The 71520-nt window shown below is 48.0% G+C and overlaps 3 protein-coding genes across 3 annotated transcripts; all 3 read right to left on the bottom strand.

The window, feature by feature from the left end:
• Positions 1 to 39798: 39798 nt before the first annotated feature.
• LOC101027108 (RALFL33) lies at positions 39799 to 40442 on the bottom strand. The gene has a single exon (NM_001158535.2). It carries the CDS (start codon positions 40380 to 40382, stop codon positions 40008 to 40010), a length of 375 nt encoding a protein of 124 aa, NP_001152007.2. The 5' UTR covers positions 40383 to 40442; the 3' UTR covers positions 39799 to 40007.
• Positions 40443 to 42541: 2099 nt separating this feature from the next.
• LOC103636317 (autophagy-related protein 18a-like) lies at positions 42542 to 47121 on the bottom strand. The gene is made up of 4 exons (NM_001370908.1): positions 46190 to 47121; positions 44565 to 44766; positions 42989 to 43115; positions 42542 to 42881 (listed from the first exon to the last, which is right to left on the bottom strand). The coding sequence occupies exons 1-4, from the start codon at positions 47096 to 47098 to the stop codon at positions 42791 to 42793; spliced, it is 1329 nt and encodes a 442-aa protein (NP_001357837.1). The 5' UTR covers positions 47099 to 47121; the 3' UTR covers positions 42542 to 42790.
• A 2765-nt stretch (positions 47122 to 49886) lies between these two features.
• On the bottom strand, positions 49887 to 51190 carry LOC100283162 (src2-like protein). The gene has a single exon (NM_001156064.2). The coding sequence runs from the start codon at positions 51061 to 51063 to the stop codon at positions 49999 to 50001; it is 1065 nt and encodes a 354-aa protein (NP_001149536.2). The 5' UTR covers positions 51064 to 51190; the 3' UTR covers positions 49887 to 49998.
• Positions 51191 to 71520: the final 20330 nt, after the last annotated feature.

Raw genomic sequence — 71520 nt, 5'->3', positions numbered from 1 at the left:
ATTTATCATGCTTTAAATGCTTCCTTTGCTATTTGTAGAAAGGATAGGAAGATAGTTGCTAGGAAATTAGGGGCAAAATGCAAGGGTGATAAAACTTGCATTTGGGTCCCTAAGGAAATTGTGACTAACCTTGTAGGACCCAACAAGAGTTGGGTACCTAAGACCCAAGCCTAAATTTGCCTTGCAGGTTTATGCATCCGGGGGCTCAAGCTGGATTATCGACAGCGGATGCACAAACCATATGACGGGGGAGAAGGAGATGTTCACCTCCTACGTCAAGAATAAGGATTCCCAAGATTCAATCATATTCGGTGATGGGAACCAAGGCAAGACCTTGTGCAGCTTGTCAAGCAGGTAAACAAGTGGGAGGAGCACATCACAACAAGAATGTGATGACCACCTCAAGACCTCTGGAGCTGCTGCATATGGACCTCTTCGGACCCGTCGCTTATCTAAGCATAGGGGGAAGTAAGTATGGTTTAGTCATTGTGGATGATTTTTCCCGCTTCACTTGGGTATTCTTTTTACAGGATAAGTCTGAGACCCAAGGAACCCTCAAGCGCTTCCTAAGGAGAGCTCAAAACGAGTTTGAGCTCAAGGTGAAGAAGATAAGGAGCGACAATGGGTCCGAGTTCAAGAACCTTCAAGTGGAGGAGTTCCTTGAGGAGGAGGGGATCAAGCACGAGTTCTCCGCTCCCTACACACCTCAGCAAAATGGTGTGGTAGAGAGGAAGAACAGGACGCTCATAGATATGGCGAGGACTATGCTTGGAGAATTCAAGACCCCCGAGCGTTTTTGGTCGGAAGCTGTGAACATGGCTTGCCACGCCATCAACAGGGTCTACCTTCACCGCCTCCTCAAGAAGACGTCGTATGAGCTTCTAACCGGTAACAAACCCAATGTATCTTACTTTCGTGTATTTGGGAGCAAATGCTACATTCTAGTGAAGAAGGGTAGAAATTCTAAGTTTGCTCCCAAAGCTGTAGAAGGGTTTTTATTAGGTTATGATTCAAATACAAAGGCGTATAGGGTCTTCAACAAATCATCGGGTTTAGTTGAAGTCTCTAGCGACGTTGTATTTGATGAGACTAATGGCTCTCCAAGAGAGCAAGTTGTTGATCTTGATGATGTAGATGAAGAAGACGTTCCAACGGTCGCGATACGCACCATGGCGATTGGAGATGTACGGCCTCAGGAACATTTGGAGCAAGATCAACCTTCTTCCTCAACTATGGTGCATCCCCCAACCCAAGATGATGAACAGGTACCTCAAGTGGAGGCGCATGATCAAGGGGGAGCACCGGATGTTCAAGTCGAAGAGGAAGAAGCATCACATGCACCTCCAACCGAAGTTCGAGCGACGATCCAAAGGGATCATCCAGTCGATCAAATTTTGGGTGATATCAGCAAGGGAGTAACTACTCGTTCAAGATTAGTTAATTTTTGTGAGCATTACTCCTTTGTCTCTTCTATTGAGCCTTTCAGGGTAGAAGAGGCCTTGCTAGATCCGGACTGGGTGTTGGCCATGCAGGAGGAACTCAACAACTTCAAGCGCAATGAAGTTTGGACGCTGGTGCCTCGTCCCAAGCAAAATGTTGTGGGAACCAAGTGGGTGTTCCGCAACAAACAAGACGAGAACGGAGTGGTGACAAGGAACAAGGCTCGACTTGTGGCAAAAGGTTATGCCCAAGTCGCAGGTTTGGACTTTGAGGAGACCTTTGCTCCTGTGGCTAGGCTAGAGTCCATTCGTATTTTGCTAGCATATGCCGCTCACCATTATTTCAGGTTGTTCCAAATGGATGTGAAGAGCGCTTTCCTCAACGGGCCAATCAAGGAGGAGGTGTACGTAGAGCAACCCCCTGGCTTCGAGGATGAACGGTACCCCGACCACGTGTGTAAGCTCTCTAAGGCGCTCTATGGACTTAAGCAAGCCCCAAGAGCATGGTATGAATGCCTTAGAGACTTTTTAATTGATAATGCTTTCAAGGTTGGGAAAGCCGATCCAACTCTTTTCACTAAGACTTGCGATGGTGATCTTTTTGTATGCCCAATTTATGTCGATGACATAATATTTGGTTCTACTAACCAAAAGTCTTGTGAAGAGTTTAGCAGGGTGATGACGCAGAAATTCGAGATGTCGATGATGGGCGAGTTGAACTACTTCCTTGGGTTCCAAGTGAAGCAACTCAAGGACGGCACCTTCATCTCCCAAACGAAGTATACGCAAGATTTGCTAAAGCGGTTTGGGATGAAGGACGCCAAGCCCGCAAAGACGCCGATGGGAACTGACGGACACACCGACCTCAACAAAGGAGGTAAGTCCGTTGATCAAAAAGCATACCGGTCCATGATAGGTTCTTTGCTTTATTTATGTGCTAGTAGACCGGATATTATGCTTAGTGTATGCATGTGTGCTAGATTTCAATCCGATCCTAAGGAGTGTCACTTAGTGGTTGTGAAGCGGATTCTTAGATATTTAGTCGCTACGCCTTGCTTCGGGATCTGGTATCCAAAGGGGTCTAACTTTGACTTGATTGGGTACTCAGATTCCGACTATGCTGGATGTAAGGTCGATAGGAAGAGTACATCGGGGACGTGTCAATTCTTAGGAAGGTCCCTGGTGTCATGGAACTCTAAGAAACAAACTTCCGTTGCCCTATCCACCGCTGAGGCCGAGTATGTTGCCGCAGGACAGTGTTGCGCGCAACTACTTTGGATGAGGCAAACCCTCAGGGACTTTGGCTACAATCTGAGCAAAGTCCCACTCCTATGTGATAATGAGAGTGCTATCCGCATGGCGGAAAATCCTGTTGAGCACAGCCGCACAAAGCACATAGACATCCGGCATCACTTTTTGAGAGACCACCAGCAAAAGGGAGATATCGAAGTGTTTCATGTTAGCACCGAGAACCAGCTAGCCGATATCTTTACCAAGCCTCTAGATGAGAAGACCTTTTGCAGGTTGCGTAGTGAGCTAAATGTCTTAGATTCGCGGAACTTGGATTGATTTATAGCATACACGTGTTTATGCCTTTGATCATGTTCCTTATGCATTTTGTTGCTTAGTTATGGTGCTCAAGTTGTACAAACACTCCCTGGATCTCACAAGTCCGTTGCAAAGTGATGCACATTTTAGGGGGAGCTGTGTTACAACTTGACCCTTTGAGACTAACCATGTGCTTGAGTTTGCTTATTTTAGTCTCAAAGGTGGTTTGAAAGGGAAAAGGTGGACTTGGACCATGAAAGACTTCCACTGCACTCCGATGAGAGGGTAACTTATTCCAAGTTCATCTCATGTACTCTTATTGCCTTTGTATTCTTATTGAAGATTTTGGTGAGGCAATGGGGTTCTTGGGCCAAGATTGATCCCGTTTTGGTGCTTGATGCCAAAGGGGGAGAAAATAAAGGCCAGAGCGATAAATGGATCAGCTACCACTTGAGAGATTTTGAAAATAGTAGAATAGAGCTTTTGGTTTGTCAAAACTCTTTTATTGTCTCTCTTGTCAAAAGTTGGCTTCTTGTGGGGAGAAGTATTGATTATGGAAAAAAGGGGGAGTTTTTGAAATCTTGAATCAATTTCTCTTATGACTCTCTTTATGCCTTAACATGTGTGTTTGACTTAGAGATAGAAATTTGAATTTGATTTGCAAAAACAAACCAAGTGGTGGCAAAGGATGATCCATATATGTCAAAATTGAATCAAAACAATTTTGAGTTCTTAGTTGAATTGATTTTGTACTTGTTCTACTTGCTTTATGTTGTGTTGGCATAAATCACCAAAAAGGGGGAGATTGAAAGGGAAATGTGCCCTTGGGCCATTTCTAAGTATTTTGGTGATTTAGTGTCCAACACAAGTGCTTAAATGTAAAATGGTGGACAAAGTACAAACCAAGGATAAAGGTATATTTCTCAGACTTAGTACATTGCTTTATGGACTAATGTATTGTGTCTAAGTGCTGGAAACAGGAAAAATCGAATTGGAAATGAGATGGCTTTGTTCAGCCAAAGTCTGCTGAGTCTGGGAGCACCGGACTGTCCGGTGGTGCACCGGACAGTGTCTGATGCGCCAGGCTGGCTCGAGTGAACTGGCCGCTCTCGGGAATCCACCGGCGACGTACGACTATAATTCACCGGACTGTCCGGTGTGCACCGGACTGTCCGGTGAGCCAACGGTCGGCCGGGCCAACGGTCGGCCGCGCGATCTGCGCGGGACACGTGGCCGAGCCAACGGCTAGAAGGGGGCACCGGACTGTCCGGTGTGCACCGGACATGTCCGGTGCGCCAACGGCTCTCTAGCTGCCAACGGTCGGCTGCGCCAGTTATGGAAAGAAATCTGGCACCGGACAGTGTCCGGTGTGCACCGGACTGTCCGGTGCGCCAGTCGACAGAAGGCAAGATCAGCCTTCCTAGATTGCTCTCAACGGCTCCTAGCTGCCTTGGGGCTATAAAAGGGACCCCTAGGCGCATGGAGGAGAACACCAAAAAGCATCCTTTGAGCACATTTGATCACTCACACATCATTCTTGCGCACTTGTTCGACATTCTAGTGATTTGAGCTCCGTTCTAGTGTGCTAGTCTTTTTGAGCTCAAGTCTGGGTCTTGTGTGTGAGTATTCGCTGTGATCTTTATGTCCTGTGTGAGTTGCTAATCCCTCCCTTGCTCTGTGCTTCTTTGTGAACTTCAAGTGTAAGGGCGAGAGGCTCCAAAGTGTGGAGATTCCTCGCAAACGGGATTAAGAAAAGCAAAGCAAAACACCGTGGTATTCAAGTGGGTCTTTGGACCGCTTGAGAGGGGTTGATTGCAACCCTCGTCCGTTGGGACGCCACAACGTGGAGTAGGCAAGCGTTGGTCTTGGCCGAACCACGGGATAACCATCGTGCCATCTCTGTGACTGATATCTTTGTGGTTATTGTGTTTTGTTGAGACTCTACTCTAGCCATTTGGCAATTATTGTGCTAACCTTAACCAAGTTTTGTGGCTTAAGTTTTAAGTTTTATAGGATCACCTATTCACCCCCCCCTCTAGGTGCTCTCACCTCCATCTTCGGGTCGCGGCAGTGGGAGTTCTTCATGACTTGGTCGATGATGAGCTGCGAGTCACCGCGGGCGTCGAGGCGTCGGACCCCTAGCTCGATGGCGATCCGCAACCCGTTGACCAGAGCCTCATACTCAGCCACATTGTTGGACGCCGGGAAATGGAGGCGTAGCACATAGCGTAGGTGTTTCCCGAGGGGCGAGATGAAGAGTAGGCCTGCGCCGGCTCCCGTCTTCATCAGCGACCCGTCGAAAAACATGGTCCAGAGCTCCGGTTGGATCGGAGCCGTCGGTAATTGGGTGTCGACCCATTCAGCCACGAAGTCCGCCAAAACCTGGGACTTGATGGCCTTCTGAGGGGCGAACGAGATTGTCTCGCCCACGATTTCCACCGCCCACTTTGCAATCCTACCCGAGGCCTCTCGGCACTGGATGATCTCCCCCAGGGGGAAGGATGACACCACAGTTACCGGATGAGACTCGAAGTAGTGTCGCAACTTCCGCCGTGTCAGGATCACGGCATACAACAGCTTCTGAACTTGTGGGTAGCGGACCTTGGTTTCGGACAGTACCTCGCTGACGAAGTAAACTGGCCTCTGAACGGGCAATGCATGCCCCTCTTCTTGCCTCTCGACCACAATCGCGGCGCTAACCACCTGAGTGGTCGCGGCGACGTAGACCAAGAGGGCTTCTCCGGCAGCTGGAGGCACCAAGATAGGCGCCTTTGTGAGGAGCGCCTTCAAGTTCCCGAGAGCTTCCTCGGCCTCGGGGGTCCAAGTGAAGCACTCGGCCTTCTTTAAGAGACGGTACAGTGGTAGACCTCTTTCGCTGAGGCGTGAGATGAAGCGGCTCAGAGCCGCGAGACATCCCATAACCCTCTGTACGCCTTTCAAGTCCTTGATGGGCCCCATGCTGGTGATGGCTGCGATCTTCTCCGGGTTGGCTTCGATGCCCCGCTCGGAGACGATGAACCCCAAGAGCATGCCTCGGGGCACCCCGAAGACACACTTCTCAGGATTGAGCTTGACGCCTTTCGCCTTGAGACATCGGAATGTCACTCCAAGGTCGGAAAGGAGGTCGGAAGCTTTCCTCGTCTTGACTACGATGTCATCGACGTAGGCCTCGATCGTGCGGCCAATGTGTTCGCCGAACACATGGTTCATGCACCGCTGGTACGTCGCGCCCGCATTCCTCAAGCCGAACAGCATGGTGACATAGCAGTACATGCCGAAGGGCGTGATGAAAGAAGTCGCGAGCTGGTCGGACTCTTTCATCCTGATTTGATGATACCCTGAGTAGGCATCGAGGAAAGACAGGGTTTCGCACCCAGCAGTGGAATCCACGATTTGATCGATGCGAGGCAGAGGGTAGGGAACCTTCGGACATGCTTTGTTGAGACCAGTGTAGTCTACACACATCCGCCATTTCCCCCCTTTCTTTCTCACAAGCACAAGGTTGGCAAGCCATTCGGGATGGAATACCTCTTTGATGAACCCTGCCGCCATTAGCTTGTGGATCTCCTCGCCTATGGCTCTGCGCTTTTCTTCGTTGAATCGGCGTAGAGGCTGCTTGACGGGTCGGGCTCCGGCTCGAATGTCCAGCGAGTGCTCGGCGACATCCCTCGGTATGCCGGGCATGTCCGAGGGACTCCACGCGAAGACGTCGGCGTTCGCGCGGAGAAAGTCGACGAGCACTGCTTCCTATTTGGGATCGAGCCCGGAGCCGATCCGGATCTGCTTGGAGGCGTCGCCACTGGGGTCGAGGGGGACGGCCTTAACCGTCTCCACTCGCTCGAAGTTGCCGGCGTGACGTTTCACGTCTGGCACCTCCTTAGAGAGGCTTTCCAGGTCGGCGATGAGGGCCTCGGACTCGGCGAGGGCCTCGGCGTACTCCACGCACTCCATGTTGCATTCGAACGCGTGTTTGTACGTGGGGCCGACGGTGATGACCCCGTTGGGGCCCGACATCTTGAGCTTCAGGTAGGTGTAGTTGGGGACGACCATGAACTTCGCGTAGCATGGCCTTCCCAGTACCGCGTGGTAGGTTCCTCGGAACCCGACCACCTCGAACGTCAGGGTCTCCCTTCAGAAGTTGGAGGGTGTTCCGAAGCAGACGGGAAGGTCGAGTTGTCCGAGGGGCTGGACGCGCTTCCCGGGAATGATCCCATGGAAGGGCGCAGCGCCTGCTCGGACGGAGGACAGATCGACACGCAGGAGCCCGAGGGTCTCGGCGTAGATGATGTTGAGGCTGCTGCCTCCGTCCATGAGGACCTTGGTGAGCCTGACGTCGCCGATGACGGGGTCGACGACGAGCGGGTATTTCCGCGGGCTCGGCCCGTGGCCGGGGTCTTGTTTCCTGCGGCACGAGTCAGCTCGGGGTAGGGCGATGATGGCGCCTCCTGTTGACGTGGCTGGTCTGCGCCCTAGGTTGGGCGATGTGGAAGCTCCTCTGAAGCCGAGGTCGAGTCTGTCTTCCGTGGCCGAAGTCGAGTCCGAGCCCCTGGGTCGGGCGAGGCGGAGGCCGTCGGCTGAGGCCAGGGCGGAGTCCGATCCCTGGGGTCGGGCGAAGCGGAGTTCGTCGTCTTCTGGGGCTGAGCCCGAGTCCGAGTCCTGGGTCGGGCGGAGCGGAGTTCGTCGTCTTCTAGGGCTGAGCCCGAGTCCGAGCCCTGGGTCGGGCGGAGCGGAGTTCGCCGTCTTCCGGGACTTAGCCCGAGTCCGAGCCCTGGGTCGGGCGGAGCGGAGTTCGTCGTCTTCTAGGGCTGAGCCCGAGTCCGAGCCCTAGGTCGGGCGGAGCGGAGTTCGTCGTCTTCTGGGGCTGAGCCCGAGTCCGAGCCCTGGGTCGGGCGGAGCGGAGTTCGTCGTCTTCCGGGACTTAGCCCGAGTCCGAGCCCTGGGTCGGGCGGAGCGGAGTTTGCCGTCTTCCGGGACTTAGCCCGAGTCCGAGCCCTGGGTCGGGCGAAGCGGAGCTTCCTATGGTACCTTCGGCCGGGCCTGACTGTCTGTCAGTCTCACTCTGTCAAGTGGCACCGCAGTCGGAGTGGCGCACGCGGCGCTGTCCTTCTGTCAGGCCGGTCAGTGGAGCGGCGAAGTGACGGCGGTCACTTCGGCTCTGCCGGCTGGGGGGCGCGCGTCAGGATAAAGGTGTCAGGCCACCTTTGCATTAAATGCTCCTGCGATTTGGTCGTTTGGTGCGGCGATTTGGTTAGGGTTGCTTCTTAGCGAAGGCAGGGCCTCGGGCGAGCCAGAAATATGTTTGCCGTTGGAGGGGGGCCTCGGGCGAGACGGAAATCCTCCGGGGTCGGCTGCCCTTGTCCGAGGCTAGGCTCGGGCGAGGCGTGATCGAGTCGCTCGAATGGACTGATCCCTGACTTAGTCGCACCCATCAAACCTTTGCAGCTTTATGCTGATGGGGGTTACCAGCTAAGAATTAGGAGCCTTGAGGGTACCCCTAATTATGGTCCCCGACAACACATATCCGTCATTTCCCGCCTTTCTTTCTCACAAGCACAGGGTTGGCTAGCCATTCGGGATGGAATACTGAGAGCACCTAGAGGGGGGGGGGGTGAATAGGTGATCCTATAAAACTTAAAAAACTTAAGCCACAAAACTTTGATTAAGCGTTAGCACAGTTAATGCCAAGTGGCTGGAGAGAAGATCTTGCATAATACGATAACCACAAGGAGTTCAACACAGAGAAGACACAGTGGTTTATCCCATGGTTCGGCCAAGTACAAAACTTGCCTACTCCACGTTGTGGCGTCCCAACGGACGAGAGTTGCACTCAACTCCTCTCAAGTGATCCAATGATCAACTTGAATACCACAGTGTTATGCTTTTCTTTTCTTATCGCGTTCGCGAGGAATCTCCACAACTTGGAGTCTCTTGCCCTTACACTTGAAGTTCACAAAGAAGCACGGAGTAAGGGAGGGAAGCAACACACACAAGTCCACAGCAAAATGCGCACACACACGGCCAAGAATCGAGCTCAAAAGACTATCTCAAAGTTCTCACTAGAACGGAGCTCGAATCACTGAGAATGACAAACGAATGCGCAAAGACTGAGTGTGGATGATCAAGAATGCTCTAAGGTTGCTTGGTCTTCTCCTCCATGCGCCTAGGGGTCCCTTTTATAGCCCCAAGGCAGCTAGGAGCCGTTGAGATCAAATCTGGAAGGCCAATCTTGCCTTCTGTCGTCGGGTGCACCGGACAGTCCGGTGCACACCGGACACTGTCCGGTGCCCAATTTCCTTCCTAAGATGGCGCGACCGACCGTTGGCCGCCAGAGAGCCGTTGGCGCACCGGACATGTCCGGTGCACACCGGACAGTCCGGTGCCCCCTTCTAGCCATTGGCTCGGCCACGTGTCCCGCGCAGATCGCGCGGCCGACCGTTGGCCCGGCCGACCGTTGGCTCACCGGACAGTCCGGTGCACACCGGACAGTCCGGTGAATTATAGTCGTACGTCGCCGGTAAATTCCCGAGAGCGGCCAGTTCGCCCGAGTCAGTCTGGCGCACCGGACACTGTCCGGTGCACCACCGGACAGTCCGGTGCTCCAGACCGAACAGCCTTTTGGCTGTACACAGCTAACTTTTCTCTTACTCGATTTCTCCTGTTTCAAGCACTTAGACACAACACATTAGTCTTCAAAACAATGTACTAAGGCTTAGAAACATACCTTTACTCTTGATTTGCACTTTGTCCATCCATGGGTATAGATTCACAGTTAAGCACTTGTGTTGGCACTCAATCACCAAAATACTTAGAAATGGCCCAAGGGCACATTTCCCTTTCAATCTCCCCCTTTTTGGTGATTTATGCCAACACAACATAAAGCAACTAGAACAAGTGCAATATCACTTCAAATAAAACTCAAATTTATTTTGCTTCAATTTTGGCATATATGGATCATCCTTTGCCACCACTTGGTTTGTTTTTGCAAATCAAAACTCAAATTTCTATCTCTAAGTCAAACACACATGTTAAGTCATAAAGAGAGTCATTTCAGGAGTATTTGATTCAGGATTCCAAAAACTCCCCCTTTTTCCCATAATCAATATTTCTCCCCACAAGAAGCCAACTTTTGACAAGAGAGACAATAAAAGAGTTTTGACAAAACAAAAAACTCTATTCTACTATTTTCAAATCTCTCAAGTGGTAGCTGATCCATTTATCACTTTGGCCTTTATTTTCTCCCCCTTTGGCATCAAGCACCAAAACGAGATTAATCTTGGCCCTTTAACCCCATTGCCTCACCACAATCATCAAAAGAGAACACAAAGGCAATAAGAGTATGAAGATGAACTTGAAAAGTTACTCAATTCATCAGAGTGCAGTGGAAGTCTTGCATGGTCCAAGTCCACCTTTTCCCTTTCAATTCTCCTTGGAGACTAAAACAACCAAACTCAAGTACATGGTTAGTCTCAAAGGGTCAAGTTGTAGCACAGCTCCCCCTAAATATATGCATCACTTGCAAAAAGGACTTGTGAGGTCCAGGGAGTGTTTGTACAACTTGAGCATCACAATAAGCAACAAAATGCAAAAAGGAACATGATCAAAAGCATAAATACATGTATGCTACAATTCAATCCAAGTTCTGCGAATCTAAGACATTTAGCTCACTACGCAGCCTGCAAAAGGTCTTCTCATCTAGAGGCTTGGTAAAGATATCGGCTAGCTGGTTCTCGGTGCTAACATGAAACACTTCGATATCTCCCTTTTGCTGGTGGTCTCTCAAAAAGTGATGCCGGATGTCTATGTGCTTTGTGCGGCTGTGCTCAACAGGATTTTCCGCCATGCGGATAGCACTCTCATTATCACATAGGAGTGGGACTTTGCTCAGATTGTAGCCAAAGTCCCTGAGGGTTTGCCTCATCCAAAGTAGTTGCGCGCAACACTGTCCTGCGGCAACATACTCGGCCTCAGCGGTGGATAGGGCAACGGAAGTTTGTTTCTTAGAGTTCCATGACACCAGGGACCTTCCTAAGAATTGGCACGTCCCTGATGTACTCTTCCTATCGACCTTACATCCAGCATAGTCGGAATCTGAGTATCCAACCAAGTCAAAGGTAGACCCCTTTGGATACCAGAGCCCGAAGCAAGGCGTAGCAACCAAATATCTAAGAATTCGCTTCACCGCTACTAAGTGACACTCCTTAGGATCGGATAGAAATCTAGCACACATGCATACGCTAAGCATAATATCCGGTCTACTAGCACATAAATAAAGTAAAGACCCTATCATTGACCGGTATGCTGTTTGATCAACGGACTTACCTCCTTTGTTGAGGTCGGTGTGTCCGTCGGTCCCCATCGGAGTCTTTGCGGGCTTGGCGTCCTTCATCCCAAACCGCTTCAGCAAGTCGTGTGTGTACTTTGTTTGGGAGATGAAGGTGCCGTCCTTGAGTTGCTTCACTTGAAACCCAAGGAAGTAGTTCAACTCGCCCATCATCGACATCTCGAATTTCTGCGTCATCACCCTGCTAAACTCTTCACAAGACTTTTGGTTAGTAGAACCAAATATTATGTCATCGACATAAATTTGGCACACAAAAAGGTCACCGTCACAAGTCTTAGTGAAAAGAGTTGGATCGGCTTTCCCAACCTTGAAAGCATTAGTAATTAGAAAGTCTCTAAGGCATTCATACCATGCTCTTGGGGCTTGCTTAAGTCCATAGAGCGCCTTAGAGAGCTTACACACATGGTCGGGGTATCGTTCATCCTCGAAACCAGGGGGTTGCTCTACGTACACCTCCTCCTTGATTGGCCCGTTGAGGAAAGCGCTCTTCACATCCATTTGGAACAACCTGAAAGAATGGTGAGCGGCATATGCTAGCAAAATCCGAATGGACTCTAGCCTAGCCACAGGAGCAAAAGTCTCCTCAAAGTCCAAACCTGCGACTTGGGCATAACCTTTTGCCACAAGTCGAGCCTTGTTTCTCGTCACCACCCCGTGCTCGTCCTGTTTGTTGCGGAACACCCACTTGGTTCCCACAACATTTTGCTTGGGACGAGGCACCAGTGTCCAAACTTCATTGCGCTTGAAGTTGTTGAGTTCCTCCTGCATGGCCAATACCCAATCCGGATCTAGCAAGGCCTCCTCTACCCTGAAAGGCTCAATAGAAGAGACAAAGGAGTAATGCTCACAAAAATTAACTAATCGAGATCGAGTAGTTACTCCCTTGCTAATGTCACCCAAAATTTGGTCGACGGGATGATCCCTTTGAATCACCGCTCGAACTTGGGTTGGAGGTGCCGGTTGCGCTTCTTCCTCCATCACGTGATCATCTTGTGCTCCCCCTTGATCACACGCCTCCTTTTGATGAACCTGTTCATCGTCTTGAGTTGGGGGATGCACCGTTGTTGAGGAAGAAGGTTGATCTCGTTCATCTTGTTCCTGTGGCCGCACTTCTCCAATCGCCATGGTTCGTATAGCGGCCGTCGGAACATCTTCTTCATCTACATCATCATAATCAACAACTTGCTCTCTTGGAGAGCCATTAGTCTCATCAAATACAACGTCGCTAGAGACTTCAACCAAACCCGATGATTTGTTGAAGACTCTATACGCCTTTGTATTTGAGTCATAACCTAACAAAAACCCTTCTACAGCTTTGGGAGCAAATTTAGAATTTCTACCCTTCTTCACTAGAATGTAGCACCTGCTCCCAAATACACGAAAGTAAGATACATTGGGTTTGTTACCGGTTAGTAGCTCATACGAAGTCTTCTTGAGGAGGCGATGAAGGTAGACCCTGTTGATGGCGTGGCAAGCCGTGTTCACGGCTTCCGACCAAAAACGCTCGGGGGTCTTGAATTCTCCAAGCATCGTCCTCGCCATATCGATTAGCGTCCTGTTCTTCCTCTCTACCACACCATTTTGCTGTGGTGTGTAGGGAGCGGAGAACTCGTGCTTGATCCCTTCCTCCTCAAGGAACTCCTCCACTTGAAGGTTCTTGAACTCGGACCCGTTGTCGCTCCTTATCTTCTTCACCTTGAGCTCAAACTCATTTTGAGCTCTCCTGAGGAAGCGCTTGAGGGTCCCTTGGGTTTCAGACTTATCCTGCAAAAAGAACACCCAAGTGAAGCGGGAAAAGTCATCAACAATAACTAAACCATACTTACTTCCTCCTATGCTTAGATAGGCGACGGGTCCGAAGAGGTCCATATGTAGCAGCTCCAGGGGTCTTGATGTGGTCATCACATTTTTGCTGTGATGCGCTCCTCCCACCTGTTTACCTGCCTGACAAGCTGCACAAGGTCTATCTTTTTCGAATTGTACGTTAGTCAAACCTATCACGTGTTCTCCCTTTAGAAGCTTGTGAAGGTTCTTCATCCCCACATGTGCTAAGCGGCGATGCCACAACCAGCCCATACTAGTCTTAGCAATTAAGCATGCATCTAGACCGGCCTCTTCTTTTGCAAAATCAACTAAGTAAAGCTTGCCGTCTAATACACCCTTAAAGGCTAGTGAACCATCACTTCTTCTAAAGACAGACACATCTACATTTGTAAAAAGACAATTATATCCCATATTGCATAGTTGACTAACAGATAGCAAATTGTAACCAAGAGACTCAACTAAAAACACATTGGAGATAGAGTGCTCATTAGAAATTGCAATTCTACCTAACCCTTTTACCTTGCCTTGATTCCCATCACCGAATATAATTGACTCTTGGGAATCCTTATTCTTGATGTAGGAGGTGAACATCTTCTTCTCCCCCGTCATATGGTTTGTGCATCCGCTGTCGATAATCCAACTTGAACCCCCGGATGCATAAACTTTCTTCTCCCTTGCCATGAGGCAAGTGTGGCGCTCGTTGGGAAAGAGGGATGACTTGTTGAAGGCGGTGGCGGCGAGTCCTTCATTGTCGGAGTCGGAGGAGGAGCAATCCGAATCCCACTCCTTTCCGATATGTGCCTCGCCCTTGGCCTTCTTGTAATGCTTCTTCGTCTCCCTTTTGTTCCCCTTTTCCTGGTCACTTTCATTATCGGGACAGTTAGCAATGAAATGACCAATCTTACCACATTTGAAGCACGAGCGCTTCTCCTTTGTCTTGGTCTTGCTTGGCTGTCCCTTGCGACCTTTAAGCATCGTCTTGAAGCGCTTAATGATGAGGGCCATCTCCTCATTATTTAGCCCGGCTGCCTCAACTTGCGCCACCTTGCTCGGTAGCGCCTCCTTGCTCCTCGTTGCCTTGAGAGCAATGGGTTGAGGCTCATGAATAGGACCGTTCAACGCGTCGTCCACGTATCTCGCCTCCTTGATCATCATTCGCCCGCTTACGAATTTCCCAAGAATTTCTTCGGGCGACATCTTGGTGTACCTAGGATTTTCACGAATATTGTTCACCAAATGAGGATCAAGAACGGTAAAGGACCTTAGCATTAGGCGGACGACGTCGTGATCCGTCCATCGCGTGCTTCCGTAGCTCCTTATTTTGTTGATAAGGGTCTTGAGCCGGTTGTATGTTTGAGTTGGCTCCTCGCCCCTTATCATTGCGAACCGTCCAAGCTCGCCCTCCACCAACTCCATCTTGGTGAGCAAGGTGACATCATTCCCCTCATGAGAGATCTTGAGGGTGTCCCAGATCTGCTTGGCATTGTCCAAGCCGCTCACCTTATGGTACTCGTCCCTGCACAAAGAGGCTAGCAACACAGTAGTAGCTTGTGCATTTTTATGAATCTGTTCATTAATAAACATGAGACTATCCGTACTATCAAAGTGCATTCCACTTTCTACAATCTCCCATATGCTAGGATGGAGAGAGAATAAGTGACTACGCATTTTGTGACTCCAAAATCCGTAGTCCTCTCCATCAAAATGAGGAGGTTTACCAAGTGGAATAGATAATAAATGAGCATTAGTACTTTGAGGAATACGAGAGTAATCAAAAGAAAAGTTCGAATTGACCGGTTTCTTTCTCTCGTATTCGTTGTGGTCGTCGTCCTTTTGGGAGGAAGTAGACTCATCGTTGTCGTAGTAGACGATCTCCTTGATGCGTCTTGTCTTCTTCTTCCCATCTTTGCGTCTGTGGCCCGAGCCTGAGTCGTTGGACTTGTCATCCCTTGGCTCGTTGACGAAGGACTCCTTCTGCTTGTCGTTGATCACGATTCCCTTCCCTTTAGGATCCATCTCTTCGGGCGGTTAATCCCTTTGTGAAGAGAACGGCTCTGATACCAATTGAGAGCACCTAGAGGGGGGGGTGAATAGGTGATCCTGTAAAACTTAAAAAACTTAAGCCACAAAACTTTGATTAAGCGTTAGCACAGTTAATGCCAAGTGGCTGGAGAGAAGATCTTGCACAATACGATAACCACAAGGAGTTCAACACAGAGAAGACACAGTGGTTTATCCCGTGGTTCGGCCAAGTACAAAACTTGCCTACTCCACATTGTGGCGTCCCAACGGACGAGAGTTGCACTCAACTCCTCTCAAGTGATCCAATGATCAACTTGAATACCACAGTGTTATGCTTTTCTTTTCTTATCGCGTTCGCGAGGAATCTCCACAACTTGGAGTCTCTTGCCCTTACACTTGAAGTTCACAAAGAAGCACGGAGTAAGGGAGGGAAGCAACACACACAAGTCCACAGCAAAATGCGCACACACACGGCCAAGAATCGAGCTCAAAAGACTATCTCAAAGTTCTCACTAGAACGGAGCTCGAATCACTGAGAATGACAAACGAATGCGCAAAGACTGAGTGTGGATGATCAAGAATGCTCTAAGGTTGCTTGGTCTTCTCCTCCATGCGCTTAGGGGTCCCTTTTATAGCCCCAAGGCAGCTAGGAGCCGTTGAGATCAAATCTGGAAGGTCAATCTTGCCTTCTGTCGTCGGGTGCACCGGACAGTCCGGTGCACACCGGACACTGTCCGGTGCCCGATTTCCTTCCTAAGATGGCGCGGCCGACCGTTGGCCGCCAGAGAGCCGTTGGTGCACCGGACATGTCTGGTGCACACCGGACAGTCCGGTGCCCCCTTCTAGCCGTTGGCTCGACCACGTGTCCCGCGCAGATCGCGCGGCCGACCGTTGGCCCGGCCGACCGTTGGCTCACCGGACAGTCCGGTGCACACCGGACAGTCCGGTGAATTATAGTCGTACGTCGCCGGTAAATTCCCGAGAGCGGTCAGTTCGCCCGAGTCAGTCTGGCGCACCGGACACTGTCCGGTGCACCACCGGACAGTCCGGTGCTCCAGACCGAACAACCTTTTGGCTGTACACAGCTAACTTTTCTCTGACTCGATTTCTCCTGTTTCAAGCACTTAGACACAACACATTAGTCTTCAAAACAATGTACTAAGGCTTAGAAACATACCTTTACTCTTGATTTGCACTTTGTCCATCCATGGGTATAGATTCACAGTTAAGCACTTGTGTTGGCACTCAATCACCAAAATACTTAGAAATGGCCCAAGGGCACTGAAAGGGAATTAGGCTTACACATAGTCCCTAATTAATTTTGGTGGTTGAAATACCCAACACAAATAATTGAACTAACTAGTTTGCCCAAGTGTATAGATTATACAGGTGTAAAAGGTTCACACTCAGCCAATAAAAAGATCAAGTTTTGGATTCAACAAAAGAGCAAAGAGGCAACCGAAGGCACCTCTGGTCTGGAGGCACCGGACTGTCCGGTGTACACCGGACAGTGTCCGGTGCACCAGAGGACTCCAACTCGAACTCGCCACCTTCGGGAATTTCGCAGGCCAGCGCGCCATAATTCACCGGACTGTCCGGTGTTCACCGGACAGTGTTCGGTGCTCCAAGGAAGCGCGGCCTTCGGAACTCGCCAGCCTCGGGAACGCATCGCAGCCGCTCCGCTATAATTCACCGGACATGTCCGGTGTGCACCGGACTGTCCGGTGAACCACGGAGCAACGGCTACTTCGGCGCCAACGGCTACCTACGGCGCATTTAATGCGCGCTCTGCGCGCGCAGGAGTCAGGCGCGCCCATGCTGGCGCACCAGACAAGGAACAGTACATGTCCGGTGTACACCGGACATCCAGGCGGGCCCAGAAGTCAGAAGCTCCAACGGTCAGAATCCAACGGCAGTGATGATGTGGCGGGGGCACCGGACATGTCCGGTGTGCACCGGACTGTCCGGTGCGCCATCGAACAGACAGCCACCCAACGGCCACTTTTGGTGGTTGGGGCTATAAATACCCCAACCACCCCACCATTCATTGCATCCAAGTTTTCCACTTCTCAACCACTTACAAGAGCTAGGCATTCAATTCTAGACACATCAAAGAGATCAAATCCTCTCCAACTCCACACAAGTCTTTAGTGATTAGCGAGAGAGATTTGCCGTGTTCTTTTGAGCTCTTGCGCTTGGATTGCTTCTTTTCTTTCTCACTTGTTCTTGAGATCAAAACTCCATTGTAATCAAGGCAAGAGGCACCAATTGTGTGGTGGCCCTTGCGGGGAAGTTTTGTTCCCGACTTTGATTTGAGAAGAGAAGCTCACTCGGTCGGAAGGACCGTTTGAGAGAGGGAAGGGTTGAAAGAGACCCGGCCTTTGTGGCCTCCTCAACGGGAAGTAGGTTTGCGAGAACCGAACCTCGGTAAAACAAATCCGCGTGTCACACTCTTCATTTGCTTGCGATTTGTTTTGCTCCCTCTCTCCCGGACTCGATTATATTTCTAACGCTAACCCGGCTTGTAGTTGTGTTTATATTTGTAAATTTCAGTTTCGCCCTATTCACCCCCCCCTCTAGGCGACTATCAATTGGTATCAGAGCCCGGTGCTTCATTAGAGCCTAACCGCTCGAAGTGATGTCGGGAGATCACGCCAAGAAGGAGATGGAGACCGGCGAAATGCCCACTACAAGCCACGGGAGCACTTCATCGGAAGAATCCCGCACCAAGTGGAAGGAGAAGAAGAAGAGCTCCTCCAACAAAGGGAAGGAGAAGAAATCTTCTTCTCACCACAAAGAGAAGAAGGAGAAATCTTCTTCTCACAAGCCGCATCGGAGTGGGGACAAGCACAAGAGGATAAGGAAAGTCGTCTATTACGAGACCGACACTTCATCAACATCCACCTCCGGCTCCGACGCGGCATCCGTCACTTCTAAGCGCCAAGAGTGCAAGAAGTATAGTAAGATCCCCCTACGCTACCCTCGCATTTCAAAACATACACCTTTACTTTCCGTCCCATTAGGCAAACCACCAACTTTTGATGGTGAAGATTATGCTAGGTGGAGTGATTTAATGCGATTTCATCTAACCTCGCTCCACAAAAGTATATGGGATGTTGTTGAGTTTGGTGCACAGGTACCGTCCATAGGGGATGAAGACTATGATAAGGATGAGGTGGCCCAAATCGAGCACTTCAACTCTCAAGCAACAACAATACTCCTCGCCTCCTTAAGTAGAGAGGAGTATAACAAAGTTCAAGGGTTGAAGAGCGCCAAGGAGGTTTGGGATGTGCTCAAAACCGCGCACGAGGGAGATGAGCTCACAAAGATCACCAAGCGGGAAACGATCGAGGGGGAGCTCGGTCGGTTCCGGCTTCGCAAAGGGGAAGAGCCACAACACATGTACAACCGGCTCAAGACCTTGGTGAACCAAGTGCGCAACCTCGGGAGCAAGAAGTGGGACGACCATGAAATGGTTAAGGTTATTCTAAGATCTCTCATTTTCCTTAACCCCACTCAAGTTCAATTAATTCGTGGTAATCCTAGATATACTAAAATGACCCCCGAGGAAGTTATCGGGAATTTTGTAAGTTTTGAGTGCATGATCGAAGGCTCAAGGAAGATCAACGAACTTGATGATCCCTCCACATCCGAAGCTCAACCCGTCGCATTCAAGGCGACGGAAGAAAAGAAGGAGGAGTCCACACCAAGTAGGCAACCAATCGACGCCTCCAAGCTCGACAATGAGGAAATGGCGCTCGTCATCAAGAGCTTCCGCCAAATCCTCAAGCAAAGGAAGGGAAAAGACTACAAGTCCCGCTCCAAGAAAGTTTGCTACAAGTGTGGTAAGCCCGGTCACTTTATTGCAAAATGTCCATTATCAAGTGACAGTGACAGGGATAACGACAAGAAGGGCAAGAGGAGAGAAAAGAAGAGGTACTACAAGAAGAAGGGCGGCGATGCCCATGTTTGTCGGGAGTGGGACTCCGACGAAAGCTCTAGCGACTCCTCCGACGACGAGGACGCCGCCAACATCGCCGTCACCAAGGGACCCCTCTTCCCCAACGTCGGCCACAAGTGCCTCATGGCAAAGGACGGCAAAAGGAAGAAGGTAAAATCAAGATCCTCCACTAAATATGAAACATCTAGTGATGATAATGCTAGTGATGAGGAAGATAATTTGCGTATCCTTTTTGCCAACCTTAACATGGAACAAAAAGAAAAATTAAATGAATTGATTAGTGCTATTCATGAAAAGGATGACCTTTTGGATTCTCAAGAGGATCTCCTAATTAAGGAAAACAAGAAACATGTTAAGGTTAAAAATGCTTATGCTCTAGAAATTGAGAAATGTGAAAAATTATCTAGTGAGCTAAGCACTTGTCGTGAGATGATTGACAACCTTAGGAATGAAAATGCTAGTTTAAATGCTAAGGTTGATTCACATGTTTGTAATGTTTCAATTCCCAATCCTAGAGATAATAATGATGATTTGCTTGCTAGGATTGAAGAATTAAACATTTCTCTTGCTAGCCTTAGGAGTGAAAATGAGAAATTAATTACTAAGGCAAAAGATTTTGATGTTTGCAAAGTTACAATTTCCGATCTTAGAGATAAGAATGATATACTACATGCTAAGATTGTTGAACTTAATTCTTGCAAACCCTCTACATCTACCACTGAGCATGTCACTATTTGTACTAGATGTAGAGATATTGATGTTGATGCTATTCATGATCACATGATTTTAATTAAGCAACAAAATGATCATATAGCTAAACTAGATGCTAAAATTGTCGAGCATAACTTAGAAAATGAAAAGTTTAAATTTGCTAGAAGTATGCTCTATAATGGGAGACGCCCGGGCATCAAGGATGGCATTGGCTTCCAAAGGGGAGACAATGTCAAACTTAATGCCCCTCCTAAGAACTTGTCTAACTTTGTTAAGGGCAAGGCTCCCATGCCTCAGGATAACGAGGGTTACATTTTGTACCCTGCCGGTTATCCCGAGAGCAAAATTAGGAGAATTCATTCTAGGAAGTCTCACTCTGGCCCTAACCATGTTTTCATGTATAAGGGTGAGACATCTAGCTCTAGGCAACCAACTCGTGCTAAGTTGCCTAAAAAGAAAACTACCAGTGCATCAAATGAACATAGCATTTCATTTAAGACTTTTGATGCATCTTATGTGTTGACTAACAAATCCGGCAAAGTAGTTGCCAAATATGTTGGGGGCAAGCACAAGGGGTCAAAGACTTGTGTTTGGGTACCCAAAGTTCTTGTTTCTAATGCCAAAGGACCCAAAACCATTTGGGTACCTAAAGTCAAGAACTAAACTTGTTTTGTAGGTTTATGCATCCGGGGGCTCAAGTTGGATACTCGACAGCGGGTGCACAAACCATATGACAGGGGAGAAAAGGATGTTCTCCTCCTATGAGAAAAATCAAGATTCCCAACGAGCTATCACATTCGGAGATGGAAATCAAGGTTTGGTCAAAGGTCTTGGTAAAATTGCTATATCTCCTGACCATTCTATTTCCAATGTTTTTCTTGTAGATTCTTTAGATTACAATTTGCTTTCTGTTTCACAATTATGTCAAATGGGCTACAACTGTCTATTCACTGATGTAGGTGTCACTGTCTTTAGAAGAAGTGATGATTCAATAGCATTTAAGGGAGTGTTAGAGGGTCAGCTATACTTGGTAGATTTTGATAGAGCTGAACTCGACACTTGCTTAATTGCTAAGACTAACATGGGTTGGCTCTGGCACCGCCGACTAGCCCATGTTGGAATGAAGAATCTTCATAAGCTTCTAAAGGGAGAACACATTTTAGGATTAACAAATGTTCATTTTGAGAAAGACAGGATTTGTAGCGCATGCCAGGCAGGGAAGCAAGTTGGAGCCCATCATCCACACAAGAACATCATGACGACCGACAGGCCACTGGAGCTCCTACACATGGATGTATTCGGCCCAATTGCTTACATAAGCATCGGCGGGAGTAAGTACTGTCTAGTTATTGTGGATGATTATTCTCGCTTCACTTGGGTATTCTTTTTACAGGAAAAATCTCAAACCCAAGAAACCTTAAAGGGATTCTTGAGACGGGCTCAACATGAGTTCGGCTTAAGGATCAAGAAAATAAGAAGCGACAACGGGACGGAGTTCAAGAACTCTCAAATTGAAGGCTTTCTTGAGGAGGAGGGCATCAAGCATGAGTTCTCTTCTCCCTACACCCCTCAACAAAATGGTGTAGTGGAGAGGAAGAATCGAACTCTATTGGACATGGCAAGGACCATGCTTGATGAGTACAAGACTTCGGATCGGTTTTGGGCCGAGGCGGTCAACACCGCTTGCTACGCCATCAACCGGTTATATCTTCACCGAATCCTCAAAAAGACATCATATGAACTCCTAACCGGTAAAAAGCCCAATATTTCTTATTTTAGAGTCTTCGGTAGCAAATGTTTTATTCTTGTTAAAAGAGGTAGAAAATCTAAATTTGCTCCTAAGACTGTAGAAGGCTTTTTACTTGGCTATGACTCAAACACAAGGGCATATAGAGTCTTTAACAAGTCCACTGGACTAGTTGAAGTCTCATGTGACGTTGTGTTTGATGAGACTAACGGCTCTCAAGTAGAGCAAGTTGATCTTGATGAGATAGGTATTGAAGAGGCTCCATGCATCGCGCTGCGGAACATGTCCATTGGGGATGTGTGTCCTAAGGAATCCAAAGAGTCTCCAAATGCACAAGATCAACCATCCTCCTCCACGCAAGCATCTCCACCAACTCAAAATGAGGATGAAGCTCAAGTTGATGAAGTAGAAGATCAAGAAAATGAGCCACCTCAAGATGACGGCAATGATCAAGAGGGAGATGCAAATGATCAAGACAAGGAGGATGAAGAGCAAAGGCCGCCACACCCAAGAGTCCACCAAGCAATCCAACGAGATCACCCCGTCGATACCATCCTCGACGACATCCATAAGGGGGTAACCACTAGATCTCGTGTTGCACAATTTTGTGAGCATTACTCTTTTGTTTCCTCTATTGAGCCACACAGGGTAGAGGAAGCACTCCAAGATTCGGATTGGGTGGTGGCGATGCAAGAGGAGCTCAACAACTTCACTAGGAATGAGGTATGGCATTTGGTTCCACATCCTAATCAAAATGTTCTAGGAACCAAATGGGTCTTCCGCAACAAGCAAAACGAGCATGGTGTGGTGACAAGGAACAAAGCTCGACTTGTGGCCAAGGGATACTCCCAAGTCGAAGGTTTGGATTTCGGTGAAACCTATGCACCCGTAGCTAGGCTTGAGTCAATTCGCATATTATTGGCCTATGCTACTTACCATGGCTTTAAGCTTTATCAAATGGACGTGAAAAGTGCCTTCCTCAATGGACCAATCAAGGAAGAGGTCTATGTTGAGCAACCTCCCGGCTTTGAAGATAGTGTGTACCCTAACCATGTCTATAAGCTCTCTAAGGCGCTTTATGGGCTCAAGCAAGCCCCAAGAGCATGGTATGAATGCCTTAGAGATTTCCTTATTGCTAATGGCTTCAAAGTCGGCAAGGCCGATCCTACTTTGTTCACTAAAACTCTTGACAATGATTTGTTTGTATGCCAAATTTATGTTGATGATATCATATTTGGGTCTACTAACGAATCTACTTGTGAAGAATTTAGTAGGATCATGACACAAAAATTCGAGATGTCTATGATGGGGGAGTTGAAGTATTTTCTAGGATTTCAAGTCAAGCAACTCCAAGAGGGCACCTTCATTTGTCAAACGAAGTACACTCAAGACATTCTAACCAAGTTTGGAATGAAGGATGCTAAGCCCATCAAGACTCCCATGGGAACAAATGGGCATCTCGACCTCGACACGGGAGGTAAGTCCGTGGATCAAAAGGTATACCGATCGATGATAGGTTCTTTACTCTATTTATGTGCATCTCGACCGGATATTATGCTTTCCGTTTGCATGTGTGCAAGATTCCAATCCAACCCTAAGGAATCCCACCTTACGGCCGTAAAACGAATCTTGAGATATTTGGCTTATACTCCTAAGTTTGGGCTTTGGTACCCTCGGGGATCCACTTTTGATTTAATTGGTTATTCGGATGCCGATTGGGCGGGGTGTAAGATTAATAGGAAGAGCACATCGGGGACTTGCCAGTTCTTGGGAAGATCCTTGGTGTCTTGGGCTTCAAAGAAGCAAAATTCGGTTGCTCTTTCCACCGCCGAAGCCAAGTACATTGCCGCAGGCCATTGTTGCGCGCAATTGCTTTGGATGAGGCAAACCCTGCGGGACTACGGTTACAAATTAACCAAAGTCCCTTTGCTATGTGATAATGAGAGTGCAATCAAAATGGCCGACAATCCCGTCGAGCATAGCCGCACTAAGCACATAGCCATTCGGTATCATTTTCTTCGGGATCACCAACAAAAGGGGGATATCGAGATTTCATACATTAATACTAAAGATCAATTAGCCGATATCTTTACCAAGCCACTTGATGAACAAACTTTTACCAAACTTAGGCATGAGCTCAATATTCTTGATTCTAGAAATTTCTTTTGCTAGATTGCACACATAGCTCATTTATATACTTTTGATCATATCTCTTTTATATGCTATGACTAATGTGTTTTCAAGTCTATTTCAAACCAAGTCATAGGTATATTGAAAGGGAATTGGAGTCTTCGGCGAAGACAAAGGCTTCCACTCCGTAACTCATCCTTCGCCGTCGCTCCAAGCCACTCTCCATCTTTGGGGGAGAGAGCAAAAGGACTTCATCTTTGGTATAATCTTAACTCATTTGTTTATGACCAAAGGGGAAGAAATTACTTCGAGGGCTCTAATGATTCCGTTTTTGGCGATTCATGCCAAAGGGGGAGAGAGTATGAGCCCAAAGCAAAAAGACCGCACCACCACCAATTTCAAAAACTTCGTGTTTCCAAGAATATTATCAATTGATATCCTATTGTGTTCAAAAGGGGGAGAAAGTAGTATTTCAAAATGATATATCAAAACCCTCTTGAACACTAAGAGGTGGATCTCATTTAGGGGGAGTTTTGTTTAGTCAAAGGAAAAGCATTTGAAACAGGGGGAGAAAATTTCAAATCTTGAAAATGCTCCTCAAAATCTTATTCATTTGCCTTTGACTATTTGCAAAAGAACTTTGAAAAGGATTTACAAAAGAGTTTGCAAAAACAAAACATGTGGTGCTAACGTGGTCCAAAATATTATATAAGAAAGAAACAATCCATGCATATATTGTAAGTATTTATATCGGCTCAATTCCAAGCAACCTTTGCACTTACATTATGCAAACTAGTTCAATTATACACTTCTATATTTACTTTGGTTTGTGTTGGCATCAATCACCAAAAAGGGGGAGATTGAAAGGGAATTAGGCTTACACCTAGTCCCTAATTAATTTTGGTGGTTAAAATACCCAACACAAATAATTGAACTAACTAGTTTGCCCAAGTGTATAGATTATACAGGTGTAAAAGGTTCACACTCAGCCAATAAAAAGATCAAGTTTTGGATTCAATAAAGGAGCAAAGAGGCAACCGAAGGCACCTCTGGTCTGGAGGCACCGGACAGTGTCCGGTGCACCAGAGGACTCCAACTCGAACTCGCCACCTTCGGGAATTTCGCAGGCCAGCGCGCTATAATTCACCGGACTGTCCGGTGTTCACCGGACAGTGTCCGGTGCTCCAAGGAAGCGCGGCCTTCGGAACTCGCCAGCCTCGGGAACGCATCGCAGCCGCTCCGCTATAATTCACCGGACATGTCCGGTGTGCACCGGACTGTCCGGTGAACCACGGAGCAACGGCTACTTCGGCGCCAACGGCTACCTGCGGCGCATTTAATGCGCGCTCTGCGCGCGCAGGAGTCAGGCGCACCCATGCTGGCGCACCGGACAAGGAACAGTACATGTCCGGTGTGCACCGGACATCCAGGCGGGCCCAGAAGTCAGAAGCTCCAACGGTCAGAATCCAACGGCAGTGATGACGTGGCGGGGGCACCAGACATGTCCGGTGTGCACCGGACTGTCCGGTGCGCCATCGAACAGACAGCCTCCTGTTGGGGGCCTTCGGCTTCCGAAGGTCCTCAAAAACATGATTTAACAGTGTTTCTAGAGTGTAATGTGTGAACAGGTACCTTCGGACTTATGTCAAAGAGGGAGAACCTCAAAAGATACGAAGGTTGGCAGTGCCGAAGCTGTGAAGCAGGAAAGCTTCGGCATGTTCGCAGAAAAGGGAACCGACTTAAAGATGAAAAGGCCATTTAGACCTCGATAGATTGCTATGGAATTATCACCAAATGTAAAGGGCATGTATGTAATTTTGTATGGGTTGTATTCCGTGCCTATAAATAGGTGAACAGTACCCCCGTACTGTTCACGCTGACTTGGCATTTGCTTTTGCGTCACGCTTGTACTTTTTATCTTCTCTCAGGACCGAAGGTACATTTGTAATTTGGAATCATTTCTATTTTTCCATATTAATAAAATAGAAATGATTCTATGATGATGCTTATATTATATTTCATGCTTTATATGAATCCTTCGTCATTACTTGTTATGTTCACGAAGGTATGTCTCTTATGACCTTCGTCCGAAGCTCATTATTTCCCGAAGGGACATAATGCTTCGAAGGACGAAGGACTTTAACACTTAACACTTTTTATGTTGCCTTGTTCTTAACTCTTAGCATTTGAGAACAAGTCCCCAACATTGGCGCCCACCTCCGGTGAACTCACTTCCATTTCCTGAGCTTTTCGACACCTTCGGCAAGCATCAGCTTCGTCATGCCGCCGAAGAAGGCTTCAGCACCAGGGGCTGACACGCTGCAGCCGCTGGACCCCAATCAAGACGTCCTTTCTCTCAGAGAGGCACGAAGCCAGAAGAGGAAGGCTACCAGTCCAACACATCCGGAGGATGATCTAGATCAGGAGGTTCAGAATCTGGAAATCCTTCAGCAGCAGGTTCAACGCAGGAAGGAGAAGATGGCCAGGCTAGCTGAACTGCAGAGGCAGATAGATGAAGCCTCTGAAGAAGTTCGTCATCTTGCTCAGGATGAGCAACACCGAAGGCCTCAGCATCAAGACCTTCATCAGGAGGGCTTTCACAACGAAGACGACTGGTATGACAATTTCCATCGTGGGAATTTTGTTTTTGATGATACTTCTCCCCTGTCCGCTGAGTTACAGGCTACACCTTGGCCTCCGTCCTACAAGCCGCCTCAGCTCCCCGTGTTTGATGGCCATTCAGACCCGAAGCAGTTCTTGATGAGCTACGAAGCAACAGTGTCTTCGTACGGTGGCAATGCTTCAGTCATGGCCAAATCTTTCGTTATGGCTGTCAGAAGTGTTGCTCAAACCTGGTATTCCTCCCTTCGACCAGGAACGATCACTTCATGGCAGAAGCTGAAGGATTTGTTGTTAACCAGTTTTCAAGGATTTCAGACGAAGCCGGTCACTGCTCAGGCTCTGTTCCAGTGCACTCAGGACCACGAAGAATACCTTCAGGCATATGTCCGAAGGTTTCTGCGTCTAAGGGCACAGGCGCCGACAGTGCCCAATGAGATTGTCATTGAGGCCATGATCAAGGGGCTTCGGCCAGGGCCATCAGCGCAGTATTTTGCCAGGAAGCCACCACAAACGCTGGAGAAGCTGCTCCAGAAGATGGATGAATATATTCGAGCTGACAATGATTTTCGCCAAAGAAGGGAGGAGGCCTTCAGATTTTCTGAGATGACCAGGGGCTTCGGAGGAAGATTCTATCCGAAGCATGTCAGATCAATTCATAATTCCAATCAAAATGATGATAAGGGGAGCCAGCAGCAAAGGCCACAGTACTCCTCACAGACTTCGGGGCAACAGCAAAGCTCCTTTCGACCACCAGCTCCAAGAGGTAGAGGCGCCAGGGGCTTCGGCGGAAGATTCGGGGATCAACCCAGAAGAATATTTTGCTTATTCTGTGGTGAAAACAAAGGTCATACTACCAGGATGTGTCATGTTACCATTCAGAAGCAAAAAGAGATAGCCGAAGCTGCCGCGCAACAGGCTCAGCCGAAGCAGGTCATGCACACTGCCTCGTATCATTCGCCCTACATCCCAGAATATGTGGGCAACCATCCTGTAGTCTCTGCTGCTTCGGCAAGTCAGCCTTCAGCTTCCTGGCAACAGCCCCCGCCTCCACCCCCGTTGCAACAAGGCCAGCAGCCAGAAGGGAGCCAATATGCTCCACATCAAAGGGACTTCAGAGAACAGTCCGAAGCTCGCACGGTCAACAGCACCGTGCCAGAGTCAAAACACATCTATTGACAAATATCCTACCTTAATAGCAATCTTTTTCATTCAGTTTTATTTTTTCTAATAAAGGACATTGTTTAGGTTTCATGTAATTAGTTTCGTTGATTCCTACAAGAAAAATATGTTTTCTTCACAGGTTTGTGATAATAAAAAGGACCTTCGGACTATCGAAAATCCTTCGAAGCAACAAAAAGTCGTTCTAAGGAACGCAGAGTAAGTCTGACGAAGTCACAAAAAGTCGTTCCGAAGGGAGCGCAGTGTAAGTTTTCTGCTCCAAAGTCGTTCCAAAAGGAATGCAGAGCATACAGCGAAAAGTCAACGCTGATACCGCCTAAGTAAAAGGCGAAGAAGCTCCAAAGACGTTCCTAAGGGAATGCAGAGCTTATACCGCCTAAGTAAAAGGCGAAGAAGTTCCAAAGACGTTCCTAAGGGGATGCAGAACTTACAGCGAAAAATAAACGCTGATTCCGCTGAAGTAAAAGGCGAAGAAGCTCCTAAGGGAGGCTTATAATGAAAAAGTCAGTATTGATACAAAAGATTGTGCCCCATTGCAGGAATGTGTGTATCTTCGGCACAAAATATCATTTTGCATAACATAACATCATCACATCATTTTGCATAGCATAATCATCATACATCATGCTGCATGTGGCACAAGAAGGGGGCATGTTATCGATCTTCGGAAAATGCTTTGAAAAGGGGCAAATCATGCCAAGTTACAGGGAGAAACAATATTGATTTTCGAGGTATAGCTTCGGAGATTATTTTTACGAAGCTTGGATATTTCTTATCAGAACACTATGGATATTGTCGTGATAAATGATAAATTCTTCTTCACGAAGCATGAAAAGAAGGGAAGGTGTTTTTTTCGTCGAAGACTCAAAAATGGTACGTGTTTAAAGTTTCATGCATCGTAAAGAATTGAATCATAAAACAAGTTTATTACATACAGGATTACAGAATATTACACAAATCATATATCAAATGTTTTTTGCAATAGCACTTAGTCTTCCCTAAGTACTATCTCTGCAGCTTCGTTCAGCAGTCGATCGACAACCTGATCCATGATAGCTTCGGCCATCTTTTTAATTTCGTCGTCATCTTTAGGCTGAGGGCCCGAAGATGCTTGAGTAGGATCTGAGTGAGGACGGGACACGACTACATTACTATTACAAATCGCAAACAGATCTTAAAAGCCTAAAGATTACAACACGGTAAAAACTATTATTTAGTACCTAATTGACCTTCGGGCTCTGTGCTCTTTTTAGCAGCCTTAGCCACTTCTCTAGCATCATGGATGCCCTTTTCACTTCTCTGAATAATTTCTCTTGCCATTTCTCGGCCACCGTTATCCCAGATATCAGTAAAAAACTTCCCACCAATTATGCTAGCTTCGGCCGAAGGATCTTTTGTATCTTCAAAGGACAAAGCAGCTTCGGACTGTGCTAAAATTTTCACATGCTCACAGCCCTTCTTCTCTAAAATGGTGGCAATCCCTCTGGCGCCAGAGAAGGCACATATATCTCCTCGGCTATTTAAAATTTCTTCGAAGGCTTCAGCTTCGTGGTCAATCCATTCAATGACACTTTCGGGATTGCCCCTCAAAAAATTTTCTTCACTTGAGAATGCGCCGACTTTGGCGAAGCTAGCCTTTAATTTTTTAACACAATCTACAGATTTATTGTAGCATTTCTTTTTGGACGAACGAAGCTCTTCAACAGTCACTTCTAGATGATCTGCCCATTGATCGCTGAGTTCACGCTTTGTTTCTTCAAGTATACGTTCTTCTTTGGCTCTGGCCAGTTGTTTCCGAAGGTCTTCAATTTCGCGTTTCTGAGCTTCAGCTTGACTTTTGAAAGCAGCTTCGTCCTCCTTTATTTTATCTATCAATGAGTATAATATTTTGTCTTTTTCGAGACCTTCGTTCCTCAGTTCAATTACTTCGGAACGAAGGTTGCTCAGGGCTATAGTACATCCTTCGTCCTCAGCATCTTTCTGTGCTCTGAGGGCATTGCTGAGTATCAGGCCCTGCAGACAGGAATATGTCTGTGTCAATAGTTTTAAACAAACGGAAAATTTTGAATTCAACAAAAATATAAGAATTCCATTTGTCGCACCTTTAAACTGTTGTAAGCTAGGCTGTCAGCCAGATCGTTCTTTGACAGCACCGAAATTCCGTCTTCTAAAGTTGGAAATCCGAAGCTTCTGCTCATCTCCCGACAGACAGAAATTTCCTTGCTGTCGGGGAGGCAATACAAGAAATCTTCTTCTCCACTGCCATTAAATATCAACGCCCCCTTTGGATATTTCAACTTTTGGGCATAGTGTTGGGCCTCTTGTTCTTCTTTTTCTGTTAATTTTTTCCCCGAAGCATGACGAAAAATATAATCACGAATTTTGGATGCTTCGGGGGTAACAACACCAGTTCCTTCAGCAAAAGTTGGCTTTGTTATTTTTTCTGCCTCACTTTCCAAGGTTTTTGCCTTTAAGGGCCCTGAGGGCCCAGCTTCGGCTTCAGTATCTTGCTCTGGAGCTTTAGAACCCGAAGCTTCGACTGTTGTTTCAGGAGTGACGGCAGCCTTCTTCGGAGGGGTGCTTGAAGATTTGATCGTTTCCAGCACATCTAGCACATTAGCCATTCTCCTTCTTTTCGGAGTCACTGCTGGCACTTTTTGATTACTTACTGTTTCAATGTTTGTCACAGGACTCAAAACTTCTGATGTTTTGGAGTCCTCGGTTGCTTCCTTTACCTCTTCCATTTTTTCTGTGAATGGCGCTTCGGCCTTCTCTTTCGTTTCTGGTAACAAAATTTTTGATCGCTCCAATTTTGTCTTCGTTGGTATTTCGGCTGTTTCTGTGACTTCTGGCAGCAAAGTTGGCTTGGCTGGTTTTTCAGCTTCGGTGGCCGAAGAAGTCTCTCCGGCAAACTTAGGCACCGAAGCTGGTTCAATATAACGCGGTCGATAAGTAAGAACCTTTATCTTTTTCCTTTTCGGTTCTGGCTCGCTAGGAGCAGCTGCAGTTTCTTCTTTTGCAGAGGTTGTATTTTTTCTCTTTTGCCTTCGAATGGGGTAGCAATAGTCAGGGTAGACAAGCCCGATGGCATCAAATACCCGATTCAGCCTTTTCTTTTTTCGGCCTCCGAAGGCTGCTGACATTGCAGTATCTTCGGCCTTCGAGTATGTCCCAAGCAGCTCATCACTTAAATTGTCAATGCTTTTCAACCACTCATCGTCTGGCTCAATAAATTTATCTTCAAATTTAAAAGTGTACTTAAACCTGACAAGTCCACCTTCGTCGGCCTCTTTAACGGTTTCTTGTGGCATTTCCCATTTCTCCGCAAGCGGCCACACCCTGAAGGCAATATGCTCTTGTACTAAGTCCCTTGTTCCTATAAAAGAGCAGACAACGCCGAAGGCTCTTTGGCACTCTTCGGCGGCTTCGTTCATTTCAACCTTCGGCCTCCGAAGGCCGAAGCTTTGCCAAATAGGACGCATAATTATACCTTTGATGTCTTCTCGTGCTGATAAGTCATTCTTCACATAAAACCATTCTGTCATCCAATCCCCGGGCCATCTCTTCCGAAAGGTTGGTACGGGACAGCTTGCCCCGGACCGAGAGACGAAGCTGTAGCAGCCAAAGTTGTTATGGTACTGTTCTTTGCCCCAAGGCTTTGTTTCATATAATAATTCATGAACATTACAGAAGCTTCTTGCGTCAGGCTTCAGACCTTGGCTTCTCGCGGCCCACACGAAGATATTTAGCCTTATAATTGCCTCGGGAGTAAGTTGATGAAGATAGACTTCGAAGATTTTCAACACCTCCACGACGAAGCTGCTCAAGGGGAATCGCAATCCAGCTTTCAAAAAGCTTCGATACACCACAACTTCATTTTCTTCAGGGTGTGGACAAGTTTTTTCCCCTTCGTCCGCCCTCACAATGGACAGATCCCGGAAATACCTTCCTCTCATATTAACAAGATGATTCTCTTTGATAGTTGATTTACCATAAACTGAATGGCTTGGTCGCCAGGGGCGATCTTCGGAGTCTTCGCCACCGCTGTCCACATCATAACTTTCACTGTCACCAGTATCTTCAGACAGCCCTTCCAGAATTTCCCTGGTGATCTTTTCTGTGTTGGTCTTCGACATTGCTATAAGAAACCCTAAGTTCTTCTCTTCATCAAGACTCAGCTTCATCTCAGCAGCAGCCTTCTTAGCAGCTTCAGACATCTTCGGAAACACTAAAAAACTGTTTTTAAAAGCCGAAGCTTCAAAGCTAAAAACTTAGCAGATCACAGTGCACAAGAGCTAAAAAATGAGTGAGCAGGAGTGGTTGGCCAGAAAGCGTGCAAAATAAGTTTGCGGTATGGCCGTATTTATACGCTTGATGCGTTGAAAGTTGAAAGACCCCACTTGTCATTGAATGTTGCTATTCTAGCAAAGGGAAGGTGTTTTTTCGGACCTTCGGCATAAAGCCTTCGTTCATATCGCAATCTGAATTTATTATTTCAAACAAATTAATATTGCGAGGGGCTACTGTTGGGGGCCTTCGGCTTCCGAAGGTCCTCAAAAACATGATTTAACAGTGTTTCTAGAGTGTAATGTGTGAACAGGTACCTTCGGACTTATGTCAAAGAGGGAGAACCTCAAAAGATACGAAGGTTGGCAGTGCCGAAGCTGTGAAGCAGGAAAGCTTCGGCATGTTCGCAGAAAAGGGAACCGACTTAAAGATGAAAAGGCCATTTAGACCTCGATAGATTGCTATGGAATTATCACCAAATGTAAAGGGCATGTATGTAATTTTGTATGGGTTGTATTCCGTGCCTATAAATAGGTGAACAGTACCCCCGTACTGTTCACGCTGACTTGGCATTTGCTTTTGCGTCACGCTTGTACTTTTTATCTTCTCTCAGGACCGAAGGTACATTTGTAATTTGGAATCATTTCTATTTTTCCATATTAATAAAATAGAAATGATTCTATGATGATGCTTATATTATATTTCATGCTTTATATGAATCCTTCGTCATTACTTGTTATGTTCACGAAGGTATGTCTCTTATGACCTTCGTCCGAAGCTCATTATTTCCCGAAGGGACATAATGCTTCGAAGGACGAAGGACTTTAACACTTAACACTTTTTATGTTGCCTTGTTCTTAACTCTTAGCATTTGAGAACAAGTCCCCAACACCTCCCAACGGCCACTTTTGGTGGTTGGGGCTATAAATACCCCAACCACCCCACCATTCATTGCATCCAAGTTTTCCACTTCTCAACCACTTACAAGAGCTAGGCATTCAATTCTAGACACATCAAAGAGATCAAATCCTCTCCAACTCCACACAAGTCTTTAGTGATTAGCGAGAGATATTTGCCGTGTTCTCTTGAGCTCTTGCGCTTGGATTGCTTCTTTTCTTTCTCACTTGTTCTTGAGATCAAAACTCCATTGTAATCAAGGCAAGAGGCACCAATTGTGTGGTGGCCCTTGCGGGGAAGTTTTGTTCCCGACTTTGATTTGAGAAGAGAAGCTCACTCGGTCGGAAGGACCGTTTGAGAGAGGGAAGGGTTGAAAGAGACCCGGCCTTTGTGGCCTCCTCAACGGGGAGTAGGTTTGCGAGAACCGAACCTCGGTAAAACAAATCCACGTGTCACACTCTTCATTTGCTTGTGATTTGTTTTGCTCCCTCTCTCCCGGACTCGATTATATTTCTAACGCTAACCTGGCTTGTAGTTGTGTTTATATTTGTAAATTTCAGTTTCGCCCTATTCACCCCCCCTCTAGGCGACTATCAGGCACATTTCCCTTTCAAATACCTCTTTGATGAACCCTGTGGCCATCAGCTTGTGGATCTCCTCGCCTATGGCTCTGCGCTTTTCTTTGTCGAATCGGCGCAGAGGCTGCTTCACGGGTCGGGCTCCAGCTCGGATATCCAGCGAGTGCTCGGCGACATCCCTCGGTATGCCAGGCATGTCCGAGGGACTCCACGCAAAAACTTCAGCGTTCGCGTGGAGAAAGTCGACGAGCACTGCTTCCTATTTGGGGTCGAGCTCGGAGCCGATCCAGATCTGCTTGGAGGCGTCGTTGCTGGGATCGAGAGGGACGGACTTAACCGCCTCTGCTGGCTCGAAGTTGCCGGCGTGGCGCTTCGCATCTGGCACCTCCTTGGAGAGGCTCTCCAGGTCGGCGATGAGGGCCTCGGATTCGGCGAGGGCCTCGGCGTACTCCATGCACTCCACGTCGCATTCGTACGCGTGTCGATACGTGGAGCCGACGGTGATGACCCCGTTGGGGCCCGACATCTTGAGCTTGAGGTAGGTGTAGTTGGGGACGGCCATGAACTTGGCGTAGCAAGGTCTCCCAAGCACTGCGTGGTAGGTTCCTCGGAACCCGACCACCTCGAACGTGAGGGTTTCCTTTCGGAAGTTGTAGGGAGTCCCGAAGCAGACGGGTAGATCGAGTTGCCCAAGGGGTTGGACGCGTTTCCCGGGGATGATCCCATGAAAAGGCGCCACGCCGACCCGGATCGTGGATAGATCGATCTGCAGGAGCCCGAGGGTCTCGACGTAGATGATGTTGAGGCTGCTGCCTCCGTCCATGAGGACCTTGGTAAGCCTGACGTTGCCGATGACAGGATCGACAACGAGCGGGTACTTTCCCGGGATCGGCACGCGATCGGGGTGGTCGCCCCGGTCGAAGGTGATTGGCTTGTCGGACCAGTCTAGGTAGACTGGCGCCGCCACCTTCACCGAGCAGACCTCCCGGCGCTCTTGCTTGCGGTGCCGAGCCGAGGCGTTCGCCACTTGCCCACCGTAGATCATGAAGCAGTCGTGGACCTCGGGGGAACTCCTCTGCCTTGTGATCCTCCTTCTTGTCGTTGTTGTGGGCTCTGCCACCTTCCGCCGGGGGCCCGGCCTTGTGGAAGTAGCGCCGAAGCATGACGCACTCCTCAAGGGTGTGCTTGACGGGACCCTGATGATAGGGGCACGACTCCTTGAGCATCTTGTCGAACAGGTTGGCGCCTCCGGGAGGCTTCCGAGGGTTCCTGTGCTCGGCGGCGGCGACAAGGTCTGCGTCGGCGGCGTCGCGTTTCGCTTGCGACTTCTTCTTCCCCTTCTTCCTCGCGCCGTGCTGAGCGGACACCTCGGGGACGTCTTCCGGCTGGCGCCCTTGAGGCTGCTTGTCCATCTGGAAGATGGCCTCGACCACCTCCTGACCAGAGGCGAACTTGGTGGCGATGTCCATCAGCTCGCTCGCCCTGGTGGGAGTCTTGCGACCCAGCTTGCTCACCAGGTCGCGGCAAGTGGTGCCGGCGAGGAACGTGCCGATGACATCCGAGTCGGTGATGTTGGGCAGCTCGGTGCGCTGCTTCGAAAATCGCCGGATGTAGTTTTGGAGGGATTCTCCCGGCTGCTAGCGGCAGCTTCGGAGATCCCAGGAGTTCCCAGGGCGCATGTATGTGCCCTGGAAGTTGCCGGCGAAGGCTTTGACCAGGTCGTCCCAGTTGGAGATCTGCGCAGGGGGCAGATGCTCTAGCCAGGCTTGGGCGGCGTCGGAGAGGAACAGGGGAAGGTTGCGGATGATGAGGTTGTCATCGTCCGTTCCACCCAGCTGGCAGGCCAGCCGGTAGTCCGTGAGCCACAGTTCCAGCTTTGTCTCCCCGAGTACTTGGTGATGGTAGTCGGGGTTCGGAATCGGGTCGGGAACGGCGCCCGTCGTATGGCCCGACTGAAAGCTTGCGGACCGGGTGGTTCGGGCGAGGGGCTCCGATCCTTCCCGCTGTCGTAGCGTCCCCCACGTCTGGGGTGGTAGCCTCGGCGCACCTTCTCATCGAGGTGGGCTCGACGGTCGTGGAGGTGGTGCTCGTTGCCGAGGCGACCCGGGGCCGCAAGCGCTGTGTTCCGCGTGCGCCCGGTTTGGACCGAGGCTTCCCGCATGAATTGGGAAGTCGCGACGTGATGTTTCGGGGGGTATCCCTGCCTTCGAGAGGCAGAGCTTTCGGCCCGTCCGACCGCGTCATCCTCCACGAGATTCTTGAGCTCTCCCTGGATACGTCGCCCCTCGGTGGTGGATGGTTCCGGCATCGCTCGGAGTAGTATTACTGCTGCAGCCAGGTTCTAGCCGACCCCACTGGAAGCTGGGGGCAGCCTTGCCCTGGCATCGTCGGCGATGCGGTGCTGGACGTCCTGGGGCAGATGACGCGCTTCTCCGGTCGGTGCTCGGCCTGCCCACTCCTGCCCGATATTTTGCCGGAGCTGCACAAGTTGTCCTGCTTCCTCGTCAAGCCTGGCCTGCATCTCGCGGATTTGCTCGAGCTGTGCGTCCTGACCCCCCACAGGGACTGGGACCACAGCTAGCTCCCGAAGGATGTCAACGCGAGGCGCAGGCCTAGGGGGATCGCCGTCCTCCGGCATACCAAGGTGGTTGCCTTCGTCGAGACCCCCTAGATCGACGTGGAAACATTCGCGACTTGGGCCACAGTCCTCGTCGCCGAGGCTGTGGCTACTATCGGAGCAATCGGAGAGGCAGTAGTCACATGCGGTCATGAAGTCCCACATGGCACTGGGGTTACCGAGCCCAGAGAAGTCCCAACCAGAGTCAGGCTCGTCATCTTCCTCGGAACCCGGGGGCCCGTAGGTCGAGACGGTCGTCAGTCGGTCCCAGGTTGACCACATATGGTACCCCGAAAGGTTTGGATATGCCTTTATGAAAGCGTCCACCGAAGCGGGATCGCTCGGTGGGTCGAAGCTAAATTTAAAAGGCACAGGATGGGACGCGGACGGTACCTCTTGATCGACGGATGGTGACGAAGTCGCGTCAGGGACGGACTGCACCGCTATCTCAGGTACGAGGCTCATGCCTAGCAAGCCCTTCGCGAGCGTGCTGGCGTCGTCCATCTGCTTGGGGTTGGCGTGTTGCGGGAAAACGACGCTCGTCTTTGTCTCAGATGCAAGGTCAACGCCCGACGTGTCCCTCGTTGGGGCGCCGGCGCCGTCGACTCGCTCGACAGCCGACGAGGTGCCGCCTCCTGCTTGGCCATGCCCGCCCCGTCTCCTCCGTCGGCGGGGAAGGTGACGGGACAGACCCGGATGTTGCTCTTCCGCCACATGGGGAAGACGTCATCGATTCCGCCGCCGGTGGGCGGGCTGGCGGCCGCCATTGTCGTTGTCGTGCGGCGGAGGAAGGAGTATCATGTCGTAGCTGCCGTCGAGGGACATGAACTCAAGACTCCCGAAACGGAGCATCGTCCCGGGCTGGAGAGGTTGCTAGAGACTACCCATCTGGAGCTTGACGAGAAGCTGTTCGTCAACACGCAGCAGGCCCCTACCTGGCGCGCCAACTGTCGGCGTTTCGACCCCGGGGGGTCCCTGGACCGACGAGTAAATTGTCGCTGCGTGTCCCAGCCCAGATGGGTTGGCGCGAGACGGGACACAAGGGGGAAAACAGTAAGGAGAAACCACGGCCTCGTGTTGTCCTGCGCCCAGGGCGGATGCGCTTGCAGTAGGGGGTTACAAGCGTTCGCGTGGGAGAGAGAGAGAGAGCGAGAGCCTTGTGCGTCGGCCCGTTCTCCCGTGCGGCCACCCCCTCGTACGAGGGCCATGGACCTTCCTTTTATAGATGTAAGGAGAGGGTCCAGGTGTACAATGGGGGGTGTAGCAATGTGCTAATGTGTCTAGCAAAGGGGAGCCAGAGCCCTGTGTACATGCCTACGTGGCTGTTTGGAGAGGTGTTGTTGCCCTGTTCATGTGATGTCGTGGCCGTCGGGGGAGCGCTTGAGCCCTGTTGAAGTACAGCTGTCGAGGCTGTCGGATTCTTGTTGACGTTTTCTTGCTTCCGTAAGGGGCTGAGAATCGCCGTCGTCATGGAGCACGCGGGGTGCCATCATTACCTGTTTTACCGGGGTGAGCCAGATGGGACGCCGGTCTTGTTCCCCGTAGCCTGAGCTGGCTAAGGGTAGGGTAATGATGGGCCCCCTGTGACGTGGTCGGTCCGAGCCCGAGGTCGAGCGAGGTGGTGGCTCCTCCGAGGTCGAGGCTGAGTCCGAGCCCTGGGGTCGGACGAGGCGGAGACTGTCGTCCGAGGTCGAGGTTGAGTCCGAGCCCTGGGGTCGGGCGAGGCGGAGACCGTCGTCCGGTGTCGAGGTTGAGTCCGAGCCCTGGGGTCGGGCGAGGCGGAGACCGTCGTCCGGTGTCGAGGTTGAGTCCGAGCCCTTAGGTCGGGCGAGGCGGAGACCGTCGTCCGAGGTCGAGGTTGAGTCCGAGCCCTGGGGTCGGGCGAGGCGGAGTCCGTCTTCCAAGGCCGAGACGGGGGGCCGAGCCCTGGGGTCAGGCGAGGCGGAGCTTCCTATGGCGCCCGAGGCCGGACTTAGCTGTTGTCGGCCTCACTCTAGCGAGTGGCACAGCAGTCGGAGCAGGGCAGGCGGCGCTGTTTTCCTGTCAGGTCGGTCAGTGGAGCGGCGAAGTGACTGCGGTCACTTCGGCCCTATCGACTGAGGAGCGCGCGTCAGGATAAGGTGTCAGACGATCCTTGCATTGAATGCTCCTGCGGTACGGTCGGTTGGCGTGGCGATCTGGCCAAGGTTGCTTCTCCGCGAAGCCTGCCCGAGCTGGGCCTCGGGCGGGTCGAAGGTGTGCCCGTTGCTTGAGGAGACCCTCGGGCGAGACGTGAATCCTCCTGGGTCGGCTGTCTTTGTCCGAGGCTGGGCTCGGGCGAGGCGAGATCGTGTCCCTTGGGTGGATGGAGCCTTGACCTGAATTGCGCCCATCAGGCCTTTGCAGCTTTATGCTGATGGGGATTACCAGCTGAGATTAGGAGTCTTGAGGGTACCCCTAATTATGGTCCCCGACACATATATATATCAAGAGGCAACCATGCATGATTTATAAGAATGTTAATGAACTTTTATAGTAAAAATTCACTAGCAAGGATTTGTGTATAGGAAGGGGTTAACATGCTAGAACTAAAAGATACATCATAGTTGTTGACTTGTTGTGTTCTCTCTCTATCTATGGTTACGATCCTTCCTCTCACTATGTACATGTTGGTAGCAAATCGGTATCGTAGTTTTTCCTTCCCACACGTGTAGATACCATAGTGACGATGTTGTTATGGTGGTGGTGTTGATCAACAATACCGATATGAGGAGCACAAGTGAATATATTGCTATTGTTCATATGTGAGGACGTACCACTACTATCCATGCTTTTTTACTGTACTACATGACTAGTGGTTATGATCCATGGTTCTCTAGTCTTAGTTCTCTTGATTGCGGGTAGTGTGTATGTACCTATTTTTGTACACATTAATTCAAATCTATTGTCTAGCAAAATTATTTATTAGTAGTGATAGTATGGCGTGCTGACGAGGTGCACGCGACCGATGCACACCCAGCTGCTTCTTTATTAAATTGTTACTGAATGCATGGTGCCGTAGTTCACGCTTGGTCTACACAAGGAATAATGGTGCACGAGCTTCACGCACTGTCGGTAGAAGAGTAGCACTAACATGCAAGGCAGATACGTATACGTCTACATACACTATTATATACAGTACTGTACAGGCCATGAGTTTTGGATCTTGTTCGGCTTGACTAGAGAATCTCGAGCGAAGAAGCTTTTTATAGGCTTGTGAATTGTGATTAGCTGCCGCGTTTAGCGGACAACAAAGTGCCACCCTGGCATCCCTTTTCCTATTCAAAACAACAGCAACAACAGCGTGGCATCGCCAGTGGCCCAACCCACGTCCACGACTATGATCTGAGCCCATATGTGGAACACATGAGCTGGGCTGAAAAAGGCTATTTCAACTGCACGTGGGTTGGGCTGGTTTAGTACAAAGCGAAGGAACGGCTTTGGTTTGGCGCCTTTTTCAGCCCAACACGCAACGAAGACCCCACCTGATTAGAGGCCCAAAACGAAACCTGACCTGACTATTCTAGACTCTAAAGATTTTAGTTTCACTATTTGGTAAATTAAAGACTAAAATCGAATAAAATGGTGGAACTAAAAATTAGTCACTAAAAAATCGAACACCTCCTGTCTCCGGTCTCCACTCTCCGATGACTGATCTGAACCGGGAAAAAGGCGCTAACTGATTGGATTCCAGAAAAATAAAACCGGACAATATCAGGAGTTCAGGACCACTCACCTCAGGCTCCATCTGAATGAATCGAATCTCTCTTCTTACTTACCATCCTACTGCAACAATTTTCCACTCCATTTTCCTCATTTACAGATTTCACAATTTCGTTCGCAGACCGATTAGCATGAAAGACAATGCACACGAATATAATAATGGACCAGGAGTTCTTGATCCACACATGTTCCCTTTTTCCAATGCCAATTACAAAATCATAGAGCAAGATGCAGCTTGCTCTATGTCAGCTGATCAACAACCAACCTCTCAAAAGCCCAGCTAACTACAGAACACAAAACCACCAGAGCAGATCATATGCGTGGCCGGGGGGAGGGGGAGGGGGATGGTCATCGCTCGCTGCCCTAGCCTCTGCAGCGGGTGATGGCGGAGCAGCCGCGGGAGTAAGGGTTGGCCGGCGCGCCCGGCCGGCAGTTGTAGTAGGACGCGCCGCGGTACGAGCACGGCACGCGCCCGCGGCTCATGGCGTCGTAGCTGATGTACCCGCCGGAACCCAGCTCCCTCCTGGCCGTCGCGCCGATGCCGCCGCACGCCTCCACCGCGCCCGTGCACGCCGCGCCGCGATCGGCCCAGCTGTCCAGATCCACCACCGCTGTCGTCGTCGTCTGGCCGGCCGCACGCGGGACGCCCGCTGCGGCAAAAAGGAGGAGCGCCGCGGCGGCGACGGCGACGGCGACCGCGAGCACGGCGCGGCTCCGTGGCCGGTCGACGTGTGCCATGCGTCTGCTAGGTAGCTGCCCCAGCAAAGACGGCCAACGAGCCCGAGACTAACTGCTAATGGAAGTGAAGTGCTGGCTCGCTCGCTCGCTGGATCATGATCTCGATCCGTGACGACGACATGGCAACATGGGACGCCTGCTGCGCGGCATTTAATATACGGGGAGGCGCCTTGTCCGCGCGCGCGCCGCCGCACATGAGGCCACACAGCTGCGCCGGCTGTTTCTGGCACGTCGGGGGCCGAGAGCACGTGCCAACGTCCCGTTTCCTACAATATCTTACTTGGATGTATGCTCCAGCTCACCTGCTATCTCCACAGACGGCTAGCCTTTGCTAGTTTGTGTGTCTCATCTGCCCAGCAGCAGATCTGCAGGCTGCTGCAGCGGCGTTTCAGTCTCAGGGGTTTCTTTCTTTCTTTCTTTCTTTCTTTAAAGACAGAATCCAGTTTCGTTCATTAGCACAGGTGGTCAAAATCCATTTTTAGAGGTGGGCAGCAAGCAGCATGTCAACCACTGACAGATGATCTATATATTTGCTAGAGACAGCTTGAGTCTCTGCCAAACGGATTAGCGCAAAGACGATCGTTTTATGAAGACGGCTTCTGTTAATTTGCTTTTCAATTGAAAATAATGTATTCCGACCATTGTGTCTCAAGATTAACAGAAATGGAACCGACAGTAGAGTATATTAAAAAAGAAGTAAGCCCTGCTTCAGGTTGTGATGCCAAGGATGCACGTAGCTTCGCATGTACTCACCGATAAAATTGTGATAGACTGGACACTGATGCAAATTTAATCTTCACCGATAAATTTTTTGAAGCGTCACGAACTTGTGCAGGCCGGGCCTTTGACAATGCGAAGCTACGTGCTGGTAAACTGAAAGACCTGTTCCAATAAAGTTCGCAATTCAGAGCGTACCACTGATGCTCTGGATCACTTTCTTCACCTTCTTCTTGCATCCTTGGCAGTGAATGGACACTCTCAGCACCACAACCTGAAACGGGGCACACACAAACGGGATCAAACGGGATCAGTGACTGGAGAAGGAACAAAGATCCGCTCAGCAAACATCTACTGGAACTGGAATTCGACGCACTGATGCATAGGCTCTGAGGCCATGAGAGCGAGGTGAAGGTGCTTGCAGGAGGCAGGAGAGGGAAGTGTCCCCGTGGAGTCGTCAACTGCGGGAGAAGTGCGGAGGGAGATCTTCATACCCGCGCTGGTTCAGTAAGCAACCGCCATACAGAGAACGATGGTTGTGAAAGAGAAACCAGCAAGCGCATGGAGCTGACGGTCGATGGTTCAGCAGTGCTAGTCCTAGTCGTCGACACTCGTCGTCGTCTTCCTTCCAGAGCTCACCATGAGTAGAGCTGAGATTTCATTTTGGTGATGATGCCAACTAAAAGCGGCTTTTTTGCAGGGAGGTAGAATTACACTTGAACATCTCTTTTGCTAATCGTTGCTGACGTGCTGAGCTGAGCTACCTCTAGTAGAGAGATTTTCCTGCTGTACGGTTCTTCTTCTTCCTTCTCTTCTCTTTTCTTCTCCATAAGACCAATCACAGGTCATTGGGTAGCAATGTAGCATTACTGTAGATATGTTCAGCATGTGGACATGCAGACTGATTCATCTGATCCTCGTGTAATTCGGATGATGATCATTTGGATGTTTAGTTCTCAGCTGATACCTTTCATTCAACGGAAGTTCTCAACTGATATCTGTATAGTAAAATTAGTAGATGGGCGACATTACAAGGCGAGCGAAGGCATAGCCTGCAGAACACTTGAGGGCATACATTAACACCTTTTTAAGAGTATGAATGTAACACTAACATCCTTTTAGAGTTTAAAAGGAGGTGGTAGGAGTAGAACAGCATTCATTTTCACTTTCACACAATTAACCACCAGACAAGAGACTCTTTTAAGCTACTAGCAAACTAGCAATCGTCTTAGCCTTCGGCTCCTCACTTGAGGCTTATAACCTTGTATGTTTGTGTAGAATATTGCACACTGTAAAACCTAACCTTGTGTCATTGTGCTCGTGACATCCTGACCCGATAGACAACGCAATCAAAGAGCATGGTAGTTGCCGTACGAGCAGACAGCTAATTTATTCACCAGATGAGATCCAAACAGGGCAAAAATAACATTGGAGAAACATTGTTAGGCTATTTTATTCAATCCATTCATAAATAATAACGACACGTTCTATAACGTCCATCTGCAGATGGGTGTTTTAGCCCTTCCACAGACAGAACATACATCACCCAGAGCCAACAAGAAATATATATACACAAAGAAAATATTATCATATTTAGCTTAGACCTCCGGCCAACGAGGGCGCACAAAGATACTGTACAGTTCTTGGTACGGGGAGGAGGGCATCAATTGATAGATGATAATTGTGTGTCGCTACGGTTGATCTGACGGTTTTAGAAAACTGTAGCACTCCAGCTGCAGCATTTCTCCTCCATTAACTGGGTCAAATTGACATCTGTAGAAGCTGCAAAACCATTGGGGGAAGAAGAAATATTTAGATTCAAACATATATCTTCAACTATTGTGTTTATATCTGTTGATGAAAATCAATGTTCGATTCCATGTTCTCACCTTCCATCCATACCAACAACTGACACGGTATTCTTCTCATGTCCAAATGCAACAATGTACTGCTCCCCCTCATGGAGCCTGAACTGAGCTACTGACCACTCAGAGTGGAAATATTTCGGCAACACACCTGCCATTGATGGAAAATAAAATGAGCCTGTTTTTTTAAAGGCAATCGGAAACATCAGGGAACCACTCCCAATTTTAGATGGTCTCATCCCGGTGTAACTACCATATATATAATATATACTAAAACAGAGACCAAAATTGAATAGTCACTACTCAATGTTTGATTCTAAGCTTCCAGCAAGACCCTAAACCCTCTATTGTTTTGCATGTCGCATTAGATTTGGCCAAGTCAAATGTTTCTATATTTAACCATCAATCAAGAAAATAAATTTGTTAACAACAAAAGATTTCCTGTTTGAATCCAAGGGATTAAATTTTAGTCCTGTCATGTTTGAATACTAGTTAGAAGTATTAAATATAGTCTAATTATAAAACTAATTACACAGATAAGAACTGAAAGATAAGAACTGAACGGTAAGACGAGTCTATTAAGCCTAATTAGTTCATAATCCGCACATGTGATGCTACAGTAAACATTCACTAATCATGGATTGCTTAGTCTTAATAAATTTGTCCTGTCGTTTAGTCTTCATCTATGTAATTAGTTTTATAATTATACTATGTTTGATACTTGTATTTGGTATTCAAACATTCGATCCGATGTGATACGAACTAAATTTTATTCAGGGGAACCAAACATCCCCTTACGTTTTTAGCAGTGTTATCAAAACTACGTTTAAACCACGTTTAAACTACAAAACACTAATTAGAGGTTAAAACCACATTTTGGCGTTTTTGCGTTCTAAACTATAAAACAAAGTGTTTCATGCGTTTTTAGATCATTAGCTACTTTTGGGCTCAATATGTTAGTTACTTTTGGGTCCAATCCGTCTCATGGGTGAAGTTTTGGTAAGCCACGTTTTGGTATTTAACTTCATGTTATTGTCTGAAATTATGATATATTGGTATTTTCCTACGTTGTTTAAAACTACGTTTAAACTTTGTTTAAATGTTTAAAATCAAAACTTCACCCATGAGCGTTTCAACGTTTCATCATTTTAATAACCTTGGTTTTTAGATTCACTATGTGAAATACATTCAAAATATACAATTTACATGTTGTCGAACTACATGGATTTTTTTCGAAAAAAAAACAGGAGTATACCGATGATACTAAAATATAAAGGGCAAAAACAAATCTAAATAAGAGATCAAGGAAAACGCATTGTATCCTTGTAACGATTTAAAATTTATTAATATGAGAAATGCAACATATACTGAAACTTCTAAGGTTTATTGTCCAACAAACTAACTCCCAAAGTACAATGCGTAAATCTAGGAGAACCATTTAAGACAAACCACAGCTAATAATAAGTTTGTACATTTTGAAACAGAACTTTTCAAACCTATAAAAAATCATTCACAGTAAACCAAAAAGGGGACTTCTCCCAGACATTGGTATCCTGACTCTGTGACTCATGTCGTTAGAATGGATAGATAAGGAACTTACCCTTAATGAACGAAAGAGGGGGGCTTATATGCGAAACTTCAGGATCTGGAGCAGGTATAGGTTTATCATTTGCAGTCGATCCCACATTTATCTTTAGATTGAAGACATGTATTGTTCCTTTATCACTGGACACAGCCAAATACTGCAAATTATTCGAGAAAGCCAAGCTATATATTTCTGCTCTATCAGCACCTCTCCTTACCTACAACACAAGAAAGCAGACACAGTTAGTAACCATATCCTCAGTAAAAAGTAAGGTACTGCAATGTCAAGACTGCCACATAATACACTTGTCAAAAGCTTGGGGAGGGAAACAAACCTAAAAGAACAAATATATCAATGAGAAACAAAGGTTGGTAGTAGATATGCATACTCGCATAGAGATCCATAAGCAATAAACTTGATCCAGATCAGTCAGAATCAGAACTCGGAAGCACCTCACAGTAAAAGTTTATAGCTTTTGTTCAAATCTAGGTATATTACATAAACAGGTAGAAGTCAGGTCACTCCTTTATTGTAAGTATCACTAAGGACGCCCCTCATGAGGGTTAAGGATGAGACAGTTGACAGTTCTGCAGTAGCCATCCAAGAACTTACATGCATTTTTTTTCTAAAATAGTTCAACCCATAGTGAAACAGCCCCAGATGCAATGATACAGTTCTCTTCAACAAGAAACACCTCATCCTCACCATGCTACTGACACAGCCTTGCGCTTGCCCTGCACACCTCATCTTCCTTTATTTTTATTTCTTATCTTCTTATCCCTGGTTTCTCTCTCCTCTCAACCACAAACAAGCAAGTCTTTCTTCGTTTCTTATCCACTCTCTCTCCGCCGCCACAGCAAGAAGCTCTGCCAACTGTCACTACCCTTTCTCATCCCTAGCTGCATCGGAGATCTCCTCGCCGGCGCACACGCGCTCTGACGATCGCAGATGCCCCTCCTCCACAGACGCGCCGAGGGCCTCCATGCCATCGTGCCCGCGTGGCCTGCTCTCCACCTGAACATCGCGCCGGAGTGGCCTCGCCTGCTCGTACCAGGGCATAAACAGTGTGTGTGTGTGGGTGGGGGGGGGGGGGGCTGCCAATGTAAAAAAACGCTGAAACAGCTCCTGAAGCTGTCTAAGAATCTATACCAGACAGCCTCTAATACCCCACAGATTTCTGAGCTAGCCAAAAGGCCTAAAGTGAACATATAAATACACTTATACTAGAAGCAGAAAGTTGGTATTTAATCACACTACTTCAAAAAGAAACCATATGCGCTGGTGTTATATGATGCTAACAAATCAGAACATGTGGTCGCACAGAACTATTATAGTTTCCTATCCAGCAGCTGCTCAGAGGTTTTCAAACTAACATAGCACACTGCAGCTACTACTCAATGATCAACAAGAAAGCAATCGTTTGATCTGCCAGTCTGGCACTATACAATCCTCATGAAAACATAACAATTGAATTGCGGCATACACGGCTTTTTCAAACTCTCATTCAGAAGTTGCTCAAGGACATGTTTTCCCCTAATTTACTTGACAAAATCAGTTTTTATCAGCTGCAACATCATTCAACAGAACTTGCATACATTGATACATCCGATATAACTACGAGTGCGAGAAAGAAAGCTTACTTCCTGCAAGAGATTGCCTTCAGCTGCATTGTAGATTCTAACAAGTGTTCCCTTGGTGCTAGCAGTTGCAATGAGCCTCCCGTCCTGCGACAGCGCGAAGCACGAGACGCGGGAAGTGTGTGCATTGATAAACTTGGTCTTCCTTGCCCCATAGTGTTCCACCCTAACCTGCCCCTTCTGGGCACCGGGGCAAACAAGCACGATTGACCCGGGCTGCTGCGACACAGCGCAGAGGCCCTTGGGGTTGGGCGCCGTCTCGATCTGGTGCACGAGCTTAAGGTCCGCAAAGTTGTAGACGAAGATTTTGTTCTCGAGCACCACGATGATGCGGTCGCGCCGGAGGCGGACGCCTCGGACGGGGGAGCGGAAGGAGAGCTCCCCAATGCACCGGCTCTGGTGGTCGTCCCAGATCATCACCTTGTTGGGCGGGTAGTGGGGGTTATCGCCGCCGCCGACGAGCGCGAGTATGTTGCAGCGGAACAACATCTCGACGACGCCGATACCCCCTCCCCCGGCGCCGCCGCCATCGGCGGCGAGGTCCCGGCGGAAGATCTCGCGGAAGGGGTCGCAGTTGTAGATGCGGAAGCCCGACTTGGTGCCCGCCGCGAAGCAGCCGTAGTCCTGGTTGAAGGAGATGTGGAGGAGGTCCTTGGCCGTGGGGAAGGGCGCAGCGGCCGCGGGAGCGGAGGCGGAGGAGGGCGCCGACGAGACTGACGAGGAGTCATCGCTCTCGCTCTCCTCGCCGCCGGAAGGGGTGGGATCGATTGAGGTGGTCAGGGACGTCGGCGACGTCTCCCGCTCCGGCTCCGGCTCCGGCGCCCGCGCCTCTTCCACCTGCTGCTGCAGCGGCCGATCGTCGGGGACTGGGTTAGGGTTTGGCGGTGCCGGCGAGGAGGCGGGCGGCTCCATGGGCGAGACGAGGGCAGAACGGTAAGGTAGGTAGGGACGTAGGGTTGCGCCGTGTTACGGGGCTGCTGGGGGGCGGTGCGGGATGTAGTGATAAAGGTCAGGGTGGGGTAGGGTAAATGGGGCTGGAGATCGTGGTTATTCACGGTGTTGCCATTGGTCGTCCTCGGCTCGGGGATGCAAAGCGGGGAAGGCAGCGCCTACCTTTCGTGGCGTACGGGTTGCCGTGACCGGCTCAGATTGTGTGGGCGTAAACATTTTCTGATTCAGGGATGTTCTACACGCTCGCTTCTGAATTCTGATCTTTTTGGGCAATTTTTTCATAGCTATCAAGAGGGACACGTTTTTCATTCAAAATGAGTATGGTTTTAAAATATACAAATATTTGCAAGAAATTATAAACTTACCACAGCAGTTCTAAAAAATACATTAAACAGCAAAAAAAAATAAGAGAAAAGGCACAAGGACCTTTGGACTCCACACCACAATAGAACATCCATACGGAGAATACAAGAGGCCATGTTTGTTTGTTGCCTCATTTTTAGAATCTCGTTCTAAAATCTACTCTCCCCGTACTAATTTATAATTTATTTGACTATTTTTCCTCAAGTTTGATTGTCTTGTCTTAGTGAAAAATCATAATTTTTTGTAATATTTGATTAGCATATAATATATTTAAAATATGGCTTTGAAATTTTTTTATTTTTTCGCAAAAAAAAATGAATAGGACGAGACAATCAAACGTGGTAAAAAAGTCAAACAAATTATAATTTAGTACGGATGTAGTAATAATTAGTCAAACACCTCTTATTTTTTGGTACTAGATCTGTTATAGAATCTCGCAATCTCTCCATAAATTGATAATAGGATTTGTATGAAATTTTGTGTAGTATCTAGGTTTCTCAAAATCTATTGCAAACCAAATGCCCCCCAAATGCAAACTTCCGACGACACTAGTAGCAAAGCATTTGTCATAAAAAATATCAAAAAAAAATGTCGACGGTAAAGCATCCACCGAGAAATTTGACATGACTACGACGAGAAAGCATCCGCTAGAGAGGAAAGACGACCAAGTATCCCTCTGTGATGAAACGCACAACAATGTCGACAAAAATATCTGACCAAGTATATGTCGTCGATATTGAAGGACGTGGAATTGAATTGGGTTGTTGATATTGAAGGACATGGAATTGAATTAGGTTGAATACTAAATCAGACATGGTATTTAAATAAGATGTAATTTTAACTTTATTGTTTGGATGTCAATAAATTGGAGTTTTAAATTGTGCGGTATAATTCCATGCAAAATCGAGGGATAGGGCTTTGTATTGGGAGAATAAGTTTCTAGTTATGGTCTAATTACAGGGAATTGGACCTCTGATTCCAAATATGAATTCCACGTGCAAACAAACAACATAATTTAGGAAAGCTATTTATCCTAATTTTGTGCTCCAATATCTACATCAAACAGGGTATTAATGTTTGAAAGCTCCTCTCTTTGTTATTGTTGTTATAGTGGGCACAAACATGACTATGAGGATTTGTGTGTTGCTCGAATTTGTCATGAAATTAAAAAACAGAGGGTATAGGATTTCAGCGGCATTATACAAACTAGTTCAGCGCCATGATACCCCGATAATTTGAATACATTGAAAACATTGCAAGCAAGAATTTCAGCGGCATTGTCGCATTGATACCACCCCAATCGTTTGGCCGACCACGGAGGTGGCGTCAGAGCTGGTGGCGGGGAGGCAGGCATATTGACAAATGAGTTTCCTGCAACTCTGTGGTTGCAATTGCGCCAACACGTCAGCATGTATGCACATATGGTTGAAGTAGAAGATAGAAAAGCAAAGCATACTCTGTGGTTACATTGGATTTGGAATTGAGCTGAATCCTTGGGGTATCATGCCGCTGAAATTGTTGCTTGCAATATTTCAAGTTCGTTCATATTATAAATCTAGGCATGTTTTATATTCTTCGTTTTCGACTTGGTGCGTATTCTGTCCTAAACAGAGGGTATAGGATGGATAAATGTTCGTTCAGAGTTCCCGCTCGGCTTGTGCTTAGCCATTCTTGCTGCAGACTGTGCCTGTTGTTTGACTCTGTTTTTTTCCCTGTAGATTACAAAAGCAACCGAAGCGGTTGTAAACGAATACCGCAGCATCACAACCTGTTCCTAGACTACAGATCTATTTTTTTATTTTTAAACATTAACTTACATGCCTTAATTTTGTAAAGTAGCACTAGATGCCCACATTAAATTTAAGTATAGATTCCGTCCGTAAACAGTAGAAGGCAACCAGTCAAATGTTAGGTGATTACGTCCACTACGATAGCAACTTGCAATCAGCAAGCATCGATCCTTTTTCTCGTGGCCATGGAGCCCCCCAAGGAGGCGAGGAATATTATGTAGTCTGCTGATGCTCTCTCTACACCAGCGGCAGCGGCGGACGATTGCTTGCTGAAGTGAAGTACTTTTAAATTTTGCCAATGGGAGTAGAGCCCAGCTCGACTCTTTTAAATTTTGCCAATGGGAGTAGAGCCCAGCTCGACTTTAAACTCCGATAGCTATCAAGCGCCGCCACCAAAATTACGCGTTTCAAGTTCATGCAAACACTGTCCCTCAGTAAGAGATGCCTGGTTAAACGATCGCCAGATTGATAAAATTCCGAAAGTTGGCACAGATCTGAAGAGAAGAAAACTGCGTGCAATTCATACAGTATAATGTCACGCTTTCAGCATCAATACCATATATGTATGCATAATCTTGATTGATTTCGTTCCGACAATTACATAGATTGCGTACAGAAGGAAACAAATCACAAAAGGCAAATCCAAAACGGGAACCTCTCCGTCTCTGATGCGCGGCGTGGCGTCACCACCCATGCCACCGGAGCGCGCTAGAAATCGAAGCCGCCGCCGTCGTCGAACCCGGCGTCGTAGCCGGCGTCGTACGCCGACGAGTCCGAGATCATGTCGCCGATCAGGAGGCCCCCGACGGCGCCTCCGAGCAGCCCGGCCCCGAGCCCCATCCCGAAGTTGTTCTTCTTCTTCTGCGGCCTCACGGCCTGCTGCTGGTACCCGTACCCGGCGGCCTGCGGCGGCGGGTAGCCGTACCCGTACCCGGCCTGCTGCGGGGGCGGGTAGCCGTACCCGGCGGCCTGCTGCGGCGGGTACCCGTAGCCGCCGTACTGCGGCGGAGGAGCAGCGTAGGGCGCCGCCGTGCTGGGACCGGCCGAAGGGTAGGCCGTCACCGGTTCGCCCCCCTTGGCTGGCTTGCCTGCCGCGGGTGGGTAGCCGGATGAGGGCGGGTAAGCAGCGTCGGCCTTGCCGCCGGCGGGCGGGTAGGCGCCGTATGGAGGTGGGTACGCGTCGGCCTTGGCTGCCGGCGGGTATGCGGTGGCAGGGGGCGCGTACGCGTCGGCCTTGCCCGAAGGAGGCGGGTACGCGGCGGGAGGCGCGTAGGCGTCAGCCTTGCCTGAAGGAGGCGGGTACGCGGCGGTCGGTGGAGGATGGGCGTAGGCGGACTGGGCGGCGGAAGCGGGGGCGTAGCCGTTGGCGACCTCGCCGAGCTTGTACGAGAGGTTGAGGACTCCCTGGGGCTTGCCGGAGGAGATCTTGCGCACCTGGTAGGCGACGAACTTGGCGGGGACAGGGCCGTCGGGGGCGCCGGAGAGGAGCTCGGACAGCGGGATGTGGACCTCGCCGACATCGCGGTCGCCGAGGGCGCGCTCGGCGCGGAGGAGGACGTGGAGGGAGCCGGCGCCAGTGGCTGGGACGGCGAAGCGGAGCGTGGCGTTCCAGGTCGGGTTGCGGCCGCCGGTGCGGTCGGCCTGGACCCGCTGCCGCGACCGGGGGTCGCCGGAGAGCGACACCACGGCGTAGACCTCCATCCTGGACATCAGGTTCACGTCCTTGAGGTCCTTGCCCGAGATCAGCGTCAGCTCCAGCGACCGCGTCGCCATGGCCGGGATCTTTTTTCCTTGTTTGATCGGCGATGAAATTGGTTGGTTCTCTCCCTCTCCTAGATCGATCGGTATGTGCGCTGCTACCGCTGGATCGACGACTTTGAGAATTTGAGATTTTTTTGTTTGATGGCTCAAGGCTCTTGCTCGTCGTTATATATACCAGAAGGGGAACGGAGGAGGAGGATGCGGACATTTCTTGGACGCGGACTCGACCTGTTGCATGACTGGTAGGCCCAGGTACAAGTGGGGCCGTTTGTCAGTGAGTCGCTTGGCGCGTTGCAGGTCCTTCCAGAACGCGCGCGTGACGCAGGTCGGTTTGCTCACACGCGGCGGGGACGAGACGGCTCGTATGGCATGTATGACGCGTGGTCCCAGGCTATGGCTGGGTTCACACGTCAGTGGGCGTAGCGTTGCTGGGGGAATTGTTGGATGGCAGTTGCCTCCGAAAGTCCGAATCTTCTGTACTAGCGCACCCGTAGATGACGCGCGGAAGCAATGGACCATTTCTCGCTCAGTGCACGGTCTAGGTGCTGTGTGTGTAGGCCCTGGTAGTGAGGTTTCTGCGTATTGACCAACACCGCGTGGCGTTGGCGTGGTTCGCAGCGAATCTCAGCCGTGGCGTCATCGATTCTCTTGCGGGCTAAAGCAAAAACGAAGGCAACGGATCGCCGAGTGGTAGGCCGGACGCATCTTTCTTTCCACCCGCCGACGACGCTGCTTGTCCGTTGGTGTGGCTTCCCTCGCATTCCATATTTCCATGCGTATTCCACTTTCCAATGAACATTGTACTCTTAAAATTCTTGAAGAAAACAATGCATATACACCGGTCTCTATAAAAACACAACTCAACCTTACAAACAACTATGGTAAATTAACGGTCTATTTGCAAAGCTCTAACTCTTCCAAAAAAATCGAACTAAAACAGAATTTTATTTAACGACCTCTTCATAAGGTATTCAGCTCTAAGAAGTTATTCATTGTCCATAAAGACATATTCAACTAAGCAAGCTCTGAAAAGGAGTCATACATTAACAGCATTAGATCATACATCTACATAATGTGGAGCATGATGTCCAATTACTTGCTATTGTGTCCCAACTCTGGTCTCTTTGCTTAAGCCTGTAGGCTTGTACCACTACTTCCAGAGTGATGGTGCAGGGCTACGCCTCCTCAACTTAAGACTTGAGCACTGCATCATCGACTTGCCACATGTCTCCAATCACACATGCATCTAACACCGCAACGAGGGAGCCAATGAGTAGCCAAAGTACCCTCTCAGACCACCACCGTGCTCTATAGGTTCATGGCGGCCACCTACTATGGGTATGTGGTCTTCAAGATGTCATGGTCCAATCACATCATCTTGGTCTCCTCCCACAACAGGGAGGGCTGGGAGGCCATGGCAGTGGCTAAAAAATTGCATGTCATCACAAATTAGTAGACCCAGCGTTTCATCATAGCCTAAACAAAGTCATTAACTCAATTAGATCATTTGTTTTTGAGCTCCTAACAAAGCATGATGCAATGGAGACACAAGTTTGACAGCTTGGATAGGCGTCCAGGGTCGTCGGGCCCCTGGATCCGCTACTGGTCATCCCGAAGGATGGCTCGAGATATAGTATTGAGAGCACCTAGAGGGGGGGTGAATAGGTGATCCTGTAAAACTTAAAAACTTAGGCCACAAAAACTTGTTAAGTGTTAGCACAATAATTGCCAAGTGGCTAGAGAGGAGTCTCAACAAAACACAATGCCACAAGAGATCAAACACAGAGATGACACGGTGGTTTATCAAGTGGTTCGGCCAAGACCAACGCTTGCCTACTCCACGTTGTGGCGTCCCAACGGACGAGGGTTGCAATCAACCCCTCTCAAGCGGTCCAAAGACCCACTTGAATACCACGGTGTTTTGCTTGCTTTTTCTCAATCCCGTTTGCGAGGAATCTCCACAACTTGGAGCCTCTCGCCCTTACAATTGAAGTTCACAAAGAAACACAGAGCAAAAGGAGGAATGAGCAACGCACACAAGACTTCAAAAGATCAGAGCAACAACACGCACACAAGTAGCAACAAGAGCTCGCAACACAACTCAAAGAGTTCACAACTCCACAAGAGCTCTATATGCTATCACAATGAAACGAATGTGCGAGATCGATGTCTTGGTGCTTAGGAATGTTGTAGGAATTCTTGGTGTTCTCCTCCATGCGCCTAGGGGTCCCTTTTATAGCCCCAAGGCAGCTAGGAGTCGTTGAGAACAAATCTGGAAGGCCATCCTTGCCTTCTGTCGTCGGGCGCACCGGACAGTCCGGTGCACACCAGACACTGTCCGGTGCCCGATTTCCTTCCTTAAACAGCGCAGTCGACGTTGCAGATCCGGGAGCCGTTGGCGCACCGGACATGTCCGGTGCACACCGGACAGTCCGGTGCCCCCTTCCGACCGTTGGCTCGGCCACGTGTCCCGCGCAGATCGCGCGGCCGACCGTTGGCCCGGCCGACCGTTGGCTCACCGAACAGTCCGGTGCACACCGGACAGTCCGGTGAATTATAGCCGTACGCCGTCGGCGAATTCCCGAGAGCGGCCTCTTCACGCCGAGTCAGTCTGGCGCACCGGACACTGTCCGGTGCACCACCGGACAGTCCGGTGTGCCAGACCGAGCTGAGTCTTGGCTGTACACAGCCAAGTCTTTTGCACTTCTCTCTTTTCTTCTTCTTTCTGTTTCTAACACTTAGACAAGTATATTAGTATACAAAACCAATGTACTAAGGCTTAGAAACATACCTTTACTCATGATTTGCACTTTGTCCATCCATGAGCGTAGATTCACTTTTAAGCACTTGTGTTGGCACTTAATCACCAAAATACTTAGAAATGGCCCAAGGGCACATTTCCCTTTCAATCTCCCCCTTTTTGGTGATTTATGCCAACACAACATAAAGCAACTAGAACAAGTGCAAAATCACTTCAAATAAAACTCAAATTTATTTTGATTCAGTTTTGACATATATGGATCATCCTTTGCCACCACTTGGTTTGTTTTTGCAAGTCAAACTCAAATCTCTATCTCTAAGTCAAACACACATGTTGAAGCATAAAGAGAGTCATTCCAAAAGAGATTTATCAAAGATTTCAAAAACTCCCCCTATTTCCCATAATCAACACTTCTCCCCACAAGAAGCCAACTTTTGACAAAAGAGACAATGAAAGAGTTTTGACAAACCAAAAGCTCTATTCTACTATTTTCAAAGTTTCTCAAGTGGTAGCTGATCCATCTATTGCTTTGGCCTTTATTTTCTCCCCCTTTGGCATCAAGCACCAAAACGGGATCAATCTTGGCCCTTGAACCCCATTGCCTCACCGAAATCTTCAATTAAGAGCAAATGGCAATAAGAGTTCATGAGATGAACTTGGAATAAGTTACCCTCTCATCGGAGTGCAGTGGAAGTCTTTCATGGTCCAAGTCCACCTTTTCCCTTTCAATTCTCCTTCGAGACTAAATCAAGCAAACTCAAGCATATGGTTAGTCTCAAAGGTTCAAGTTGTAACACAACTCCCCCTAAATATGTGCATCACTTACACAAGGACTTATGAGGTCCAGGGAGTGTTTGTACAACTTGAGCACCACAATAAGCAACAAAATGCAGAATGAACATGATCAAAGGCATAAACACATGTATGCTACAGTTCAATCCAAGTTCCGCGAATCTAAGACATTTAGCTCACTACGCAGCCTGCAAAAGGTCTTCTCATCTAGAGGCTTGGTAAAGATATCGGCTAGCTGGTTCTCGGTGCTAACATGAAACACTTCGATATCTCCCTTTTGCTGGTGGTCTCTCAAAAAGTGATGTCGGATGTCTATGTGCTTTGTGCGGCTGTACTCAACAGGATTTTCCGCCATGCGGATAGCACTCTCATTATCACTTAGGAGTGGGACTTTGCTCAGATTGTAGCCAAAGTCCCTGAGGGTTTGCCTCATCCAAAGTAGTTGTGCACAACACTGTCCTGCGGCAACATACTCGGCCTCAGCGGTGGATAGGGCAACGGAGGTTTGTTTCTTAGAGTTCCAAGACACCAGGGACCTTCCTAAGAATTGGCACGTCCCCGATGTGCTCTTCCTATCGACCTTACATCCAGCATAGTCGGAGTCTGAATATCCAATCAAGTCAAAGGTAGACCCCTTTGGATACCATAGCCCGAAGCAAGGCGTAGCAACTAAATATCTAAGGATTCGCTTCACTGCCACTAAGTGACACTCCTTAGGATCGGATTGGAATCTAGCACACATGCATACGCTAAGCATAATATCCGGTCTACTAGCACATAAATAAAGTAAAGACCCTATCATTGACCGGTATGCTTTTTGATCAACGGACTTACCTCCTTTGTTGAGGTCGGTGTGTCCGTCGGTTCCCATCGGAGTCTTTGCGGGCTTGGCGTCCTTCATCCCAAACCGCTTCAGCAGGTCTTGCGTGTACTTCGTTTGAGAGATGAAGGTGCCGTCCTTGAGTTGCTTCACTTGGAACCCAAGGAAGTAGTTCAACTCGCCCATCATTGACATCTCGAATTTCTGCGTCATCACCCTGCTAAACTCTTCACAAGACTTTTTATTAGTAGAACCAATTATTATGTCATCGACATAGATTTGGCACACAAACAAATCACCATCACATGTCTTAGTGAAAAGAGTTGGATCGGCTTTCCCAACCTTGAAAGCATTAGCAATTAAGAAATCTCTAAGGAATTCATACCATGCTCTTGGGGCTTGCTTAAGTCCATAGAGCGCCTTAGAGAGCTTACACACGTGGTTGGGGTACCGTTCATCCTCGAAGCCAGGGGGTTGCTCCACGTACACCTCCTCCTTTATTGGCCTGTTGAGGAAAGCGCTATTCACATCCATTTGGTACAACCTGAAGGAATGGTGAGCGGCATATGCTTGAAAGGGAAATGTGCCTTTGGGCCATTTCTAAGTGAAAGGGAATTAGGCTTACACCTAGTCCCTAATTAATTTTGGTGGTTGAAGTGTCCAACACAAACAATTGGACTAACTAGTTTGCCCAAGTGTATAGATTATACAGGTGTAAAAGGTTCACACTCAGCCAATAAAAAGACCAAGTTTTGGATTCAACTAAGGAGCTATGTGGCATCCGAAGGCCCTCTGGTCTGGGAGCACCGGACTGTCCGGTGTACACCGGACAGTGTCCGGTGCACCAGAGGACTCCAACTCGAACTCGCCACCTTCGGGAATTTCCAGAGGCGACTCCGCTATAATTCACCGGACTGTCCGGTGTACACCAGACAGTGTCCGGTGCGCCAAAGGTGGTCGGCCTCAGGAACTCGCCAGCTTCGGGAAAAGCCAACGGCTCGTCCGCTATAATTCACCGGACTGTCCGGTGTGCACCGGACTGTCCGGTGCGACCCCGGAGCAACGGTCTTCTCCGCACCAACGGCTCTCTGCCGCGCATTTAATGCGCGCTCTGCGCGCGCAGATGGCAGGCGCGCCCACTCCGGCACACCGGACAAGGAACAGTAGATGTCCGGTGTGCACCGGACACCCAGGCGGGCCCACAAGTCAGAAGCTTCAACGGTCGAATCCAACGGCAATGATGACGTGGCAGGGGGCACCGGACTGTCCGGTGTGCACCGGACTGTCCGGTGCGCCATCGAACAGACAGCCCAGCCAACGGTCAAGTTTGGTGGTTGGGGCTATAAATACCCCAACCACCCCACCATTCATTGCATCCAAGTTTTCCACTTCTCAACCACTTACAAGAGCTAGGCATTCAATTCTAGACACACCAAAAGAGATCAAATCCTCTCCCAACTCCACAAAAGCATTAGTGACTAGTGAGAGTGATTTGCCGTGTTCTTTTGAGCTCTTGCGCTTGGATTGCTTCTTTTCTTTCTCACTTGTTCTTGAGATCATAACTCCATTGTAATCAAGGCAAGAGGCACCAATTGTGTGGTGGCCCTTGCGGGGAAGTTTTGTTCCCGGCTTTGATTTGAGAAGAGAAGCTCACTCGATCCGAGGGATCGTTTGAGAGAGGGAAGGGTTGAAAGAGACCCGGCCTTTGTGGCCTCCTCAACGGGGAGTAGGTTTGCAAGAACCGAACCTCGGTAAAACAAATCTCCGTGTCTCACTTGCTTATTCGCTTGGGATTTGTTTTGTGCCCTCTCTCGCGGACTCATTTCTTTATTACTAACGCTAACCCCGGCTTGTAGTTGTGTTTATATTTGTAAATTTCAGTTTCGCCCTATTCACCCCCCCCCTCTAGGCGACTTTCAATTGGTATTGAAAGGGAATTAGGCTTACACCTAGTTCTTAAATAATTTTGGTGGTTGAATTGTCCAACACAAATATTGGACTGACTAGTTTGCTCTAGTGTATAAGTTATACAGGTGCAAAAGGTTCACATCTAGCCAATAAAAAGACCAAGTGTTGGATTCAATAGAGGAGTAAAGGGGCAACCGAGGGCACCCCTGGTCTGGCGCACCGGACTGTCCGGTGTGCCACCGGACAGTGCACAGTACCTGTCCGGTGCACCAGGGGACTCAGACTCAAACTCTTCACCTTCGGGAATTCCAGGGGCGACTCGGCTAAAATTCACCGGACTGTCCGGTGTACACCGGACAGTGTCCGGTGCGCCAAAGGAGGTCGGCCTCAGGAACTCGCCAGCTTCGGGAAAAGCCAACGGCTCGTCCGCTATAAATCACCGGACTGTCCGGTGTGCACCGGACTGTCCGGTGTAACTCCAGGACAACGGTCGTCTCCGCGCCAACGGCTCTCTGCCGCGCATTCAATGCGCCGTCTGCGCGCGCAGAAGTCAGAATCGCCCATGCTGGCACACCGGACATCAAACAGTGCATGTCCGGTGTGCACCGGACACCCAGGCGGGCCCACAAGTCAGAAGCTCCAACGGCTAGAATCCAACGGCAGTGATGACGTGGCAGGGGCACCGGACTGTCCGGTGTGCACCGGACTGTCCGGTGCGCCATCGAACAGAAGCCTCCCACCAACGGTCAAGTTTGGTGGTTGGGGCTATAAATACCCCAACCACCCCACATTCATCGCCATCCAAGTTTTCTACTTCTCAACCACTTACAAGAGCTAGGCATTCAATTCTAGACACATTCAAAGAGATCAAATCCTCTCCAATTCCACACAAAGCCCTAGTGACTAAAGAGAGTGATTTGCCGTGTTCTTTTGAGCTCTTGCGCTTGGATCGCATTCTTTCTTTCTCTTGTGCTCTTGTGATCAACACTCAATTGTAACCAAGGCAAGAGGCACCGATTGTGTGGTGGCCCTTGCGGGGAAGTTTTGTTCCCGGTTGATTGAGAAGAAAGGAAAGCTCACTCGGTCGGAGGGACCGTTTGAGAGAGGGAAGGGTTGAAAGAGACCCGGCCTTTGTGGCCTCCTCAACGGGGAGTAGGTTTGCAAGAACCGAACCTCGGTAAAACAAATCCGCGTGTCACTCTCCTTATTTGCTTGCGATTTGTTTTGCGCTCTCTCTTGTGGACTCATTTATTATTGCTAACGCTAACCCCGGCTTGTAGTTGTGTTTATATTTGTTTCGCCCTATTCACCCCCCCCTCTAGGCGACTATCAATTGGTATCAGAGCCCGGTGCTTCATTAGAGCCTAACCGCTCGAAGTGATGTCGGGAGATCACACCAAGAGGGAGATGGAGACCGGCGACGACAAGCCCACTACAAGCCAAGGGAGCACTTCATCTTCATCGGAAGAGTCCCACACCAAGAGAAGAGAGAAGAAGAAGAAATCCTCCAAGCGGAAGGAGAAAAGATCTTCCTCTTCTCACCATAAGGAGAAGAAGGAAAAATCTTCTCTCAAGCCGCATCGGAGTGGGGACAAGCACAAAAGGATGAGGAAGGTGGTCTTCTACGAGACCGACACTTCATCGACCTCCACCTCCGGCTCCGACGCGGCGTCCGTCACTTCTAAACGCCAAGAGCGTAAGAAGTATAGTAAGATCCCCCTACGCTACCCTCGCATTCCTAAACATACACCTTTACTTTCCGTCCCATTAGGCAAACCACCAACTTTTAATGGTGAAGATTATGCTATGTGGAGTAATTTGATGCGATTTCATCTAACCTCTCTCCACAAAAGATTATGGGATGTTGTTGAGTATGGTGTACAGGTACCATCCGTAGGGGATGAGGACTACGACACGGACGAAGTGGCCCAAATCGAGCACTTCAACTCTCAAGCCACAACCATTCTCCTTGCCTCTTTAAGCAAGGAGGAATACAACAAAGTACAAGGGTTGAAGAACGCCAAGGAGATTTGGGAACTACTCAAGACGGCGCATGAAGGTGATGAACTCACCAAAATCACCAAGCGGGAAACGATCGAGGGGGAGCTCGGTCGCTTCCGTCTTCGCCAAGGGGAGGAGCCACAAGACATGTACAACCGGCTCAAGACCTTGGTGAACCAAGTGCGCAACCTCGGGAGCACAAAATGGGATGACCACGAAGTGGTTAAGGTTATTCTGAGAGCCCTTATTTTCCTTAACCCTACTCAAGTACAATTAATTCGTGGCAATCCTAGATATACACAAATGACCCCCGAGGAAGTCATCGGGAATTTTGTTAGTTTTGAATGCATGATTAAGGGCTCCAAGAAGATCAACGAGCTTGATGAGCCTTCCACATCCGAGGCGCAACCCGTGGCCTTCAAGGCAACGGAAGAGAAGAAGGAGGAGTCTACACCAAGTAGACAACCAATTGACGCCTCCAAGCTCGACAACGAGGAGATGGCCCTAATCATCAAAAGCTTCCGGCAAATCCTCAAGCAACGGAAGGGGAAGGACTACAAACCTCGTTCCAAGAAGGTTTGCTACAAGTGTGGTAAGCCCGGTCACTTCATTGCAAAATGTCCTATGTCTAGTGACAGTGACAGGGGCGACGACAAGAAGGGAAGAAGAAAGGAGAAGAAGAAATACTACAAGAAGAAGGGCGGCGATGCCCATGTTTGTCGGGAGTGGGACTCCGACGAAAGCTCAAGCGACTCCTCCGACGACGAGGACGCCGCCAACATCGCCGTCACCAAGGGCCTTCTCTTCCCCAACGTCGGCCACAAGTGTCTCATGGCCAAGGACGGCAAAAAGAAGGTAAAATCAAGGTCCTCCACCAAATATGAAACATCTAGTGATGAGGATGATGATAAAAATGAGGAGGAAAACTTGCGCATTCTTTTTGCTAACCTTAACGTGGAACAAAAGGAAAAATTAAATGAACTAATTAGTGCCATCCATGAAAAGGATGATCTCTTGGACTCCCAAGAGGACTTCCTAATCAAGGAAAATAAGAAACATGTTAAGGTTAAAAAGGCTTATGCTCTAGAAGTAGAAAAATGTGAAAAATTATCTAGTGAGCTAAGCACTTGCCGTGAAATAATCGACAACCTTAGGAATGAAAATGCTATTTTAAATGCTAAGGTTGATTCTCATGTTTGTGATGTTTCAATTTCCACTCCTAGAGATAATAATGATGATTTGCTTGCTAGGATTGAAGAATTGAACATTTCTCTTGCTAGCCTTAGAGTAGAAAATGAAAAGTTGATTACTAAGGCTAAAGAACTAGATGTTTGCAATGTTACAATTTCTGACCTTAGAACTAAAAATGATATGCTGCATGCTAAGGTTGTAGAATTAGAATCTTGCAAACCCTCTACATCTATTGTTGAGCATGTATCTATTTGTACTAGATGTAGAAATGTTGATATTGATGCTATTCATGATCACATGATTTTAATTAAGCAACAAAATGATCATATAGCCAAACTAGATGCTAAAATTGCCGAGCACAACTTAGAAAATGAGAAATTTAAATTTGCTCGTAGCATGCTTTATAATGGGAGACGCCCTGGCATCAAGGATGGCATTGGCTTCCAAAGGGGAGACAATGTCAAACTTAATGCCCCTCCTAAGAACTTGTCTAACTTTGTTAAGGGCAAAGCTCCCATGCCTCAGGATAACGAGGGTTACATTTTATACCCTGTCGGCTATCCTGAGAGCAAAATTAGGAAGATTCATTCTAGGAAGTCTCACTCTGGCCCTAATCATGCTTATATGTATAAGGGTGAGACATCTAGCTCTAGGCAACCAACCCTTGCTAAGTTGCCTAAGAAGAAAATTCCTAATGCATCAAATGATCATGCCATTTCATTTAAAACTTTTGATGCATCTTATGTGCTTACTAGCAAATCCGGCAAGGTAGTTGCCAAATTTGTTGGGGGCAAACACAAGGGTTCCAAAACTTGTGTTTGGGTACCCAAAGTTCTTGTATCTAATGCCAAAGGACCCAAAACAGTTTGGGTACCTAAAGTCAAGAACTAAATTTGTTTTGAAGGTTTATGCATCCGGGGGCTCAAGTTGGATACTCGACAGCGGGTGCACAAACCACATGACCGGGGAGAAAAGGATGTTCTCCTCATATGAGAAAAACCAGGATCCCCAACGAGCTATCACATTCGGGGATGGAAATCAAGGTTTGGTCAAAGGTTTGGGTAAAATTGCTATATCTCCTGACCATTCTATTTCAAATGTTTTTCTTGTAGATTCATTAGATTACAATTTGCTTTCCGTATCCCAATTATGTCAAATGGGCTACAACTGTCTTTTTACTGATACTGGTGTTACAGTCTTTAGAAGAAGTGATGATTCAGTAGCATTTAAGGGTGTGTTAGAGGGTCAGCTATACTTAGTAGATTTTGAAAGAGCTGAACTCGACACATGCTTAATTGCCAAGACTAACTTGGGTTGGCTCTGGCACCGTCGACTAGCCCATGTTGGAATGAAGAATCTTCACAAACTACTAAAGGGAGAACACATTTTGGGACTAACCGATGTTCATTTTGAGAAAGACAGGATTTGTAGCGCTTGCCAAGCTGGAAAGCAAGTTGGTATCCATCATCCACACAAAAATGTCATGACTACCGACAGGCCGCTGGAGCTACTACACATGGACTTATTCGGCCCCATCGCTTACATAAGCATCGGCGGTAGTAAGTATTGCCTTGTAATTGTGGATGATTATTCTCGCTTCACTTGGGTATTCTTTTTACAGGAAAAATCTCAAACCCAAGAGACCTTAAAGGGATTCTTGAGACGAGCTCAAAATGAGTTCGGCTTAAGGATCAAGAAAATAAGAAGCGACAATGGGACGGAGTTCAAGAACTCTCAAATTGAAAGCTTCCTTGAGGAGGAGGGCATCAAGCATGAGTTCTCTTCTCCCTACACGCCACAACAAAACGGTGTAGTGGAGAGGAAGAATCGAACTCTATTGGACATGGCAAGAACCATGCTTGATGAGTACAAGACACCGGACCGGTTTTGGGCCGAAGCGGTCAACACCGCCTGCTACGCCATCAACCGGTTATATCTTCACCGAATCCTCAAGAAGACATCATATGAACTCCTAATCGGTAAAAAGCCCAACATTTCATATTTTAGAGTTTTTGGTAGCAAATGCTTCATTCTTATTAAAAGAGGTAGAAAATCTAAATTTGCTCCTAAAACTGTAGAAGGTTTTTTACTTGGTTATGACTCAAACACAAGGGCATATAGGGTCTTTAACAAGTCCACTGGACTAGTTGAAGTCTCATGTGACGTTGTGTTTGATGAAACTAACGGCTCTCAAGTAGAGCAAGTTGATCTTGATGAGATAGGTGAAGAACAGGCTCCATGCATCGCGCTAAGGAACATGTCCATCGGGGATGTGTGTCCTAAGGAATCCGAGGAGCCTCCAAGTACACAAGATCAACCATCCTCCTCCATGCAAGCATCTCCACCAACTCAAAATGAGGATGAGGCTCAAAATGATGAAGAGCAAAATCAAGAAGACGGGCCACCTCAAGATGATAGCAATGATCAAGGGGGAGATACAAATGATCAAGAAAAGGAGGATGAGGAAGAACCAAGACCGCCACACCCAAGAGTCCACCAAGCAATCCAACGAGATCACCCCGTCGACACCATCCTTGGCGATATTCATAAGGGGGTAACCACTCGATCTCGGGTTGCTCATTTTTGTGAACATTACTCTTTTGTTTCCTCTATTGAGCCACACAGGGTAGAGGAAGCTCTCCAAGATTCGGATTGGGTGGTGGCGATGCAAGAGGAGCTCAACAATTTCACGAGGAATGAGGTCTGGCATTTAGTTCCACGTCCTAACCAAAATGTTGTAGGAACCAAATGGGTCTTCCGCAACAAGCAAGATGAGCATGGTGTGGTGACAAGGAACAAAGCTCGACTCGTGGCCAAAGGGTATTCACAAGTCGAAGGTTTGGATTTTGGTGAAACCTATGCACCCGTAGCTAGGCTTGAGTCAATTCGTATATTATTGGCCTATGCTACTTACCATGGCTTTAAGCTCTATCAAATGGACGTGAAAAGTGCCTTCCTCAATGGACCTATCAAGGAAGAGGTCTATGTTGAGCAACCTCCCGGCTTTGAAGACAGTGAGTATCCTAATCATGTCTATAGGCTCTCTAAGGCGCTTTATGGGCTCAAGCAAGCCCCAAGAGCATGGTATGAATGCCTTAGAGATTTCCTTATTGCTAATGGCTTCAAAGTCGGCAAGGCCGATCCTACACTCTTTACTAAAACTCTTGAAAATGACTTGTTTGTATGCCAAATTTATGTTGATGATATTATATTTGGGTCTACTAACGAGTCTACATGTGAAGAGTTTAGTAGGATCATGACACAGAAATTCGAGATGTCGATGATGGGGGAGTTGAAGTATTTTCTAGGATTCCAAGTCAAGCAACTCCAAGAGGGCACCTTCATTAGCCAAACGAAGTACACTCAAGACATTCTTGCTAAGTTTGGGATGAAGGATGCCAAACCCATCAAGACACCCATGGGAACTAATGGGCATCTCGACCTCGACACGGGAGGTAAGTCCGTGGATCAAAAGGTATACCGGTCGATGATTGGATCATTGCTTTATTTATGTGCATCCCGACCGGACATTATGCTTTCCGTGTGCATGTGTGCAAGATTCCAATCCGACCCTAAGGAATCCCACCTTACGGCCGTAAAACGAATCTTGAGATATTTGGCTTATACTCCTAAGTTTGGGCTTTGGTACCCTCGGGGATCTACATTTGATTTGATTGGTTATTCGGATGCCGATTGGGCAGGGTGTAAAATCAATAGGAAGAGCACATCGGGGACTTGCCAGTTCTTGGGAAGATCCTTGGTGTCTTGGGCTTCAAAGAAGCAAAATTCGGTCGCTCTTTCTACCGCCGAAGCCGAATACATTGCCGCAGGCCAGTGTTGCGCGCAATTACTGTGGATGAGGCAAACCCTGCGGGACTACGGTTACAAATTGACCAAAGTCCCTTTGCTATGTGATAATGAGAGTGCAATTAAAATTGCCGACAATCCCGTCGAGCATAGCCGCACTAAGCACATAGCCATTCGGTATCATTTTCTTAGGGATCACCAACAAAAGGGGGATATCGAGATTTCTTACATTAATACTAAAGATCAATTAGCCGATATCTTTACCAAACCACTTGATGAACAATCTTTTACCAGACTTAGGCATGAGCTCAATATTCTTGATTCTAGAAATTTCTTTTGCTAAGCTTGCACACATAGCTCTTTTGAATACCTTTGATCATATCTCTTTTATATGCTATGACTAATGTGTTTTCAAGTTTATTTCAAACCAAGTCATAGGTATATTGAAAGGGAATTGGAGTCTTCGGCGAAGACAAAGGCTTCCACTCCGTAACTCATACTTCGCCATCACTCCGAGCAACTCTCTCGTCTTTGGGGGAGAAATGAGCATCAAGGAAAAGGACTTCATCCTTGGGGGAGAGAGTAAAAGCTCAAACGCAAAAGGGACTTCGTCTTTGGTATAATCTTAACTCACTTATTTATGACCAAAGGGGAAGTTTGCACTACGAGGGCTCTAATGATTCCGTTTTTGGCGATTCATGCCAAAAAGGGGGAGAAATGAGCCCAAAGCAAAAGGACCGCACCACCACCACCAAATTCAAAAACTTAGTGCCTTCCAAAAGTCTTTATCATTTGGTATCCTATTGTGTTCAAAAGGGGGAGAAAGTAGTATTTCAAAAATGGTATATCAAAACCCTCTTGAACACTAAGAGGTGGATCTCGTTTAGGGGGAGTTTTGTTTTTGAAACAGGGGGAGAAAATTTCAAATCTTGAAAAAGCTTTACAAACTCTTATTCATGTACCCTTGACTATTTGCAAAAGATCTTTGAAATGGATTTACAAAAAGAATTTGCAAAAACAAAACATATGGTGCAAACGTGGTCCAAAATGTTATATAAGAAAGAAACACTCCTTGCATATCTTGTAAGTAGTTATATTGGCTCAATTCCAAGTAACCTTTGCACTTACATTATGTAAACTAGTTCAATTATGCACTTCTATATTTGCTTTGGTTTGTGTTGGCATCAATCACCAAAAAGGGGGAGATTGAAAGGGAATTAGGCTTACACCTAGTTCTTAAATAATTTTGGTGGTTGAATTGTCCAACACAAATATTGGACTGACTAGTTTGCTCTAGTGTATAAGTTATACAGGTGCAAAAGGTTCACATCTAGCCAATAAAAAGACCAAGTGTTGGATTCAATAGAGGAGTAAAGGGGCAACCGAGGGCACCCCTGGTCTGGCGCACCGGACTGTCCGGTGTGCCACCGGACAGTGCACAGTACCTGTCCGGTGCACCAGGGGACTCAGACTCAAACTCTTCACCTTCGGGAATTCCAGGGGCGACTCGGCTAAAATTCACCGGACTGTCCGGTGTACACCGGACAGTGTCCGGTGCGCCAAAGGAGGTCGGCCTCAGGAACTCGCCAGCTTCGGGAAAAGCCAACGGCTCGTCCGCTATAAATCACCGGACTGTCCGGTGTGCACCGGACTGTCCGGTGTAACTCCAGGACAACGGTCGTCTCCGCGCCAACGGCTCTCTGCCGCGCATTCAATGCGCCGTCTGCGCGCGCAGAAGTCAGAATCGCCCATGCTGGCACACCGGACATCAAACAGTGCATGTCCGGTGTGCACCGGACACCCAGGCGGGCCCACAAGTCAGAAGCTCCAACGGCTAGAATCCAACGGCAGTGATGACGTGGCAGGGGCACCGGACTGTCCGGTGTGCACCGGACTGTCCGGTGCGCCATCGAACAGAAGCCTCCCACCAACGGTCAAGTTTGGTGGTTGGGGCTATAAATACCTCAACCACCCCACATTCATCGCCATCCAAGTTTTCTACTTCTCAACCACTTACAAGAGCTAGGCATTCAATTCTAGACACATTCAAAGAGATCAAATCCTCTCCAATTCCACACAAAGCCCTAGTGACTAAAGAGAGTGATTTGCCGTGTTCTTTTGAGCTCTTGCGCTTGGATCGCATTCTTTCTTTCTCTTGTGCTCTTGTGATCAACACTCAATTGTAACCAAGGCAAGAGGCACCGATTGTGTGGTGGCCCTTGCGGGGAAGTTTTGTTCCCGGTTGATTGAGAAGAAAGGAAAGCTCACTCGGTCGGAGGGACCGTTTGAGAGAGGGAAGGGTTGAAAGAGACCCGGCCTTTGTGGCCTCCTCAACGGGGAGTAGGTTTGCAAGAACCGAACCTCGGTAAAACAAATCCGCGTGTCACTCTCCTTATTTGCTTGCGATTTGTTTTGCGCTCTCTCTTGTGGACTCATTTATTATTGCTAACGCTAACCCCGGCTTGTAGTTGTGTTTATATTTGTTTCGCCCTATTCACCCCCCCCCTCTAGGCGACTATCAGGTATCAGAGCCCGGTGCTTCATTAGAGCCTAACCGCTCGAAGTGATGTCAGGAGATCACGCCAAGAAGGAAATGGAGACCGGCGAAAAGCCCACTACAAGTCAAGGGAGCACTTCATCGGAAGAGTCCCGCACCAAAAGGAGGGAGAAGAAGAAGATCTCCTCCAACAAAGGGAAGGAGAAGAAATCTTCTTCTCACCACAAAGAGAAGAAGGAAAAATCTTCTTCCCACAAGCCGCACCAGAGTAAGAACAAGGAAAAGAGGATGAGGAAAGTGGTCTACTACGAGACCGACACTTCATCAACATCGACCTCCGACTCCGATGCACCCTCCGTAACTTCTAAACGCCAAGAGCGTAAGAAGTTTAGTAAGATCCCCTTGCACTACTCTCGTACATCTAAACATTTACTTTCCGTCCCATTAGGCAAGCCACCAACTTTTGATGGTGAAGATTATGCTAGGTGGAGTGATTTAATGCGATTTCATCTAACCTCACTCCACAAAAGTATATGGGATGTTGTTGAGTTTGGTGCACAGGTACCATCCATAGGGGACAAAGATTATGATGAGGATGAGGTGGCCCAAATCGAGCACTTCAACTCTCAAGCAACAACGATACTCCTCGCCTCTCTAAGTAGAGAGGAGTATAACAAAGTACAAGGGTTGAAGAGCGCCAAAGAGGTTTGGGATGTACTCAAGACCGCGCACGAGGGAGACGAGCTCACCAAGATCACCAAGCGGGAAACGATCGAGGGGGAGCTTGGTCGGTTCCGGCTACTCAAAGGGGAAGAGCCACAACACATGTACAACCGGCTCAAGACCTTGGTGAATCAAGTGCGCAACCTCGGGAGCATAAAATGGGACGACCACGAAATGGTTAAGGTTATTCTAAGATCTCTCATTTTTCTTAACCCAACTCAAGTTCAATTAATTCGTGGTAATCGTCGATATACAAAAATGACCCCCGAGGAAGTTATCGGGCATTTTGTTAGTTTTGAGTGCATGATTGAAGGCTCGAGGAAGATCAACGAGCTTGATGAACCCACCACATCCGGAGCTCAACCCGTCGCATTCAAGGCGACGGAAGAAAAGAAGGAGGAGGCTACACCAAGTCGACAACCAATAGACGCCTCCAAGCTCGACAATGAGGAAATGGCGCTCGTCATCAAGAGCTTCCGCCAAATCCTCAAGCAAAGGAAGGGGAAAGACTACAAGCCCCGCTCCAAGAAGGTTTGCTACAAGTGTGGTAAGCCCGGTCATTTTATTGCCAAATGTCCTATATCTAGTGACAGTGACCGAGGCGACGACAAGAAGGGGAGAAGAAAAGAAAAGAAGAGGTACTACAAGAAGAAGGGCGGCGATGCCCATGTTTGTCGGGAGTGGGATTCCGACGAAGGCTCAAGCGACTCCTCCGACGACGAGGACGCCGCCAACATCGCCGTCACCAAGGGACTTCTCTTCCCCAACGTCGGCCACAAGTGCCTCATGGCAAAGGACGGCAAACGGAAGAAGGTTAAATCTAACTCCTCCACTAAATATGAGTCTTCTAGTGATGATAATGCTAGTGATGAGGAGGATAATTTGCGTTCCCTTTTTGCCAACCTTAACATAGCTCAAAAGGAAAAATTAAATGAATTAGTTAGTGCTATTCATGAAAAGGATGACCTTTTGGATTCCCAAGAGGATTATCTAATTAAAGAAAACAAGAAACATGTTAAGGTTAAAAAGGCTTATGCTCTTGAAATTGAAAAATGTGAAAAGTTATCTAGTGAGCTAAGCACTTGCCGTGAGATAATTGACAACCTTAGGAATGAAAATGCTAGTTTAAATGCTAAGGTTGATTCACATGTTTGCAATATTTCAACTTCAAATCCTAGAGATGATAATGTTGATTTACTTGCTAGGATTGATGAGTTGAATGCTTCCATTGCTAGCCTTAGAATTGAAAATGAAAAATTGCTTGCTAAGGCTAAAGATTTTGATGTTTGCAATGCTACTATCTCTGACCTTAGAACTAAGAATGACATGTTACATGCTAAGGTTGTAGAATTAAAATCTTGCAAACCCTCTACATCTATTGTTGAGCATGTGTCTATTTGTACTAGATGTAGAGATGTTAATATTAATGCTATTCATGATCATATGGCTTTAATTAAACAACAAAATGATCATATAGCAAAATTAGATGCTAAAATTGCCGAGCACAACTTAGAAAATGAGAAATTTAAATTTGCTCGTAGCATGCTTTATAATGGGAGACGCCCGGGCATTAAGGATGGCATTGGCTTCCAAAGGGGAGACAATGTCAAAATTGGTGCCCCTCCTAAGAGATTGTCCAACTTTGTTAAGGGCAAGGCTCCCATGCCTCAGGATAACGAGGGTTACATTTTATACCCTGTTGGTTATCCCGAGAGCAAAATTAGGAGAATTCATTCTAGGAAGTCTCACTCTGGCCCAAATCATGCTTTTATGTATAAGGGTGAGACATCTAGTTCTAGGCAACCAACCCATGCTAAGTTGCCTAAGAAAACTCCTAGTGCATCAAATGAACATAGTCTTTCATTTAAAACTTTTGATGCATCTTATGTTTTAACTAACAAATCCGGCAAGGTAGTTGCCAAATATGTTGGGGGCAAGCACAAGGGCTCCAAGACTTGTGTTTGGGTACCCAAAGTTCTTGTGTCTAATGCCAAAGGACCCAAAACCATTTGGGTACCTAAAGTCAAGAACTAAACTTGTTTTGTAGGTTTATGCATCCGGGGGCTCAAGTTGGATACTCGACAGCGGGTGCACAAACCACATGACAGGGGAGAAAAAGATGTTCTCCTCATATGAGAAAAACCAAGATCCCCAAAGAGCGATCACATTCGGGGATGGAAATCAAGGTTTGGTCAAAGGATTGGGTAAAATTGCTATATCTCCTGACCATTCTATTTCCAATGTTTTTCTTGTAGATTCTTTAGATTACAATTTGCTTTCTGTATCTCAATTATGTCAAATGGGCTACAACTGTCTTTTTACTGATATTGGTGTTACTGTCTTTAGAAGAAGTGATGATTCAATAGCATTTAAGGGAGTGTTAGAGGGTCAGCTATACTTGGTAGATTTTGATAGAGCTGAACTCGACACTTGCTTAATTGCTAAAACTAACATGGGTTGGCTCTGGCACCGCCGACTAGCCCATGTTGGGATGAAGAATCTTCACAAGCTTCTAAAGGGGAAACACATTTTAGGATTAACAAATGTTCATTTTGAGAAAGACAGGATCTGTAGCGCTTGCCAAGCAGGAAAGCAAGTTGGCACTCATCATCCACATAAGAACATAATGACGACTGACAGGCCACTGGAACTCCTACACATGGATTTATTCGGCCCGATCGCTTACATAAGCATCGGCGGGAGTAAGTACTGTCTAGTTATTGTGGATGATTATTCTCGCTTCACTTGGGTATTCTTTTTGCAGGAAAAATCTCAAACCCAAGAGACCTTAAAGGGATTCTTGAGACGTGCTCAAAATGAGTTCGGCTTAAGGATCAAGAAAATAAGAAGCGACAACGGAACGGAGTTCAAGAACTCTCAAATCAAAGGCTTTCTTGAGGAGGAGGGCATCAAGCATGAGTTCTCTTCTCCCTACACGCCACAACAAAATGGTGTTGTGGAGAGAAAGAATAGAACTCTATTGGATATGGCAAGGACCATGCTTGATGAGTACAAGACTTCGGATCGGTTTTGGGCCGAGGCGGTCAACACCGCTTGCTACGCCATCAACCGGTTATATCTACACCGAATCCTCAAGAAGACATCATATGAACTCCTAACCGGTAAAAAGCCCAACATTTCATATTTTAGAGTCTTTGGTAGCAAATGCTTTATTCTTGTTAAAAGAGGTAGAAAATCTAAATTTGCTCCTAAGACTGTAGAAGGCTTTTTACTGGGTTATGACTCAAACACAAGGGCATATAGGGTCTTTAACAAGTCCACTGGACTAGTTGAAGTCTCATGTGACGTTGTGTTTGATGAGACTAACGGCTCTCAAGTAGAGCAAGTTGATCTTGATGAGACAGGTATTGAAGAGGCTCCGTGCATCGCGCTAAGGAACATGTCCATTGGGGATGTGTGTCCTAAGGAATCCGAAGAGCCTCCAAATGCACAGGATCAACCATCCTCCTCCACGCAAGCATCTCCACCGACTCAAAATGAGAATGAAACTCAAGTTGATGAAGAAGAAGATCAATCAAATGAGCCACCTCAAGATGATGGCATTGATCAAGGGGGAGATGCAAATGAGGAAGACAAGGAGGATGAAGAGCAAAGACCACCACACCCAAGAGTCCACCAAGCAATACAACGAGATCACCCCGTCGACACCATACTCGGCGACATTCATAAGGGGGTAACTACTCGATCTCGTGTTGCACATTTTTGTGAACACTACTCGTTTGTTTCCTCTATTGAGCCACACAGGGTAGAGGAAGCATTACAAGATTCGGATTGGGTGGTGGCAATGCAAGAGGAGCTCAACAACTTCACTAGGAATGAGGTATGGCATTTAGTTCCACGTCCTAATCAAAATGTTGTAGGAACCAAATGGGTCTTCCGCAACAAGCAAGATGAGCATGGTGTGGTGACAAGGAACAAAGCTCGACTTGTGGCCAAGGGATACTCCCA

The sequence above is a fragment of the Zea mays genome, chromosome 8 (genome assembly GCF_902167145.1).
Source record: "Zea mays cultivar B73 chromosome 8, Zm-B73-REFERENCE-NAM-5.0, whole genome shotgun sequence".
Classification (NCBI taxonomy): domain Eukaryota; kingdom Viridiplantae; phylum Streptophyta; class Magnoliopsida; order Poales; family Poaceae; genus Zea; species Zea mays.
The sequence above is the reverse complement of the archived record's forward strand: the minus strand, read 5'-3'. Positions and strand labels throughout refer to the sequence as shown.

Bases quoted from the DNA above. Each gene is read 5' to 3' on its own strand.
- LOC101027108 (NM_001158535.2), bottom strand. From the start codon at position 40,382: ATGGCACACGTCGACCGGCCACGGAGCCGCGCCGTGCTCGCGGTCGCC.
- LOC103636317 (NM_001370908.1), bottom strand. From the start codon at position 47,098: ATGGAGCCGCCCGCCTCCTCGCCGGCACCGCCAAACCCTAACCCAGTC. The intron at 43,116-44,564 runs GTAAGTTCCTTA...CATCAATGGCAG, and splicing joins CCCTCTTTCGTTCATTAAGG to GTGTGTTGCCGAAATATTTC. The intron at 42,882-42,988 runs GTGAGAACATGG...ATGGTTTTGCAG, and splicing joins GTTGTTGGTATGGATGGAAG to CTTCTACAGATGTCAATTTG.
- LOC100283162 (NM_001156064.2), bottom strand. From the start codon at position 51,063: ATGGCGACGCGGTCGCTGGAGCTGACGCTGATCTCGGGCAAGGACCTC.